This window comes from Anolis sagrei, chromosome 3 (genome assembly GCF_037176765.1).
Source record: "Anolis sagrei isolate rAnoSag1 chromosome 3, rAnoSag1.mat, whole genome shotgun sequence".
Taxonomy (NCBI): domain Eukaryota; kingdom Metazoa; phylum Chordata; class Lepidosauria; order Squamata; family Dactyloidae; genus Anolis; species Anolis sagrei.
The window spans coordinates 137,777,424-137,849,512 of record NC_090023.1 but is presented as its reverse complement, the minus strand read 5'-3'; positions in this window follow the sequence as shown (position 1 = coordinate 137,849,512).

The window sequence follows — 72,089 nt, the reverse complement described above, 5'->3', positions numbered from 1 at the left end:
TAGTTTCTCTCCTTCAATCTGCAAGAGATTTCATGGCATGAATCTGGCCTGAGGAGAAGACAACAAGATATCAGATTGAATGATGCTTGGAATAAGCAGTAAAATGCCTCACCTGGAAGACTAGATTCTATTTAAGGTATGGGAGAATAAAGGCCATGGCCCTAGAATTCCAAAAGGAAAAGAAATAGAAGACATAAACAATGGCCAGATTATTTCAGAGGAAGTGCAAAGAAGAATTGACAAAGAGATCAGTCCAAAAAAAGACCATCTCTTAAAAATGGGGGGGGGGTGCAGCTCCTTCTGTACACTCTTAAAATTGAATCTAAGCACACCAAATATCCCCATATGACTTTTGTAACCACCAGTGGAGTGAGAATGGAATTGAAATCAGCTTCAAGAAGTGGGTTTCCAAAAAGAAACACCATTATAGAGACCTAAAAAGTACTCCTATACTGCTAAGTCAACTTTCGTTACAGTATGATACAGATATGGTGGTAGGGAAAGTGAAGGATACCCTTGAGAGCATCAAAAAGGCTGCTGCTGGCTCACCTGCGGGCAACTACTCTACTATCAAAAATTAAGTGACTAAGCATCTCCCGCATATCCCACAGACTAATTCTAGATCTGTGATCTCTCATGTAACCTGAGGGTTCTGGGGGACTCTGACTGAAAAACTGCTCTAAGAGGTTTCCAAATGGGCTACAATTGTAATCAAATGAACATTAGATGAATATAACTTATCCTTTCATTATACTATGCATCCTGGGATGGAACACAGCACTTTATGCTTCCTACTCTCTATAACGCCCAAAATGTGTTAAAGTGGACTCCAAATCGAGCATCACATCTTCAGAAGACAGGAAAGAAAAATCTGCTAGTGCTTTGAAGGAGCACTTTGTAATTGCCATTTTGATCATCCACTTACTTTTCGGAACCATGGTTATGTATAGCACAAAATAAAGAACTTGATCACCTGCAAAATACATGCTAGACAAAAAAAAAAGAGTGGGTAGGGGCTTATTTCATGCAAAACCAAAAGGACTAGCATTTTTAAAAAGACAAAGAGAAATATAAGCCTCATGAAGAAAAACTGCATGCAGTTTGCTTTGGACAATCTGCAAGTCAGCAGGTCCAAGTGAATATATAAGAAATAGCACTTGAAAATGTTTGTAATTTTGTGTAAAAACTCACATTAAGATACAGAAGAGGTTTTAATCCAATGGCACAAGCTAATGAAAGATGTGTTGCTAAAGTTGTGAAATATGAAATACATGGGTTAAACCAGTTAGCCTGAAGCAAGCCAATGAAAAAATGGAAACTACATCTTCTGGGGGGCACCTGTGACTGCACAGATGTAGATGAAAAAGGGTTTGAACAGTCTCTTGTTATTATAGAGACCATGCACAAAACATGCCAACTACAAGTGATAGCACCTTCTTCCAGGAAAAAAGTTAGAAGACTAACAAATTTACAGGGAGGTTAAAACGGAAATCTAAACATTCTCCTAAAAATAAAAAGGCTGCACATGGGGCCAGTCAACCAAAAATGGGAGTGCCTGATCCCAGAATACCTGCAAACATGGATGGGGACTAAGAAAGGGCGTCAGTCAATTGATTGGATGCAACACTCCAATGTTCGTCTTCTTTGTATAATTAGTGCAGTGTTGCACCACTTTAACTGTTATGACTCTATGCTATGGAAACATGGGAGTTGTAGCTTTACAAAGCCTTTGCCTTCCCTTGCCAAATAGTGCTGATGCCTTGCCAAACTACAGTTCCCACGATTCCATAGCATTGAGCCAAGACAGTTATAATGGTGTCAAATTGTATTAATTCTACAAACTAGGTAGGCCCCAAGAGAGTCATATGTGCCATTTGGATATATGCCTGCCCATTACCCTCAGAAATGCAATGGTCATCCTGTAGACCTGAATAAGCACAGGTAAACATGGAATGGTGATTCAGTGCTAAACAAAGTCAAAAAAGGACACAGCTGGGGTGGCTCAGGCTTAAATAAGCTAGTGATGCATCTACATAGTAGCTTGCACCAGCCCTGAAGGTGATTTCACTGCCCACTCCATCCCAGTCCAGTTTTGTATGTATATAAATAGTACATTTGGCTTGCTTATTTATTTATTTATTTATTTGCTGCATTTGTTAACCGCCGCTCTCAGCCCTAGGGTGACTCGCGGCGGTATACAACATATAAAAACATATTTCACAATGGATTCTGCTTGCATGGATTTACCACCCATGACTAAACAATGGCTAACTTGGTCATTATATATTTTATATTATTTGACTATGCCATAGTCTATAATGAGAGTTGAGCATCAGTTTTGGCATCCACATGGGGTTCTGGAACCAAACACAGTCGATGTTTGCAGGAATCAATCTTATGTCTAGGCTCTCATTTGCCTGGCACCCATCTCAAATTTCTACCTTTCTAGTAATTTAAGTCTCACACTCAGTATTTAAAAACACAATTCAAGTATTAAAGGAAAAATGACAGCAACATTCCCAAGGGGATTTGAACACAGTGAATATAAGAGTTCTAGGTGTGAATAATTTTCAAGGTCTTACTCTCTTCAATGCCAAAAATGTGGAGACTGAAAGAAAATTTCATTAAGAAAGCAGGATGTTTATTGTGGTGGCAATACACTCATTTTGCATCTCCCAAAGCTGCACTTAAATAATGAAAAAGAAGATAATTTGAACAGAGAGTTTTTTGTTTGGTCAATATTGGCAACAAAAAGGCTTCTTAGATTTTTACAACTCTTGGAATCTAATCCAGTGGTAGCATGATGCTGAATCTTCATTCATGTAGTTTTCTGGGTCCTGTTGCCCTTTGAAAAGGAGGCCATGAGCAAGGCACAATTAATTTATGAGACTAAGCAGGGATTTCTGTATCTTTTATCTTGATTTGCTCCTTTGTCAGAACAGAGGTCTAGGACTTAGAATGGCATTCTTATTTTTCTAAAGAAATTGTCTGAGAAAAGGAAATCTATGGGTGGCTTAAAGAGTAAAGCTGCAGAAAAAAAAGATGATTTCTCCTTTGTTATAAATATTTGAGCAATAGCCTTTCCCCACCTGATATCACTGATGCAGGCAGCATTTCCTTTCTTTAAATGCTGTTAGCTTAAATTTATTCCAAATGCCTTATTAAAAATACCTCCATGCACTGAAGAAAACATTTCTGATCAACAAGTCTGTGGATCAACAAGTCTGTGAAAGAGGATATTTCTCACATTGTCTTGAAATATTGTTGCTAGTGTTAATTTATGATGAAAATTTATTACTAGGCATGAAAAGAACATGCTGGGGATCTCAGGAAACACTGTTGAGGAAAATCATGAAGGGATGACAATGCTGTTTTTCTATGCAAAAAGCTTTTTGAGTTTTTGAGAACTTTCTTGTCTCAAAGAGGAATCGGATGAAATTATTTGGTTCTTCCTGTGAGGAAGAAAATAAAATAATAGAATCACAGAGTTGGAAGAGACCTTGTGGGCCATCCAGTCCAACCCCCTGCTAAGAAGCAGGAAAATTGCATTCAAAGCACCCCCGACAGATGGCTGTCTAGCCTCTGTTTGAAAGCTTCTAAAGAAGGAGCCTCCACCACACTCCAGGGCAGAGAGATCCACTGCTGAATGGCTCTCACAGTCAGGAAGTTCTTCCTAATGTTCAGATGGAATCTCCTTTCTTGTAGTTTGAAGCCATTGTTCCTCGTCCTAGTCTCCAGGGAAGCAGAAAACAAGCTTACTCCCTCCTCTCTATGACTTCCTCTCACGTATTTATACATAGCAATCATGTCTCCTCTCAGCCTTCTCTTCTTCAGGCTAAACATAGAATCATAGAATCAAAGAGTTGGAAGAGACCTCATGGGCCATCCAGTCCAACCCCCTGCCAAGAAGCAGGAATATTGCATTCAAATCACCCCTGACAAATGGCCATCCAGCCTCTGCTTAAAAGCTTCCAAAGAAGGAGCCCCCACCACACTCCGGGGCAGAGAGTTCCACTGCTGAACGGCTCTCACAGTCAGGAAGTTCTTCCTAATGTTCAGATGGAATCTCCTCTCTTGTAGTTTGCAGCCATTGTTCCGCGTCCTAGTCTCCAAGGAAGCAGAAAACAAGCTTGCTCCCTCCTCCCTGTGGCTTCCTCTCACATATTTATACATGACTATTAGGGCTGGGCGGTTTTGTTTCGTTAATTCGTAATTCATTAATAATTCGTTAATTTTTTCAATTACAAAACGATAATGAACCATTCTGGAGCAATTTTTTTAAAAAACGAATTTTTAAATACGTTTTGTAAATGCTTCGTATTTCGTTATTGTATTCGTTTCGTTATTGTTCTGAGGTCATTTTGTTATTATTTCCGCATGTCTGGGGCAAGTTTTTTGTTTAATTAGTGAAAAAAAATTATAATACCACACCAACAGTCAACAACAGAGGGAGAGGGAAGCTTCAGAAGTTTTTGGAGGTTTTTTAGCGTATTTCGCGGTCGTGTCCGCCATTAACGAATCGATTCGTTATTGTTTCGGAAATCAATTCGTTAATGTTTTGTAATTTTTTTTCACATTTACGAAATTTCGTAAATATCGAACTTTTTAAAAGGAAAATTTTGTAATTATTTTAAATATCGAAACAAAAAAACCCCCCAAATACAAATCGATTTTAGAAACAAATTTTTGCGTTGTTACCCAGGCCTAATGACTATCATATCTCCTCTCAGCCTTCTCTTCTTCAGGCTAAACATGCCCAGTTCCCTAAGCCGCTCCTCATAGGGCTTGTTCTCCAGACCCTTGATCATTTTAGTCGCCCTCCTCTGGACACATTCCAGCTTGTCAATATCTCTCTTGAATTGTGGTGCTCAGAATTGGACACAATATTCCAGATGTGGTCTAACCAAAGCAGAATAGAGGGGTAGCATTACTTCCTTAGATCTAGACACTATGCTCCTATTGATGCAGGCCAAAATCCCATTGGCTTTTTTTGCCGCCACATCACATTGTTGGCTCATGTTTAACTTGTTGTCCATGAGGATTCCAAGATCTTTTTCACACGTACTGCTCTCGAGCCAGGCGTCACCCATTCTGTATCTTTGCATTTCATTTTTTCTGCCAAAGTGGAGTATCTTACATTTGTCACTGTTGAACTTCTGTTGAACACTGTTGAGCTTGTTCTCCAGACCCTTGATCATTTTAGTCACTCTCCTCTGGAGACATTTCAGCTTGTCAATCTCTCTCTTCAATTGTGGTGCCCAAAATTGGATACAATATTCCAGGTGTGGTCTAACCAAGGCAAAGGGGGAGCATTGAAGGTTTGAATTGCTATTTAAAACCATGATTGTTGGTTGAAGTGTAAGCCCAGACTAAGGTTTTCTATGTATTTCTTTGATTTTTTGAGTTATTCTATTCTTTCTTCAGCAACAACAAAAGTTTGCTAGTACTCACTGTTTTGTCTTGATAGCCCCCTTCTATAACCTTGCAGCTGTTGGTGGAAACTAGGATAGAATTGGAGAACATCTGGATGCAGTCTCCCAGTAGACAGAAAATGATAACATCATCTTCTGAGACCATCAGAGGAATATTGTGGATCTCAGTAGATGAGCTGATTGGTTTGTTTTTGGTTATGAATACTTAATCAGATGCTTCTCTGATACTCCTTCCCTCTCAACAACTTTCTATCACTTGTTTAATGCATTTGAGATCTGGCTGCATCAGCCAAATGGCAGGTCAGAAGTTGCATAATTCTCCCTCAGCAACTATTACACTGCTTTGTGCCATATAAAATGTTTCCATTGAAAATGTGAAGCTTCTGGTCACAGTCTAAGTATTTGTTGTTGTTCTAGGGGGCACACACGCTGCCACAAATACCTTCCCCACCCCACCCCACCCCGAAAATAAAATAAAAATAAAACCAGAAGCATTTCTGGATTTGAAAGATGGGTATTTTTATGTGCAAAACCATGTTGTGGGGTCACATACATATTTAATAGATGTCATGCACTACAAAGTAGGGGTGTAGGCAATGGCAGAAATCTGTTTTCATTTTGAAGTTTGCTGCCCCCCCTCCCCCCCCCCCCCCCCATTTCTGTTTTTGGGAAGATTCTTCCCCAAACAGAAATGGAACTCCGGATCCCAAATTACGAATCTGAACAGCCCCTCATTCAAATCCCCTGGAATCTTCCCAAAAAGACAGAATGGAGAGCACCCAAAAACAGAAAAGATTTCTGCTGTTTTGAACATCCCTATTTCAAAGCCTTCTAGGAAAGGCCATTCATTTTTTCTTTCTGTTCAGAGAGTATTCAGTGTAGGATGTCTGGAAGGAGCAAAGTCTGTAAAACAGTTCTTAGAAGTCATACACCTATCCTCACTTATCCAGCATTTTCTTAATAGTAAAATATCAAGTCGCATTCCACAGTTTCTACAATTCTGAAGGCAGATACTAGAGTGAAGTGCACTTACATATTTCATATATATATATATATATATATATATATATATATATATATATATATCTGCTACTATTGTTATTTCCATATCACTTTTTCTTCCACTGTCACCTCCTTTTGCTTTTACTACAGTTTACTATTTCTTCTTGAGTGATGTTATGGTGATTGGGATGCTACTGTAATGTCATGCAGGGGTATTTGACTGATATTATTGTGCAGGACAATGTAAATCAATGTTGGCTGGACATTTCTACATAGCAGACTTTGCTAACTTGACAGCTTCCAGATGTGTTAGCCTATTATTTCAGTTGTCTCAAGCCACCATGATCATTGGGCATTTTGTCTGAGGATGGTGAAAACTGTAGTTTAACAAATTTGAAGGTTGCCAGGCTGAGAAAGATTCCCATAACAAATATAAAATTATCGCTAAATTCAGGGCAACTTTTCTGCTTTCTTAAAAAAAAGCTTTTCAATAGTTTTGGTTTTGCTTTTCCTTCATATTACACATAGAGACAACAGACTACTGTTAGAAAAGATTCATTGATTTAACGATGGAACTTTCTTGCAGAACTTGAAAAACTCTTTTAGCAACAAATCAGGAAGTGAAACTATTGTGTTTTATGGTCATGATAAGCTATGTCAAAATAGATTGTCAGACTGTTGAGGATTTGAAATTTCTTAGCTCCTGTGAGCATTTTTAATCCCTTGTGAGACTGAAGCACCAAGTGCTTCCTACCATATTCATGGAATAGGTCTTCATTTCTTTTTCTCCATTTTGTGAAGTTAAGCATTCACAAACACATTATGGGCAGAAAAGGTTAAATTGATAAACACAACTCACCCCGTTTTTCTGTTTTTAATAGTCCATGCAATGGGAAGACAGCTATCATAATTTGAATTTTGTGCATTTAAAGAAATGTTCAGGAACTGCTTTCACAAATGTGTGAATTATCTTTCAGACACACCTCCCAAAAAGTCATCTCATGGTGAAGATTTCTTTTTTCAAATTCCTTTGTAGTACTAGGATATGAAGCACATCAAGATTTACATACCCAACCACAATTCCTAGAAGCTTGTGATAGTTCTGTGTTAAATTACAGTTCTGTGTGTTACATTACAGGTTAAGGAGGAGACATCTGCCTCCCAGAAACATGACGGAAAGAATTCACTGTCATTAGTTGTTCTTTTTTCCTCTTAATTTTTTCAGTTGTGAAGCCTTATCACATTGGGATGTACTGCATTTCTGAGACTTTTTGAATGTGATTTCGAAGTGATCCTATCATGTGCCATTTGTCCTATTTTGTCTGTAATCCATTGGTCTCTGTTTGAAAAATACCACAGAAAGGAGTAATTACACAAGGCATTCTAATTACATTTTTAAATTTAACACTGTTTTGAGGTATTTTTTTTACGTGTGGTCAGAAAATCATGCATTCAACAGCTCACAAGAATGATAGTTTGAGACTTCTAGGCTATGTCACTGTGCAATATTATGGGGGTGGAATAAAAAAAGTGATGTAGTAAGGCATGCTAACAGATTGAGAGGACCCAACCTTCTGTGGTATGATAAGTCAAAGTGCAGTTATTTTCAAAACATAAGAATTGAGTGTGAGGGGATCAATATACATCCTGTCTGAAAACATAATGCCTCCAGTCCTTTAAAAATGGGGTGCATTCTGATAATAATGGAATATAACCCTATGTGATAAGGTCCATAGTCTAAGGCTTTTTGTCTCAAATGTGTTTTATACTAACACATAGGCTTATGTTGCTTCCCATCGGCTATCTGTTCTTGGAAGCTGGAGAAAATTGGTTATTTTCTGTCAAAATAGATAGATTGGGTGTGGTTAGCTGTTCAGTTTATGAATTCACAGCAGATTGATGCATGTAGGAAAGTTGGCATCCCACCCACTGTCCCTCCCCCATTTTCTTTGTGAAAAGAAATACCTCCTCTCCTGGACTATGATTTTTGTTCCTAGGTTATAAATGTCATTTCCTAAATTGGTCTATCATAAACACATGGGAAAAGTTTATTAAACTACAAAAACTTTGTCTTTGCAGGAGGGGCATCCTGCTATAGTACATTTTGCTCTAGTTTCTCGATGATTGAATGTCTTGTAGAGTCTCCACCAATTTAACATAGTTTGTGGGCACAAAACAAAGTTTCTGGAGCACAACAACTACTTTCAAAGTAAGAGCTACACAATTAAACAGGAAATAACACTTGCAAACTAGGGATACATCCCTAATGACAACTCCATTTGATTCCTTCAAGGCCTATCCAAATGTACAGAGGAATCATCCATCTCATTCAAATTATTTTTTTCCATTAAACAAGCTAAATGATACCTTCCAATAATATCTTATCCCTTGTTTAAAGCATATAAAACCTAGTGCTAAATGGTTAAGGGATCTCAGAAAAGGCTGTTGATCAGAATGCTGTCACAAGGAACCTAGAACATGTATTATTATGTTACATCTTGCTACTAGGTTGTGGATTCAAACACTTCCTTTTACTTAGGCACATGACCTGGAGTAGGATAATTTTCAATGCATACATTTATTTATTTATTTCATATCCAGAAAAGACCTCATTAGACAAGTGTAGTGGTGACACAATGTTTATGCAGTTTCTGAGATGTTTTAATTGCTAGAAGCATAAGGGCTAGCCCATTCATGCATTTTAATTGCTTGTTTTCTGTAACATCTTGCACATGCGTGAATCAGCCATCCAAGTTTAATTACTGTACACAGAACTTTAGTGACACCAAAGTCAGCTCAAATGTTGTTTTCTTTTCTTTTCTTTAAGTACAGACAGTTTAAATTTTGTCTGAGAGGTGCTGATCAGCTCAGCGAGGAGGTACTGAATGAGGTATCAGGATGTGTGCTTTAGTGGTGAGGTAGATGCAAATGAGTGTGTGTGTGTGTGGGGGGGGGGGGTCACTCAGATTGCTGGCAAAGGGCAGAATTCACATTGCCCTTTAGAATTCTTCTCCAGGGCCACGTATAACATTTATCATGATGTTCCTGTTTACTAAGAGTATCTACATACTTTAATCTGGTTCTGAATATACCTTATTAACATGCCTTGCCACGGCATATAGTTTTAATCTAATGCGAATGCATGATAAATTGAGTCAAATTGGCTCTAGGTATTTCAGCCTCACTGACAATTTTCATTGTATTAAACTTACATTTACTTTCTAATTAAAATTAAGCTTGCAGTGCCTGCAGCGATGTCAGCTTTAGCACAGGTTCCATCAGGCTGAGAAACGAAGGTAAGTAATTGTTTCTTCAAGCTTTTTGTGTGTGTTTAACTCTAGTTCAAACTTGGATTGCCTAGCTCATCGGTTTGAGAAGAAGAAGTAATTGCCTGATTACCAAAGCTATGTCTGTCATCTCTACTTTAAATCTGCTTATTTATGCTTATTTCACAACAATAGTATAAGGTGGTTTCATGTATGGTTTTCATGAGAAAGCTAAAATTCTTTTTTAGGGTAGTTCACTTCCCACTGTTATGCACACACACACATACATAAAGAAATTGTTCAACCATTTTTTTAAAAAAAGATAATGCATAAAGTATTTAAGGTAATCACAAACACTATCTTGTTGACAGGTTCTGTCCTCAATTTTATTAATACGTGTATTTTTTACTGTAATTGTATGATGTTTTTGTACTGGGTGGTTTCAAAGTACTGTCCACTGTGCTGCAATCCTTAGTCAGAATAGTTTATATATCATCTAAATATATTTTTAAAATCTCTTACTGGAACATCAAAATATATTTTTGTGTTACTCCAGTGCTGCAGTTGAAGAAGAAACTGGATAGTGTTATCATAGAAAAATAAAAGCTGCCCAGGGTGACCTGCCCCAGTCGTGACTGCCATGCATTAAGTCAGAAAAGTGAAAAATTTTAACCTGGCCATGCTGGCAGGAAGAATCTTGAGATGCTGCTCTAGTCCAAAGCTATAACTTTTCAAAGTTCGGCACTATATATGCACTAAGACTTCTTTTTCTGGCTTAAATTTCCATGGTGATAGAGGAAGGATTGACATCATGGTTCTTGAACCCTATTGATAAATATCTGGTGATTTGTCAGTACTCTCAATGAAGCATGAAGCTTGTAGTAGAAGAATAAGAATGCACTATAGGCAAGAGTTTGATTCGCATACTGGACAGAATCAAAATATGTGGATTGAATCCTAAACCATGCTATCCTCTCAAATCAACCATTTTGAAAGTGCTATGTGGAAGCATTTGTTGCTACTTGTAGCCACAAAATATACTTTATCAGCATATCTGTTGTAGGGAAAAAAAACCTGAATAGCATTTGAAAGACCCTAGAGGATGTACGTGGACCTTGTAATGCATATATGAAGACCGTCATTTTAAAATTTTGGGTTCCATTATTTATCCTCATTCTTTTCTCCTACACAATGCATTGACAGGGTATTTTGGAAATATAACTAAAATTAAACTAATTCAATAAAATCAAGTGCATATACCTACTACTACATGTCAAACCATGGGTAGGGCATATACATGTATTCTATATAAGACTTGGTAGAGTATAAATAAATGTAAGCAACTGAAAAAATATGGGAGAAAAAAAGAATCCAAAACATGATCACCTAACGAGTATACCCACAAGAATAGAGTTAAATACAGCAGTGGAATGGAACAGAGAGTCTGTGGGAGGAAAAACTAATGTGTCATCATTAATTTTTCTCCCCAGTGAGAACTTGACACTGACATCACATTTTTTTTGGAAAAAAATGATATTGCTGGAAGCAAAGGTTTTGAACATACTAATACCTGTTCTCAAAATATAAGCAGTGCATAGATTGGGCCTTTATGTTTCAGGAAGAGAGGCCACCTGAGTAAGCTGACACGTCATACATCTTAGACTGGGGAACTGACTCTTTCCAGCCTGCTCTTCCCTGTGACTCAGAGCAAATGAATCTATGCTAGTCTAGAAAGAGAAGATCTATTACTTTGACCAGGCTTATTGATCACATAAGGATAGACACCACAACAGCTGTTTCAACCTTGAGTACATTGAGTAGCATTAGTCAACTACTCCATCTGCCTAGCATCAATATTTCTCAGCAGGCCCAGTATTCTTGCAGTATTGTAAAACACTTCTAACTTCTACTGGACAGAACATTGATGAATTCACTCTCCATCCCATCAACTCAAGCCACCTCAATCCAGCAAGGGCCATCAAAGAGGTATATTTGGCTATAGGCAACTTCGGCTTGGAATTCCCAAGCTGATTTAGGTTTGGTAATTGTTATAAACTCTGTGGCTGGAAATGTTTTAAACCAGGTGTGAGTAGACAGCATGAATCCAGTAGGTGCTCACCACTCAATTTATGCAAGCAACACTAACTCGTTTTTTTTTTAAGTGAGCTTATGGTCACTTCCAAGAAGCGGTGAGATATTGTGGTTCAAGTGCTGTACTACAACTTCATGAGATGAGGGTTCAGATCCCCACACAGTCTTATAACACTATTAGGTGAGCCTGGGTAAGTCACATTCCATTTTGACATCAGATGGTGTGTCTTTCAGAAGAATGCACTGCTTGCTCTACAGTTCTATGAGAGAGCCCACTGGCTACCATTCCATGATGTTGAACTACTTCCGGCAAGGTTCCATTGTAAATCTGTAGAGGAAGCAGTGCATGCTGCCACCATAGCAACATGGGAGGAGTCCCATGTTCAGTGGTGATCAACGGGGAAAAGCTGGATGGTTGATACTTCCCTCAAGGGATTGGGCAACAAGTGAGTCGGGCAATGCAGGAAGTGGGGTGATGGGTTCCCTAGGGCTCACACTGGGCACTGCCGGATTCACCATTATGCATGGTGACTTCTGTGGCCCATGTGAAAAAAATTAAATTTAAAATTTAAAGAAAATAATATAAAAGTATAATTTTCAGAGAAGTGAGTGGAAGCTTTCAATGAGGGTTCTGGGGAAACTACTGCCAATACTTCGATGAAATAAATATTCTGTCATTGGAGTTGGGGGGGGGGGGGGGGGGAGGAAATTCTAGAGAGCCACGTCTGCTGTGCTGAAATTTCTGGTAGCTACACAGTTCATTTTAAAAGATGGACAGAGAAGAGGAATGGGATTTACACAATCTTGAAACTCCACATTATTTGTTATAATAAATGGCCAAAAATGCCTCCCTTTTCTTTTCTTGTAGTCTCACAACTTTTCTCTTTCTATGTTCACTCACAAAACATATTAGTTACTTCTGTCACAATGGCTTTCACCAGCTTTATGAAGTCAATAAGTGGATGTTTCTCCTCCTATTACTGCTCAGAGTCATCTTGTCCTAGAATCCCCCAGGTATGATCTCTGTGTTCTCTGGAAAATGCTAAACAAGTTTTCACAAAGACTGGTAACAGTGGCAGCTGAAGGAACACAAATAGGAATTTGTATTTCACAAGTTTCTTTATCTCTGTACAATGATGTTGGAGATGTATTTGCAAATACTAAAGCAAACTATTGAGGATGCTCCACAACCCAGCAGTTGTTTGATCCATGTGGTTTGTACAGGAAAACTTCATTATTCAGCGTTTGCTTTGTTCCAGCCATGTAGGCTACCATAAGTGAGCAGGAGTCTGCAAAAGAAGGCACAGATAAAACATCACCAACAATATGGCTCTTTTGAGAAAACCAACAAAACAATTGCTGCTGAGAATAAAGGCAATGTGATGCAGTGCTATACAATGTGATACCATCAGAAAAGCCCTCTGCTACTTCATCCCACATTTTACCTGATATATCCTGGCATGTCTGCTAATTTGCTAAAAATGTGTCTAATGAGGACATCTTGAGGTGATGGTGGTAAGAAGAAAGAGGTGCCTTATATAAAAGTTAAAACCACTAAAATAATAAATAGAGCCATCTTTGTCTTGCTGAGCAAAAGGAGCCAACATTGAAGTCACATACAGAATTAAGAAACAATCCACATTGATATATATATTCTAAAGTTCTTTAGAAGATATATATATGTGTGTGTGTGTGTGTGTGTGTGTCTATGTATGAATGAATGAATGAAGAGTGATTGCAATATATGAAGAGAGCTTACATGCAGCCCTGTCCACACATTTGGTAATTTTGGCCGGCTGTCTTCACAATAAAGAAAAATGAGGAAAAAAACCCCATGACAACCCCCCAACTATACAGTTGTACAAGAAATATTTTTTTAGAATAAAGGGGTAAAGTTCCCTCTTTGCACCTTACCCCACAAACATTTAGGTTTCAAGGTTGAACTTCCTACTCCACAGTTTCTTGTCAAGGAGGAAGAATATACCAAGGTGTGAACGGAATGAAACAAACAAAAAAGGGGATGTTTTACAATATTTTGATTCCTATTGTTCCAGATATCTTACTAAATGTGCACAATGGAACAATCAGGAAGAGAGTGACTTTCACATACAAAACAGCATTAATTTTTTCTGTTAATTTTCAAATAAAAATTCTAAATTGAAATTCAAATTTCTATGTAAAATAGATTTTTTCCTTGTGTATTGTTGTATGCATTTTCTATGGATCAGAAATCCTGAATGAAAATGAAGATTCATCATTTTCCCATGATAAATAAAACTGTACATCAGTTTCCAGGTACTGTCAAATACCAGCAGCCAAATGTCATCTATTGATATAAACACTCAAAATCAAAATTTACATCCCCCCAAATGATTTGGAAGCAAATGTTCTTGAATCTTTGAAATGTCACTTGTATTAGATCAGAAACAAAATAGAAAAGACCAGTGTGGATTTTAATGAGATGGACAGAGTACACAGTCGTCACTAATGAACCATTTGTTTGCTATGAAAATATAAGTTCCATTTTATAGTGTTGTTTTTAACCTTTTAGGTCTTAAATAGCTTAGATAAGATTCCAGGAAGATACTCTTCTTTCATACATGTGTGTCAACTTGCGATGTTAATTTGCAGTGATCCTATGAATTTTGTAGGGTTTTCTTAGAAAAGAAATGCTCAGAGATGATTTTGTCAGATTCTGCCTTGGAAATATAGTCTATAGCACCTACATGTCTGTGCAAAAAAAATTATCAGTCTGGAGACCTGCTACCAAACAAGTAACTACTGGGAAGAAGAAGGAATGTGGATTGAAACAGAATTCATTCCAGGGCTTCTTGGATATATCATGTATGTATGTGTGTGTGTGTGTGTGTGTGTGTGTGTGTGTTGTGTGTTGGGCTTTTGGTGAGCAAGATGCAATCTGTGCTTCCAGAGTTTGGCAATGTTTCTTCCTTGGGAAGTAACAATGAACTTAATGTTGTGCAACATACACACACACACACACACACAAACATACATATTTTATTATGCTATATAAATACAAATCATCAAATCATAATCCAAGTGTTACATGCATAAATCCCAAGTAATTCAACAAATATTAATGGCAATATGCTAATTTACACTGGTGTAAATTATATATTTTTTCCTGATGGGTCATCTTATAAATAAAGTAGTACAAGAAGGAAAGTGGTAATCACTGAATAAATGATTTGGAAACAAAAAATAACCATATCTTTTCCGGGTTGAATAACTTTTTGACTACTAATTTGAAAGGTATATCTGCAAAGGTATGAAAGTTCAATGAGGGGTTAATACGCATCTTGGTTTTGATGCCTGCCTGACATCAGGAGAATACATTTGTGTTTGTCTGCATGTCTAGTCGTCTGTCACATAATTCACAAGTCATACAGTATAGTAAATTAACATGTGGCTCAATGGACCTCAAGTTATTCAGATTTGCTTATTGCCCTGTGTCTACCAATTTCTTAAAGTTTTGAGGAGCAGAATAGAATTAATGCGGAACATGTCTCTCTAGAATTAAGCCCAATCCCTTTTGTAATTGTATGCTCAACCAATCAAAATTGCTTTTTTTCTCCTTTTTGAGTTCAAATTTTGTTAGTGTGCTGCATATCCATCTTAAAGTTGTTGTGTCTAATCGCCACTTCTTTTCTTTTCCTGTGAGAATGTCATGCGGAACTGTATCAAATGCTTTATTAAAATCAAGACGTTGTATGTCCATAGCATATCCTTTACCCACTAAGCTTGTTATCCGATCAGAACAAGAAATTAAGTTAGTTCAGCTTGATTTGTTTTTGATGAACTCATGTTACCTTCCTATTTACTTCGAGTCGCTTACTAGTATCTGCTTTATTAATTGCTGTAATATATGAACTGCAAAACTTAGCAGTCCATAAGACTTTATCAAAGAATGGAAAGGAAATGTAATTATTATTTTAATGCTAGAGAGATAGAAATAAAAACATAATTAGAATCTAATGAGTTATCTAAACTGCAGCTGCTATTAATGACAGAAGTCTAATCATGAACAAACACCGCACTAGAACAAGGCCAAGAAACCTTTTCTGACTTATTATAAATGTTGCATGAGAATACTTTTCTTTATACACTTCCTTCTCCCCTATCCTCCCCCTTCTGTTTGCTGTTCAAGATGATTTATGAAACAAAGCAGCAATCCCACAAATTCCTGTTTGAATATTCCTAGCAAACATAAAGAAGTTCAAAACTGCTGCTAGAAACATAGTAGAACTATTTGGTCAAAGGGCCACCCAGATGTTCTGTGAGTCTCATTCTTCAAAGTGTTGCTATAGATTTCTAGGAAATACAACTAAGTACCAAGAAGAATGTTGTGTTCTACATTGTTTAAATGAACCAACCTAGTTTGCAGATCCCAAATGATATTCTCGGGCTAAAACACAAAAGAGTCATTATTTTGCAGAGTAACATAATGACCTGTAACTTTATCTTTTTTATAATAAAAAAAATGTGATGAGTACCGCTTATAACATCATTTTGAGGCATTTCTGAGCACTTTAGGCCACTTCTCATTAAATAGATAAGTAGATTCAATACTTCTGGGATAAAATCATTCTAGTGGGTAACTTATTATTTTATATTTTTAAGGTCATGGCTAACCCTAATGCATTACTTTTTTTTTTAACGAGATGTTTCAAGATTTTCACTGCTATTCATATTCTGGTAAATATCTGCCCTCTTTGAAGACTGATTTGTATATAGGAAAAGTAGAGAAAAGAAGTACATGGGGATGTTAATAGGCACCAAAACCCAAATGTTCCAAATATTTTCTCCTTGCTTGAGAGATGGCAAGACTTATTTTCACATTTTCAATGATTTTTTTTCCATTTGATTAGTTTAGAGTGAAAACTTCAGAATATTTGGAGGATTTATTTATTTAAAACTTTTATATCCCGATCTTCTCTACTTCCGTAGAGGGACTCTGCTCTCTACTGTTACTGCGAATGTGTTTATTGTAATGTTATTCTGTTAATGTATTCATGTTTTTAATGCAATTTTGATGATGTTGCTTGTTGTTTATGTTTTGGTTTTATCTTGATGTAACCTGTTGTCCGGGCTTGGCCCCATGTAAGCCGCGCCGAGTCCCCATTGGGGAGATGATGGTATAAATAAAGTTTATTTATTATTATTACTATTATTATTATTAATGTCTTTGCAAACAACACAAAACACATTTATGAAAAAACTACCTTTTTGCACAAAGTAATTTCTGTTGAAATTGTATCTTTGCACAGAAATACAAGTGACATCCTGATCGTGCACTGTACTGCTGTAGGTCAGTATTATATTTTTGGTCATTGCAAAGGCTAGAATTCTGACCAGGCAATAATAACCCCCCCACCCCCCCACCCCCCAATCTAACTTGTAAGCAGTCCTCCTTGCTAACATGGCCGTTTCCATGTTGTTGGAAGCAGGAGGATTATCCACCTATTTTCCTGTTACTGGATGTGCTGCAAGGATGCCACCTGCAGAAACCTCCTAAGGATCCCTGGCGGAGCCTGCTGATGCCTGCTATGGTGTATTGGGAAACGTTGGTGTAGAGATCTAGTATGACGTATGTATGTATATTTCTTGATATAGGATCTTGGCTATTGTTTTGTGAAAAATCTAATACATTGCACTTTTTTATATAAGTGCATTTTTGTGCATTTATTTTTGCCATTTCTTCTTTTGCTTAAACCAGTCTTGATCTTACACAGGTGCAAAAAGTCTTGATTCAGTGGCTGATTTTTTTTCTCAAAGGAATACTTCAATGTGTTGCTATGCCTTTCTTTGTGGAGGATGAGGACATACGTCTATATTTTTGGCATTACTATTGTAGACATTCTGAATTTAGAAGCTGTTTTGTTATTTAGTGGTGGTATACAAGTTCTTTTATATTATGCTCTAGCAGACCAGATAGGAATTTCTAGATCATCAAGGTATTTGGCAGTCTTATATAATACATGGCAATGCTAATCTCATTTGATGTCAAAACAATATGGTTCCAGATGTGCAATGACAAAATGGAATAATTGCTGCCTCTGAATTATTGTTCCTGCAAAGCCACAATTATTTGAGAACAACAAAACCTCTGCCTACTACCAGCACTGACAGATGTTCTAAGAACCCCTGAGGCCTTTCCCTTGTGTTGTGCTATAGAGTTTCTAAGCAGGTAGGTTTGGGGGTTTGTTGTAGTTGTTCTGTTTGCAAAATAGTAGTGGAACAAATCATGTTTTCCAAATCAAATTGGTTTATGAATTACATTTCAGGACAGTCAAACTCCCACTACGTGAATTTAATTTAAAAAATCTACAACAGGGTCATGCCTCCCCACAAAACATAATTTCCACATTCATTCCTTTGTCTTATTAAGATCCATATATTTTGCCTTATTTAATTTTTTAGGTCTAGGAATGTAAGGGATAACCACTTGTTTTCATTTCTGATAGTGATGAAGTGTCTTCAAATGATTCCTTTTTCTGATCAATCATGCAAAGACAGAACAAACAAAGGAATAATAAAAACGATATCATATTTGAGACTCTTGTTAAAATGTGGCAGAATAATAATACATGTGATGGGAAACAATGAGTTTATAGCATAAAACAATGTCTCAGATGTCTTTCACATGGAAGATGAAGGGCTGTCACAAAGAGGATTGACCAAGTTACTTCACTGATATTCCAGATCAAAATCCAAAATGGGAATTGAATTTCTAGCTAAATATTAGGCAGATATGCCATCCCAAAAACCTGCCAAGCTCACAGTTCTGCCCTTGTGCGGATATAGGAAAGAGCCTCTGCAGAGTATATTCTTACTCTGTGGGATTCCCTTAGAATCCCAGCTTTGTTTCAGTGACAGAAAAAGGTTGTTGTTGTTCAAAGAAGATTTTAATGAATAATTGTTTCCAAGAAGCATTTTATGAGATACAGTTGGTGTGTATACGCTCTCTATTTTTCACTTCATTGTTTTTTTTAATGGTTTTGGTTTTAATTGTGTTTAATGATTTTTATTGTGTTTCAATTTAGCACTTTTAGCTGATCCTGTTTGTGAACTCAGGCATCGTGTTGTGAGAACATGAGAGGAATAAGTCCTCATCCCCATCCTTATCACCTAGAATCCTGTAGAGGAATTATAATGTGTAAGTATTGTAGTTATCGTGGTATACAATGAATCCCATTCAAATCCCACAATTCTAATTTATTGGGAAGCAGCCACTGTGATTGATGGGGATCTGATGATCTCACTCTCTTTTTGATACATCTCCTTTGTGCTGAGCAGAAGTGGAATACCTGTTGTGATGCTCTTCATGCCAAAAATTGATCTCATGTCAGGCAGCTGTTTCCTGACAGACAGGAAAAAGCTCCCCACTGATTACAGTGGCTATTTCCCAATAAGTGGGAACGAAGGGACTTTCACAGTATGCATTCCCTATACTAGGTACTACATAGGGACTGTGGATATGAAATAGTCCCAAGTGCATAAGGCATTTAATTTCATGGATTCTGGCCAGTAACAACAGCAATTATATTGGTTGTAATAGTAATAGTAAGAAGAACAACAACAACAACCTGAGTTATTCAGGCCGTTTCAGAAACTTGTGGATAATCTTTCATAGAAGTTGGTGGATTTCCCCACTGATAGTAGTATTCCTACAACTGATGGAGAGTAAGCCTTCGTTTCTTATGGAACATATCATTTTTGCATGCATTTATAACTAAGCCCATTGAAACCCACTTAAGTGTTAATGGTTTTGTATACAATTTATCCCCAAAATGATAAATATAAATGTTTACACTAATTATTTAAAGATCCTTTCTCTCACAATGTACATTTTTCATGTATTTGATTTTTTTTTAAAAAAAAGTGAACTAAATTGCAAAATTTAAACTTTTGCAAAAAATAAAAGTCAAGAGGTAAATGTATCAGATTTCCATCTTAGTCCTGGGAGTGTGGATGTAGTGAGGTATCTTTTTTTTTTCAAAATGCACAACCATTGAACCAAAGCATTCCTAGGATGAAAAAAAGTTAATTTTGGGTGACAATTGCCTCTGAACATCGTCACTTATATTGCAGTTGAGCACAGATTTATTCCATTGTTAACAGAAACAATGTAAGAATTGGGTTGTTATAGGGTTTTTTTGGGCTATATGGCCATGTTCTAGAGGCATTCCCTCCTGACGTTTCACCTGCATCTATGGCAAGCATCCTCAGAGGTAGATGTAAGAATTTTATAATTTCTTCATTTAAAATAATTTGCATTAAAGTTCTTTATCAGAGTGTTAGTTTTTCTAGTGATCTTGTTGGTTGAGTCTTGTTTAAGTTTTCGTATATTGTAGGATCCAGGCGTTGTCTGATTTTTTTCCCAATATACCTCATAACCTCTGAGAATGCCTGCCATAGATGTGGGCAAAACATCAGGAGATAATGCTTTTGGAACATGGACATACAGCCCAGAAAACTCACAGCAACCCTGATCCAGATGTACATCTCCAATCCATTTGTTCAAGCAGTGCCACAGACTTTCCACAAACATTCCTTGCCAACATCTCTCTGTTTGTTCACTTTGCTGTTGCCCATCTTGGTACATTAAGGAAAGAGAAGATATCACAGAAGGGCAAAAACACTGAAGTCAGTTAGTAGCACTAATCAGATCAAACATAGAATTGGGATAGGTGGGTGTTCAGCAATTACCAGTGATAAAATGAGAAGCAGCAATTACTAATGATAAAATGAGAAGCAGGGAATTTGATCAGGTTATGTTACACATTTATAGCAACAATATAATGTAAATGTGTGACTTAACAATGCAGAAAAACACGTTCAATCCCCAAGAACATATCATAAACAATTTTAATGAATACATGTCACGCTTACCATATTGATGGCACATATGTTTCCTAAGCTTCCTCTTTCACCTTGAAAACAGAAAAATTGCTAGGCATAGAGATCTTGTTTCTGTTTAAATCAGTCTTGACCTGAGGGAAAGGGAAGGAGGCAATGGTATTGTTTGGATTATGGAATATTGTGGAGGAGATAGGTGCCTGTTTAGAGGGGATAAGCCTCCACTAGTCATTATTCAAGGGGAAATCCCATTACGTCCCATGAGCCCATTGAGCAAATGATGGACTGCAGGTCTTGATCCACAGAGGAGGTAATACATCAATAGCTGTGAGGTAGAAACCTCTAAAGTAGCAAGGAAGAGCAAGAGTGGAAAACCTAAGTGGCTGTTGAGCAAACTCCCAAGGCCTCTCATTCAGTAATTACTTTATTAATAAAAAATGCAATGCACATCTAAAAGTGTTTGTACTATGAATGGCTTGGTGCTTTCACCAGCCAGTGTTTTCTTTCTTCTTCAGAAGTGGGAATGCTGTGTTACCAGTTGACTGACATACTATGGCCAAAATCAGTTATTTAAAAACAGCAGAACTGCCTGCCCTTCTCAAAAAGAGGAGGGTCCCCATAGCCATTTTAAAACATTACAGCTGCATTTTTTACTGCAAAATACCCATTTGAGTATTTGTGAATGCTCTAATAAGCATTTCCCACTGAAAGTGGAGCTCTTAAAGCTTACTAAAACATTAATGGGAGACTCCTAAGCAAAGGCGAGGAGTTCTGACTGCAGCTCAAGGGGCTTTATGCCTTCTTGCTGGTTTTCAATAAATTACACCTACAGGGACCCTGGAATGAGATGTTATGGCCATCTTGGGATTGCCACCAAAAAAAAAAAAAAGCAATCTGAGCCTATCCATATTTTACTCAGAAATAAGTTCCATGAGGCTTATTGACTTTGGTCTTCTTTGTGAGTAATGCAGTAAAAAATATGCTGTTAAGTTATTTCATGCCCCTGTTAATGTTTTAGAAATATAATATTATACATGCTTTGAGACCAGCAATTAATTGATCAGTTCAAGTTGGAAGATACATATTTTCTATTGATGCACATAGTCTGATTAATAATTGAATGGGGAATGGACACATCATCTACACCTAACGTTATGTTGTTATGTCTGAGTCAAACAATTTGTAAACTATATTTGGAATGCTCCCTTTCAGAAACCTGTGTCCCAGAATTATAATAAAGAAATTGAACTGTCTGAAATTCAAACACATACATTATAAAGACATGATACAGGAACAGATTATTCTTAAAAATAACAATGCCATCCCAAATCAAAGGGACACAGAGGCTTAAAAATATGTGTAAGCCTCTTGTGCAGAGTGATCTCAGTTTAGGAGAAAAGCAGAAAATAAAGAAAGTAAGTAAATATTTTGTTGGTAGAATTGCTGAGGGGAGACTGGTCGAAAAACTCAGCATTTAGAGAAAGTTGCATCTAACCTTCTTTAAACATCCATATAATTTGCTTCCTATCCTGGTATTTCTGAAGAGTTTTTTAGACTTTTAAAAATCAGGAATAGTGTTGTGTGGAGCCAGAAAAAAAAAAACAAGAAAAAAGGAAAAAAGAAGAAAAGAAGAACTCTGGGTGAAGGGATGGTTCTACCCAGAGCACCTCCGTGTTAGCTGGATTGACTGTTGTCACCCCCATGCTACAATGAGGTTACAGACAGGATTTGTGGGTACCACAAAAGGATATCAGAAGAAATGAGACATCTATCAGATAAAAGAAGAAACACCAGTTGACCCTCTCCTTAATTTCACAAATTATCCAGAGATACACAGAAGCAGTAGATTGCGATTACAAGGATTATGAGAAATCACAATTGCTCTCCACAACTGAAGCCAAAGAGTCTCAAAAAGACTGATCATGATATGGCAGAGTATAGATCAACAATCTTTATTTAAAGACCAGTGAAGGCAACCGAGTCACTTCCAAATTTCTCATTGAGCAGGAGATGCAATTGTTTTACACCAACTTATTTCGCAATGCTCTAGCACAACAGCTTTATCCTTCTTCTCCATCCAAAACCACCCTTCCCTTCCTCTCATCTGAATTTCATTTGGCCATTTAAAAAGCCAGCTGGAAAGGCTCCAGGTCAAGACAGTATCACTATAGGGGTATCAAGATGCACCCCTTGTCACCATTTTCATTTGGCAATCTAGAAACAGCATTTGATCCCAAAGTTGCATATGTGATCCTTCAAAGGGAGTGCAGCCTCGGGTACTGTAAAATAGGTCTCATTCCAAATGATGGGTTGTCTTTCCTATGGACCAACAGAATTTATGTCTTGTTTGTGTGTAGTCTTGGTTTATTCATTAACTTCAGTTCCCACAAAGAAGTCATAAAACCACATAGATGTGAATCTATGGTGCTGTAACAGTTGCAGCAATGTACTGGCACAGAAAAATTAGAGGCACAATAATCTGTGTAACAGTAAATCATCTTGATAGTTGAGATTCTAATTCCTCCTACTACTTATTTCTATGAATTGTCCTTTGTGTTTTCATTGAGATTCACCTTCTACCCCTTTCTTGTTTACATGTGTATGTTTTTACCTATGCAACCTTCATTTCAATCCTCTCCCAGCTTTAGGAGGGGGAAGATTTGTTTCCCCATTTTTTAAAGCTTTTGTTGCTCTCTCCTCCCTCCCATATGTATAGGAAATAGCTGACAGCACTGCACATTTCCTTACAGCAAAAATAGAAAAGAAATGCATTTCCCTGCAGACAAACATCTTTCAAAACATAATTAGGATCACAGTCATTAATACAGTAGGTTTAGTAAGAAGTAAAAACAAACAATATCTTATCTTCCAAGGATGGCAGGAACTGGAGCAGACGGAGTTGTGATGATTCAGTAGATTTTGCCTAATCTCAGTGATGTGTTACTGGAGAAAACACTCAAGGATAGAAAATGTGTTGAAAGAAGTGGGCATTGCAAGCTTCATTCAAAACAAAACAACTTTAAGGGGGGGAAAAGTAAATAATTTGGATTTAGACATATGATCTTCCCAGGCTTATTTTTTAAAAGAGCCTGACCTCCATATCCAATTGTGCTGAAGCAACATTGTCAAAAATAAAACTCTCAGGATAATTGCCAGACTCAACATGTGAAACACCTGATTAAATGTAGCCAAATACAATGGCCTGTCTCCAGGTCTCTCTTCTTCTCTCTTCTCCTCTACTTTTTCTTTTTTTTCTTCTGGCTACGGGTTTTGTCCTTGTGGAATTAATGGGTCACCCATGAAGCATCCCCCCAATCAACCATGTATTATTGTTATTGTTGCTGTTGTTGTTGTTATTATTTTGTGTCAAAAGAATTGCATAAAATGTAGGTGTTTTTGTCGTGTCAGGAGTGACTTGAGAAACTGCAAGTCACTTCTGGTGTGAGAGAACTGGCCATCTGTAATGACGTTGCCTAGGGGACGCTCAAATGTTTTGATGTTTTTACCATCCTTGTGGGAGGCTTCTCTCATGCCCCCACATGAAAAGCTGGAGCTGACAGAGGAAGCTCATCCACACTCTCCCTGGATTCAAACCTGTGACTTGTCGGTCTTCAGTCCTGTCGACACAGGGGTTTAACCCACTGCACCACTGGGGGCTCCTATAAAATGTAGTAACACTGCTTTTGGGTTGGAAAGATCAGCCATTTACAAGAAACGTTGCCCAGGGGACACACAACTATATTTACTCAGTCTTTGGGGAGGCTCTTTCCATGTCCCCCAGTCAAACATGTAATGAGCTATTTTTGGTTTTGTGGTTCAGAATTATCCTTCCCCACAATGGTTATAGTTTTAAGCTTACAACCAAGAAAGCAGGTTTCCATTTTTCTCTTGCTATTCAACTACAGTGAGTGACCTTGGGATACCTAAAGGAAGCATTGTACAAATAAGATGGGTTGAACTTCTTATACTCCTTGAAATATGAGGAGATTTTATCTATGACAAAGGAAAGAAAATATAAAACAAATAAAACAGGAAATAAGCAAATACACAAAGAATCAAATTTGGTTTTGTGATGTTATATCCAATTTCAAATAAAGTGAGAAGAAATACAGCAATACAAAGAGGTGAGACATTCTGCAAGTAGTATCAAAATGTGAGTTAAGTGGCAATGCTTGTTTAACAGTGCTAAAAATTAATTTTCCAAAATAATGAAATTTCTTGACTCAGCTATGTAAACCCCCCCCCCCCCGTCATTTTTCAGTATAAACTGAATACAGACTAAAACAACCTTTTTTTTAAAAAAAAAGGAAAGGAAATATATAGTTCAGTACAGCTAATTTAATTAAGTAAGTTTATACAAATGTTTTAGGTCTTTGGATTTCAGTTGGCCACTTTCAGTGTTTTAATGCCTTACTTTCAGTATGTGAGTGTTAACTCCCTGTTTCAGACTTGCTAGAACAGATAAAGGTCTTCAGCTACTAGGACAAGAATTCTACTATCTGAGTTTAGCCACCAAGAAGGCTTTTTCCTATCCATCAAATGTGGCTGTGATGGTGCTGGGACTGAGAGAAAGCCCTCTCCCGGGGATTTTAAAGCCCAGTCAGGCTCATTTTGGACAATCAGATTTTTAACCGTACAGGTCCAAATCATAGAGGGTTTTATAGGTCATAACTAAATTGTGCCTGGAAACAGTAAAGCTGTTTCAAGCTTTTCAATGGTGAAGCTATTTCAAGCTGTTAAATCTTTCCTGTAACCAGCTTCAATCAGTGATATGGCAGCAGCATTTCTGGATGTGCTGCAATTTCTGAACAATGTCCAAAGGAATGTCTCACACAGAGTTCATTACAGCAATCCAAACGGAATGTAATCAAGATATGTGTTACCATGGCCAGCTCTGAAACCTCAAGAGAAGGATGTAGCTGACATTCTGACCTTACCTGTGCAGATACACACCAGGACACTGCCAAGACCTTGTTCTCCAAGCTCAAGACATTCTATTAACCTGAGATTTCAGGCACTGAGTAATCCTGTTCATCACAGAGTATCGCTTTCCCCTGACCTACCTTTTGACTGGTCAGGAACACCTCTAAGAAAAAGTCATCTTACTCATTTATGGAAAGCCAATTTCTTCATTTGTTTTTTTTTCCATGTCAGGAGTGACTTGAGAAACTGGAAGTTGTTTCTGGTGTGAGAAAATTGGCCTTCTACAAGGATGTTGCCCAGGGGATGCCTAGATGTTTTACCACTTTGTGGGAGGCTTCTCTCATGTCTCCACATGAGAGGCTGGAGCTGACAGATGAGAGCTCACCCCACTCCCTGGATTTGAACTGCCGACCTTTCAGTCAGTAGTCCTCTCTGCACAATGGTTTAACCCATTGTGCCATCAGGGGCTCCTCTTCATTTGGTAGAAGTTAATGTATGAATTCATATCACAAAAATATAAAAATTACACACACATCCAGAGAAAGAGTGAGAGAATGAAATAGGGAATGAAGAATTTTGATGTATTTAATGTAATTTCCTAACTCATTCCAAGATTTGTTACACCTTTTAAAAAATTCTGATTGAGAATAATTACATAGATATTGCTTTAATTAAGAACTTAGGGCATATACCACTTTTGCTCTTTTCAACATCTGTGACTTTTGCTCTCTTTTATTTGTTTCCTGTTTCTTACGTCTAGTTATCTGTGAATTGAGTCAATAGTCAAATTTAATGTAGACTGCTCTGATCTTTCCAAAAGTGTTCATACAAAATTTCTGGTTATATAATAATAATAATAATAATAATAATAATAATAATAATAATATAATAACAACAACTGGCTCTGGCATAAACCAGTACAGGTGGTCCCAGTGGTCATTCGCACACTGGATGCCATGCCAAAAGATCTCAGCTGACATTTGGAAACAATAAACATTGACAAAATCACTATCTGTCAACTGCAAAAGGCCACCTTACTTGGATCTGCACGCATCATTCGAAAATACATCACACAGTTCTAGACGCTTGGGAAGTGTTTGACTTGTGATATTTTGATACAAAATCCAGCATATAGATCTTGATTGCTGTGACATACTGTGTTTTTGTGTCAGTAAAATAATAGATCATCTTTCCTTTACAGAACAATAGAGATACTGAAATGTATGTAATGTTTCCACTGGAAAATACAATTCTGTTTGAAGGAGGAAAGCAGCTCTACAACATCACAAGCCTTTTGTATAGCTGTACCTCATCATCTGAAATGATTCATATATTCACTTGGATCTATAGAAGAACACCATTTTATCTTTTGATGTCCCTGAAAATAATAGCCTGGGAAATTGGGCACCAAAATCAATTAATCTTGACCATTAGAAAAAGAGAGTGAAATTAACTTAATGTCATTAATGCTTATGACTGAAATATTACATTTATTCAAACATATTACATTATTTGGTAAGTCTTTGAAAGAATAGAATCATAGTACTATAGAGTTGGAAAAGACCACTAGAACCATCCAGTCAAACACCCTGCCATTTAGAAATTCACAATAAAAAACTATAGGATCCACAGAGAATAGCAGAAGTTGTCACTATAAAATCCTAGCAGCAAATTTGTTACACACACCATCAAAAGTGTCCTTTTGGATATTTTGGATTTACCTACCCCAATCATAGAATAATAGAGTTGGAAGAGACCACATACGCCATCTAGTCCAACCCCTTGCCATTCAGGAAAAGCACAATCAAAGCACCCCTGACTGATGACCATTCAGGCTGTGTTTAAAAGCCTCCATGGAAGGAACTTCCACCACACTCCAAAGCAGAGACCCTGGGAAATGGGAGTTACAGTACCATCACCAATTTTCAGAGATTACTGTGAACTCCAACAATAATGCATATGGGCCAAACTTTGCACACACAAAGTTTGGGGGGATTTCACCTTGAATTCTGGGAGTTGTAGTTCACCTACACTCAGAGATCACTGTGGACCCAACAGCTGATGGATCCAGACCAAACACAGACTCAATATGGCTATCTTTGAATACTGAAGGAGTCAGAGAGGGTGGTTGACATTGCTCTTTGGAAATTGTAGGTCACCCATAAACAGAGAGCACTGTGAACCCAACCACTGATGGATCTGGACCAAACCTGTCACACAGGTTCAACATGGCCAACTTTAAATATTAGTGGAGTTTAAAAAGTTGTGGAGTTGATTTAGGGTTGTTGTAGATGACAGACAAGGATATTAGGGATGTGCAATTTGGCAAAACCCCATGTCATTTTCGGGTGTCCGAATTTCAGTCACCCCCTTCCCCCAATCCATCTTTCAGGAGTCTCCAGAATTTGGATGGGCAAAATTCCATTTTTCAAGCTGGCAGATGAAAAATCTGTTTTTGCTCCAGGAAGATTTGTCATTTATAGGGCATCAGTCTTAAGAAACCACTTTTTTTAGATCTCCTCATATCCTTCAACTAGACCTGGATTAAGACATCAGACTTAAGAAATTACCCTTTCTGGGATCATTTGCCCTCAAGACCCTTTCAATGAAGTTGAGTTAAGGCAACATTTTAAACACTTATTTCAATGGTAGCCACACACCTGAAGAAGCATTAGCCATTCTTACAAAAAGATATAAATTACCTCCTCATTTTATGGCAACTTTAGAAACTGCAAGATACCTCTATCCCACATTTGAAGCTTGTGTCATGTGAAGGGCACCATTGGTGGCAGTTTCTTAAGTGTATAGGACGTAAATGCTTATTTATTGCTATTTGAATCAAAAAGCAAGGCAAGTGATGCAGAGCTGTGAGTGACACTGAGACTTTAGATCATCAGTGGACTTGAGCATGATCTATCTTTTTCAGAAGCCAGCTCACAACAGAAAAAAATGGAGGCCCAGCTTGGCTAAAAGACACATCATGGGTTTCTTCTGTTTTGATTAGCTCAACAGACAGGGCTTACAGGGAAACCCTATACAGGTACACAGCTACCTCTCAGTGCTTCATGTATAGTTGAATGAAACCAAAAGTAGCTGTGGTTGTCAGTCACATGGCCTGTTGCAGCTGGAAAAAATTGGCAGTGACGGCCATGCCGTTATGACTGAACAAAAGAGCCAAAACAGCCAGAGCCCATTTTGAAAAATGGATCAGTGCACAACCCTACAAAATATGTGCCAATAATATAACAATACTGTACAAAAGGAAATATTGACTATAACAAGAGAAGATACTGTTCCAAGAAGAAGTAAATGATTAATGTGGTTGTCCATCTACTTATAATTCATGTTTGTGGCCATCTTCATTCCTTTCCCCCTTTTCACCAGTAAAGACAATTTACTGGCCATGCAAGTGTCCCATTCTGACATCAACAGAGGTGCCTATGATATAAGAAAGGAGGGGAGATCAACCCCATCCTTGATGGTCATGTGGGCATCCCATTCTAATGTCAATGGAGGTGCTCATGATGGCCATGAGCTTGGATTGGCTAGCAGAAGTGAGATGGAGATGAGATGCTGGCCACCTCAGTGGAATGGATGCACTCCTGGATCATCTGAACAATGGCCCTATATACAGCATCACCTCTTCTCCTCTCCAATCTGCTGAGTGCAAAATAGTTTTGCACTTCGAACCCAATCTGGAGTCAGTAAAATAAAGTTAGGACAAAGCAAAAAGGTTGATAAAAAAAACTAGGATATTTTATAAACAGATGAAAAGTGAGATGCCAGGCAATTAATTAAGTCTGTCCCTAGAAAGTCAGGATCTTTGAATGCATCAGGTTGGCACTAAAAAAAGATAATGCATAAAGTTTCAAAAAAGTAGATTTATTTTGTAGACAGAAATTGACTCTTGAAAATAAATATAATTCCCGAAGTACTCCAAAGAAAATAAGTGCTAGTTTCATGAAAAAAAAATAATGAAAACATAAACCATTTGTATAAAGGACTGTAACTCTAATAAACAGAAACTGCAATGTTAACGTTTATATAGTGTTACTCAAACATGGTGTTTGAATGGACTTGTATTGATTCTCAATTATGCAGTCACTCTTACTAATGCACAGGCTTCACAAGGGCAGGGTGGAGAATGGAGAAACTGTATGACATTCATTGCAATTAGCATGGACATATTCATTTGACAAAGGGAAAACCCAGCAACTAGCTTTTGGTCACCAAAGACAAAGCTTTGTTATATTTCTTTTAAAAAAGAAAGCATTCTGAATTTGAAATAGTTTTTCTCACCAGGAATTTGGGGATCAATTCACATACAATACTAAGCAGATGTAATAAGCAAAAAATGATGCTTATTATATTTGTTTGGGGTTTTTTTTTTCTTTAGAAAAGGCAGCTCAACTGTTTTCTTGTTAAAAAACCTTATTAGCTCCTATTTGATAAAAGGTGTTGTTTGTAGTAAAAATTACCTTTAGAAAAAGCAGTAAATAATTATGTGTGTTTATGTGTCTGTGGCAGGGGTGGGGGGAGGAGGTTTAAGTAGGAAAATGATAATTATGGCATTTCTTTGGGCTCATCTACACCAGGTAGTTTAGCCCGGTAGTTTACACCAGGTAGTTTAGCCAACAGCAGCCCTGAATGCATTGTTTACATGGCTGGAGAGTACAGTAATTCCTATGGGCTGCACATGCCTTATCTTCTCCATGTTTCCACTGCCTTTCCTAGCTTACTATGTAGCTCCATTTGAGCTTCTTGCCAACATAGGCACCTCTTCTGACATCAGAACGGAGAGTCCATGTGATCAGCATGAGGACAGGGGTTCACCTCATTTTCCAATGCTGATTAAGTGCAGGGAAGGGTGATGGCAATGGTGTCCCATCTAAACAGTGGATTGAGCTGAATCTGACCTGATCCACCAGTCCAGAGCTGCGAGAAACTCTAGACTTTCCAGCAAACTTTAGAGTATCCCATGACTTTGCCCAAAATTGGGTACAAAGTTAAAAACCTCAATACTCACTGGAAATAACTGTATTAACTAGGCCTGGGTAACAACGGGAAAAAAATGTTTCTAAAATCGATTCGTTTTTTGGGGTTTTTTTGCGTTTCGTTATTTAAAATAATTACAAAATTTTCCTTTTAAAAAGTTCGATATTTACGAAATTTCGTAAATGTGAAAAAAAATACAAAACATTAACGAATCGATTTCCGAAACAATAACGAATCGATTCGTTAACGGCGGACGCAACCGCGAAATACGCTAAAAAAACCTCCAAAAACTTCTGAAGCTTCCCTCTCCCTCTGTTGTTGACTGTTGGTGTGATATTATAATTTTTTTTCACTAATTAAACAAAAAACTTGCCCCAGACATGCAGAAATAATAATGAAACGACCTCAGAACAATAACGAAACGAATACAATAACGAAATACGAAGCATTTACAAAACGTGTTTAAAAATTCGTTTTTTTAAAAAAATTGCTCCAGAATGGTTCGTTATCGTTTTGTAATTAAAAAAATTAACGAATTATTAACGAATTACGAATTAATGAAACGAAACCGCCCAGCCCTAGTATTAACCGAAGACAGACCATTTATGGGTATCCCAGAATTTTGGATCTTTGCCATCTCCCTCCGTTAAAGTGGCAGCTGAAAGTAGATCTGACTGGATCTACTTTATGGGCCAGGGCTATAGTGGTTAGCATTCCACCCCTCTGCTCTTCATTCTTCCTGAAGACATTGACCCACTTGCCCACCACTAACAGTATAATTTTTTTGGCCTTTGGGGCCAGGTAGGAACCCCCCCTCCCCCGTTATAGGTGGTTTGTTTGCCTACCCTATACTGTTTCAAAAGGTAAATTGGGAGGTGTGGTTACTTAAATAGGCTAAAACTGAAAACAGTAAGGGATTGACATTTCCTTTGTGTGTAGGTCAGGAACGGAAATCCTCACCTGTGGTTCAAATAACTCAGGTGAGGGGAATGGGGGATTATGACCTCAGTTATCCTTGAGGCAGAATTCTCCATCATGTTTCCCTTCAAGGTCATCCAGTCAGGGACCTGGTGTTTAGCCCAAAGTCAGCCGAGGGGTAGATCAGGAAGGAACACTACCTCAACTTCATTCCACACCAAATTCATACCACACCTTAAAATTAACTGCAAGTTACAAATTACAAAGTTTAAAGTGTTGTGATATGATCTATATCAGGTCCCATTGCAGTTGTTTTTCTCTAAAGAAAAATGTATCAAGCACAGCACACATATTTTAGCTCTCATACAATGTGTTTGGGATTTTTTCATTGTGTAAGTTGAGGGTATGTCTAACACTAATGAGACGTCCAGTGTAAGAGCCCCACGTATTACAACCTATTTGTGGGTGCATTGTATTCCACATAAATACACAGAAACCGAAAATGCAAATATATAAAAGTAACTTACAATCTAATAACTTCTTATACTGTAGGGTATGGTCTGACTCCAATAAATTGTTATGTTTTTCTAGTGGAAGAACAAAAAAGAGTACCTTAATGATTAAAGAAATCAATAAATGTGTTGGGACACTTTTTGCCTCAATCATTTTTTGTTTGTGAAAAAGACAAATCTTACATTTTTGTTTACAAGAAAGAAAAGAAAATGGAAAGAAGATGAAACCTGGAAACATTGCCTACAGATGAAAACGTCATACAATGCCTACATTGCAGGTCTAGTTATGTGTGGCTTCTGACTGAAGAAAACATGACTCTAGGAAATGAAAATGTCCTGCCCTATTGCATGACAGTTGAAAAACAAGTGCTTAACATAAAATCTATAATCATATTCTTAGAATCTGATTAAGATTTTCCCCCTGTAGATCACATTTTTGATATTCGTGTGAACACGAAGGGGATATATTTGAAGATTAATCTGAATGGCATTTAGTTAAAATGCTGTTTGTCCTCCAGCTAGAATACAGAGTAGTGTACAATGGGCATGGCAAAAATTAAGGAACATCACCACTTACCAGTAAAACAATCCATCAACAATATGGCTAAGAAATGAATGCATTAAAAGACTTTTTACCTGCAAGCAACGTAATCATCTAAAATGCTTAGCTAAATATAATATGTTTAACCTGATATGAAAGTTGCCATCACATCAATGCCACTTTACCGTTTTCAGGAGGACAGTCTAAAGCCAGATCATCAGGACTGAAAAGGACCTCTCTTTTGTATTCTCATAAAGTCATTTCCCAAGTCATTTCCCAAGACAGTGGACACTTGGAGAAAGGCTTACCTAAAACTATGAAGGGCAGGTCGAATTGCAGCCTAACTCTGTGGAAGGTACAAGTGATGAAAAATACATCTAATGAATGTGGTTATTGATGGCTGAAGGAGACAAAACTCATCAGTGCTGAAATAGCTCTCCTGGCTACTCTAAAAAGTAAAAGGGAGCATGATAGAGTCCCTTTCAAGGCTGGCCCTATAGCTGCAATCCTCAGAATCCCGTCATTCACCCTCCTCTTGCTCTCCACTTAATCCCTTCCTAGAGTGGGTATTTCTATTTGGGGTTCAGGGTGATTCTTCATGTGGACCTGTGTTTATGATGCTGTGGTGGGTTTGCTATAGTTAGAAGGCTAGTCCTTCACCAAATATAACAAGAACTGACAGAGATGGGCAAAACAAACAAACAAACAAGTGGAAGTTCATTAAGACATATGCAATAAACAAACAAGCAAAATATTGAATCACAGTGCTTTTCACCATCAGATCATTTTTTTCTGTTTCTTCAGGTCTTCAACTTTTAACTTTTTGTGCAGAAGTTTTCCTGAATGGGATGTGCTGTGCTTTGATGTGTTTTAAACATGTTTTAAATATATTTAAATTATTGTTTATTGTACTTTTAACATTACTGTGGATATAATAGCTTTTAAAGTTGTTCTGGTTTTATTTTGTTTTAAAATTAATATTGGAAGTTGCACTGGGTTCCATATAAGGAGAGAGATGAGATAGAAAGTAAAGAAAAAATTAAATAAAGCATCCCATTCTGAGCAGGTTAAATGTTAATAATGAAAATCAAATGCTTCTCTCCATTATACAGTCTACAGTTTGAAGATTTAGTTTTATGTGAGTAGTTATAGATTTAAGATAAAATACATTATGTTGAAATAAGTTCTTCATACATGCAGTGGAGATGGGCTTATGTTTAAGCAAAAAACAGATGTCACCTATTGTTCTTGCTTCTCTAGAAAGGAGGCAGGGAGAAGAGCAGGTTGGAAGAAGAGCTGAGACCCTGTATGTTTTATTGTGCACAAACCCCTCCAGACAAATTATTAGAACAAATTATAATAGGTTTTTCAAAACAGAATACAACACAAGCAGCCATATGAATCCTTAGAAAGATGTTATAAGCTTTCAGATAGTTCCATATGGTAGTAGAAAGGGAGGTTAATATGTAGCAAATCAGAAGTGAAACATATTTCGTGCCTGACATATGTAGCCTTTGAACAATCTACCGGTGTTACACATCTAAATCCAGCAAATGGAAGCTATGGTGCTTATTACTACTGAAGACTTTGTCTCACTGAATCAGTAAATACATAAAATAAAGGAGCACCTGGCAACTTCTCCAGCTATTCTTCTCCATGTGTCTGAAACAAAGAGCATCTTTCCCTGCCTTGCTAGATGAAAGCTTTTTACCAGAGATGCCAGATATTGAATGTGGGACAAGGCCAATTCAAATTTACTGCTCAAGTTGAAAAATAAGATGGCACTCTGTCCATTCCAGTATCTGATCGGACTTCCAATTGATTCTTCCTGCAACAAGGGCAGTATTTTTGGACCAACCAATGGAATAAGGAAACAACATACAAAGTTTGGGTTGAAATATGGGCCACTTTATTTTAGCTGTAAGCTCTTTTGTATGTGAACTGTATTAGCAAGTTTGTGTGTGTGTGTGGGGGGGGGGGGGGGGGATCCTGGTACTGAGCTGTAGTAGTTGGTCTCTTCCTGACCACCTCCCCAGCTTCTTCTGGGTGAAAACATCAGAGCTATTGAGAGGAACCATATTTTTTGCCTGGTCTGCTCTCAGGCTGGTCCTTTTCTGGAAAAGGCATAAACCCCAAGGTCAGCTCCAAGAAGTGCCCCTTTCCCTATCCCTCTGGTTGCATGACAGATAGGGACAGTTTCAATGGCTAATTATCCAGTCCCCTGATAAAAAGCCACTAGTGAATTGGAATCACAGATTGGAGGGTGGGTGTACAATTCAGAGAAGAGAGAGATCAGAGGGGTGAGACAACATGAATTTGATTCATGAATGGGGGACAACATGAATTTGAACTCCTGTTGGATGCCAGTAAAACTATATTCCCCCACAACACTGCTGGTGTGTGTGTGTATGTGTGCGTGAGAGAGAGAGAGAGAGAGAGAGAGAGAGAGAGAGAGAGAGAGAGAGAGAATGTGTGCACGTGCATGTCTAGGCTCAGAATATCACTTGGGGCTAGTCAACTCTTGCTGTCAACTCTTATAATCTATGAACACTTAATAGTAGTTGAGTTGGTTTTGACTAGAGATCAACTTTCACAACATTCTAAGCACATGGTGTTCAAGTGAACTTGGTCCAAAGCATGGATAGCTGGCATGTTCCCAAGAGACGTCAATTGCACAGTTTGGACCCATTGATAAGGGGCATGTGCCATGACCCCTTTTTAATGTTACCAATTCCTGAACAAGAAAGCATTGATCTAATTATAATGTTTGTCTGCATATACTGTATTGGTTTTAGCATAGGGTGGAAGAGAGAGTAGCAGGGTCTGGAAAAGATGATTTTAATAATGTAATCCTTCAGCTACTTGTTGCCTGAGTCATTATTCATCTCTTTTTAAGGGCACTGCTGATTCTCTATGTGTGAATAGTTTATATGGCCTACAAGAGAGTCACTGAGGCCAAATTGATTTTTCTTTGCTGAATATATATCATATGCCCTTGGGCAGTTACAGAGGTTAGAGATGTAATGCAAGTGATTAGGAAAATGGCATGCTTAAAATGCAGGTCTGCATAATGCATGCTAAAAATAGGGATTTAAAAGTATATTGTGATGGGACCAAGCAAAATGGTTGAACTGTTCCTTGCTCATGATATTCAAAAATGTGAACAACATATTTATGCACAATGTATCAATAATTATATGCCTGTGTACTGAGCCACAGTAGTAGATGCTCTTTTTCATTCATAGCACCATTCAATTGCTGATTCCCCATTGGTAAGATTTTCTATTATCTAGTTGCAGCCCTGGGAGAAAGGAAATAGTTCTTTCAAGTAAATGAGTTGAATAGGAAGTAGCTTGTTTCTGATATTAAATTGGAGTATGATAGAAGTTGGAAGCAATTGAGGAACTGGTATTATTTTGTGCATAAACTCCAAATGTGTAGCCACAAACTGGAGAAGGCAGCTAATTCAAAAAAAATCAACACCCTCTTCCTTTCCCCCCAATTTAAACAACTAATGCTTGAAGAGACTATCAAACAATCAAACACTCAACTCAATTTCAGTTCAAATTATCAAATCTTATGTTTGAAAAGCATTCTGAATTTGACCTTTCTGTATCCTCTCCACTGGGGAATAGTCAAATGTGAATGATGACAGAATTACAGGAGATAGTTATTGCTGGAACATGGAGATTCTGGTGAATTTCAGATGCTTTTTTTTTCAAATAAACTTTCTTTAACCCCCCCCCCCCCCCCCGCCACTGCCATTACTTTCTCTATCTGGAATATGTATTTATTATGCTCACATGGGATTCTCAGTGGTCTCCCACCCAGTCACTAATTAAACCCATACCAGCTAATACCTCACCAATGCTGCAGCCCCTGATACTTCCAAAATATTAATTCTTATGTTGGTTTTTTAAATAAGAGCAACAAGAACTTTTAATCTGAATAGCCAAACAAAGGTATCTTAGCTTCCAGAAATTCAAGCAGCAACAATGAGCAATTTAAATAATTATAGCAACTAAGAGTCTAATTTGGGCACCATTCCTAGTTTGATGCCATAGACTAAGAAGAATATCAACATATTGAAATGCTCTTAGAGGAGAACGGGAGAGGTGATTAGAAGCCTGGGGACTAATGACAATATGTCAAAGGAGTTGGGTATGTAGAAAATAGTCAATCAATTTTGTAATGGAACTAGAAGATCTAGGCTATTGAGAGGCTTATGTTATATTCCTCAGAAATTAGTGGGATTAGGAATACCAGAACTAAAACCCTACTATTAGATACGTATACTATTTCACCCTATGTCTGGAAGCTCTGTCAAACTGGCTATGTGCTAGCAGACTGAAGGTGAACCCGGCGAAGACTGAGATTCTCTAGCATGGCCGCCCGGCAGGTCTGACTCCTCCATTACCGACCTTCGATGGTGCCGCCCTATCTCCATCGACCACTGTTAAGAGCTTAGGTGTCATCCTGGATTCACAGCTGACAATGGAAGCTCAGGTCGCTGCTGCCAGCAAACAGGCCTTTTTCCATCTACGCCAAGCGAGGCAACTTGCACCCTACCTATCTGACGAGGCTCTGGCAACTGTCATCCATGCCACAGTCATGTCTAGGCTGGACTGTTGCAATGCCCTGTATGTGGGCCTTCCGATGACTATGACCCAAAAGCTTCATATTGTTCAGAATGCGGCAGCCAGGTTACTCACAAGAACACCCATGAAATACCATATAACACCAGTGCTGCAACATTTACATTGGCTTCCAACTGAGTACCGTGGCCTGTATAAGATGCTAGTTCTGACCTTTAAAACTCTTTATGGCCAGGGTCCAACGTACCTTAGGGACCGCCTCTCCTTCTCCCATCATCGGAGGTCGCAATGACCAGCCCAATGTGACTTACTCCATGTACAGGGTCCTAGAGAAGTGCACTTGGAAAGGACCAGACACAGGGCTTTTTCTATTTCTGCCCCTGCCTTGTGGAATTCCTTGCCACCCTACATGAGAGCCATGCGTGACTTAGGGCCTTTTACTCTCGCACTTAAGACCTGGCTTTTTACTAGAGCATTCGATCTCTGTTGATTTTTAATTTTTGTATGTACATATTTTATCTTTTGTAATTTAGCTGTAAATCGCCTGGAGCACTCTCGGATGGAGGGCGATTAATAAGTTATTAAATGATGATGATGATGATGATGATGATGATGATGATGATGATACTAAAGGGAGTGTTTAGGCTACTGTCAGAACCTAAATTAATCTGGTGAGAATTTGAAGGCAAATGATGGCAAAGAGATTATGGGGATATGGTTTGGGTTAAAACAGGAAATGTATTTTAGGGTTGTAAAATTAACCTGGCTAAAGTTGCTATGGAGACTTGGGTTAAGTTAAAAAAAAAACAAGATATTTCCAGGAGTGTCTCCCTTAACCCCAATAGATTTACTGGAAATTTTCCCAGGAGACCTGAAGTTAAATTTAAGAATAAAAAGAAATAGTGAAGGTAGAATCTACTCTTTCTTGGAAAGAATGGATACAAAATTTGATGGTTAGAGCAACAAGATGTCCTGAATTGGTTTGAGAGACAGTAGTTGTATAAATGGAAAAAGGACTGGTTAGGTAAAACTCCCATATGTAGAGAATTAAATAAATATGAAGAATGGCTAAGTAAAAAGCAAGAACTATCTGGGAAAGGATTAATTGGGAAAAATATTATGGATTAATAAGCGAGGAAATAGGTTTGAAGTTTTTAGAAAGGATATGGGAAGGAGATTTAGGGCCTTGGATGGATCTTCACTGGAAAATGGTTCTAAAGTGGAGAGTGGTTAAGAATCTGTGATAACTTAAAAAAAACATGTATTAAGTCATATGGAAATGGTATACTATACCGGTTAAATTACAACAGATGGAGAGGAAGCAAAGTAACCTCTGCTAGAGATGTGGCATGCACAAAGGGACATATTTTTGCCTATGGTGGGAATTCCTCCAGCTGAAGAGTTTTTGGAACAATATATTTATGGAAATAAGTAACAATACAGGATTAAACATTGCCTCGGATGCTAGGTTAGCATTACTAATGGATGCCACAAAGCTGAACTTAGAAATGAAAAAAAAAAGAACTGCCAATTATTTTACTCAGATTATTTTTGATATGACTTTTGTTTACTGGTTGACTCATACATTTATGACAAAGGTAGTGATACTTCTTCAAGCCTTGGTGGTGGGGTTATATGTTTGTAAAATGTTCATTGCTTTGTGTTCTGTTTACACTGTAAGCTGTTAATGTATGTAAATTAAAAAAATTACCGTATATTCCGGCATATAAGACGACTGGGCGTATAAGACTGTATGTATGTGTGTGTGTGTAAAAAAGAAAAGAGGGAACTAAAATGTAGATGAGATCCTTTTGAAGTACCTTCTAAGTCTATGAAATCTCTTTTACTCTTTTTCAGATTATCATGAGTTCAATTAGGTACTTCTGCAACAATGCACACCTGGATATAGTACACCTTGTATGTTTTAAAAATGTTTTACTCTTTGTATTGTTTTGCTTGTATTTGTTATTGCTTAAGGGGTCCTTGCAAGCTGGAAGATGATACCGAAAATTCTTTAAAAGGAATGAATGATTGAATAGCTTGTGTAAAAGTGTGCAAAATTAAGCACCATCACTACTGGACTATACACATACCTGCTGAATTGAGTGGGACTTAATATTTGAGTAAGTATACAGCTTATAATTGATCTGACTCTTTTAAAAAGAAAGTGTGTTACTCCTGTGTGTTTGTACCTAAGTATAGAGAGTTGACACCTACTCATGAATTCTTATATATTGTTGTGTTAGAAGCTGCAGTTCTATATGTAGTTAACAGGAAGCTAACCCAAGTCTGTCTCTTTCTCTCCATCTATTTTTACAATGCACAATCTCATTAGCTGTTCAAGTACAATTAAAATAAAACAAAGTATTTATACCATTGGATTTTACTGCATTTTCAGTGCAGCTCTTTCTTTATAAGACCCACATCAAGTTTCAGAATAGAAATTTCTCAGGAAATTGTTTTCCTCATCCACCAGCTAGTCCCACTATCCTCTTCCATAATCTTGACTGGGGACTGTCAACCTCTCAGGCTGAATGTCAGCATTAGATGCTGAGGATGCTCTGTTTCTGCTGAAATCCAGGAACCACCCCCAAAACTGCAAGGACAATTGTGAAAAAAAAAATGAAATGAAATCCACAAGAACTGCATCAGATCTTAAAAGAGTGCGAGAATGCAATCCTACCTCACAGAGTCCTGCAAACAGAGCAGAATGTGTCTTTTCTTTTGAGGAGGAAGAAGCAGGTTGTTTTCTTCCTGTGCTACCAAACATTGATGACATGTTTCTATTAATGACTGGCTGTAATTATAGTAGAATTTTATGATTGGATGGTGGTTCCAAAAAAATGTGTCTGTGCTTGTTGTCAGTCCCATGGCACACAGTTTCTAGATGGGCATATCCTGATAACCAAACTTGCCAACATTTTCACTGTTGGGCTGAATCTTCCCCTTACATTTTAAAGTGTGAGAGGCCAAGCAAACAGATGTTCTGTAATCTACAATCTCACTAGTCTGTCATATACCTCAGTTGTTATAAATAAATGCTAACTGTTATATCGACTTTTATCTCTGGGTCATCAGCAATAAAGCAAGCATCATGGAGCACAATAAAGATATGCAGATACATATTAAAAGTATTATGGGTTTTAAAACCTGACTTCTTCATATGCCAGGCAAAAGCCTCCATCTGTTGTAGTATAATATTAAGCTTCCATCACTAATCTTCTCATTGTTTAATTTGGCTTGTTTGTTTATGTGCTTTTAAAGGCTCAGTCTTCCAATTTCCCTCTTTTGATATCTGTTATCCTTCACTTCAAATAACTTTTTGTTGTTGCTATCTGTATTTATTTATTTTTTTAAAAAAAAAACACTATCCTTTTCAGCTCCAGGAAGATTGTTGAGAAAAGGTGAGAAGAGAATGAACTGTGAAGTATAATTCTCACTGGTCCAAAAAGAAAATCTCACCATGGGCAGAGCAGAGAAAGCTGATCAGTGAGATCCATCTTTGCATGACTCACTGATGTGTCGATGTCATATGCATGATACTGGTGCAAACATTGAGAGTGAAGCCCACACTGGTTTTGTCCCATACATCTCGATTTTATGACAATGGCTGTAACAGTAGAATCAGCCTGCAAGTTGGCATCTTCAGGGGCTCATGTTTGCCTTGCATTTTAAAATGAACTAAAGTAATCTAAACTACCTGAATTAACATGGAGTCAAGAATGCAATAATGGTTCTATTATTTCTGTTATTACTCTACTTGGTTCACATGATTAAGACACAAAGCAACTCACAGCTATCAAAACTATACAAATAAAAGCCTACAGAAGATATTAAAAGAAATAAACATACACTATACACACACACACTTTTCAATATGACTTATTGAATATGACTATCATATCTCCTCTCAACCTTCTCTAAGTTAAAAATATCCAGCTTCCTAACCTGCTTCTCATATGGCTTGGCATTTGAACCTTTTACCAATTTGGTCAGCTGCCTCTGAATATATTCCAATTTTCTTGTCTTTTTTATTCAGATATGTAGTGTTGAATTCCCACCATGAAATAAAGAGCTCAAACACAAAACAATGAGTCGCCCCTAGGCTGAGAATTGCGGTATATAAGCGAAGTAAATAAATAAATAAATAAATAAATAAAACACGGGACTAAAGGGCCATTTCTTGACCTATTTATTTATTTGTTAGAACTTTTGTGAGCACCTGTAAAGTGAGTTAACCTATCAGGAAAAAGAACTTTTAAGAGAAAACATTGTGTTGTCAGCCATCTGGGAGAAATATTCTTTGGCCAGGTGTCATTTCATTTGACCACCTCCAAAGACCATCCTTATACTATCCATCAAGATCCCAAGGACTATTAATTCACTGTGCACCTTGGTCAATCTTAAGTAGAAAGTCATCTTGAGGATACTCCATCTCAAACTTCAAAGAGAGAGAAGCCCTCGTTCCATCTTCAAGGAGAACCACATTTACATCCCTCCACCTCAGCCACAAAACCTAGAGAGACTGTTATGAAAACCTAGAGAGACTGTTATGAGACTGTTCACCCTCACTACCAGAAATATGTAACCTTTTACATGCCATAAAAATGGGCAGGCATCTGCCTAGTCCCCTTTTCCCATCAGACTGGCTACTATGTCCTTGATTCCTTCCTTGAAATAATCCAAGAGCAACAAATTTCCTTCCACTGGCAGGTGCACCCCATTGACCCTGTACAGGTCTGTCCGTCTGAACACAATGCCCTTGTGGGGGATTACTTCCTTCCATCCGCAGAACATGGCATGTCTTATTTCTCTATTTACTTTGCACCAATCCAAATTTTTAGGGTCATAATCTCCCATCCACTTTAAATGGGGAAGAAGTTGACCAAGCAATCTGAACCCCAGGCCAATGTTGCATAATATAACAAAAACCCCTTTCTGCCTGTAAAATCAATGGCTTGCCTTTTAACAGGCCTAGGTCATTGAGGACTCATTGTTGTGCTGGATCTGTAAACTAAGTGAACAAAAAGTTACTCAACTCTGTTACCCACTTCGGTTTAAATATGTTTTGTTTATGCACAAAATAATGCAAACATTACTTTCACAATTCATTAAATTGCTTTCACACTGCTCCATAGATTTATCAATAATGAATCTAGCTCTTAATGATGGATCATATACAATTCTATGCACCTTTAAAATACAGTTTTCAAACTCTCCTGTGAATTACTGATACTGGTAACTTTTAGAACCATGTGTGGGTTGAAAATGAATTCCTCCTCCAAAGTTGTGAACGAGTATGATTTTATAATGTGAGCCAAAATTCAGTTGAACTTTTGGTTCAGGTAATCAATAAGTCAAATTCAGAAAATTCCCCTGAGCATTTTCACCAAAATGTATGTAACAGAAGGATGCAGCCTTTGGAATGGTATGGTAATATATCTCTGAGTTGAAATACAAGAACTTTTCAATATTTTATAGTTGGATATAATAAGGACATAAGCCTTGGAAATTTACACTTCCCAAATAGAACAGGGGTTTTTTTCTGACTATTTCACACTTTTGGGACTAATGAAACGCACAAATTCAGAAATGTATGAGTCATTGTGGGTAAAGGATATGTTTTTAAGGTGCAGAAGGGAAGTTGCAAAAGGAAAGTGGGGAAACTGGCTGTCAGAAAGCAAGGAATAGCAGGACAGTGTAAACACATAAGTGAAAGAAGAATGGGAAATAATTATTTGCAAAACCTTGAAGACAGTGAGTCAAATAAATGAGATTTGCATATTACTGGACTCACTCGGGGATGAAAGCAAATGCAACAGTATATTATAAGAAATCTGTTCCATTAAGATAGATCCCAGGGTGATAGAAGAGAAAATCCTCCACAGGTTCAACAAAGAATGCATGGAATTCTCCTTCAAATTCCCTACTTCATGTGAGAAGAGCATTTCAGGTAGACTGACTGGTACATTGGAAGGGTGGCTAAAATGTGTTCCCTTGAAGTAATGGGTTAATCTAGACAAGAACAAAATCCAAAATTAGTCCAGAGTAGAAATACTCCAGTGGACCAGTTGTGTTTCACAAGTTGGGTCATCCTTATCTTTCTTGTGGTTAGTTGACATGGCAGCTGGGTGCCTTTGCTGACATCAGTAAAGATGCCTACATGACCTGGTGAAAGAAGATGGCTCAGGGAAAAGTGGGTGGTAGCAATGGTCTGTGTGAACTGTGGATTAGTTCAGAATAGAACCAGCCCATTTGTCCATACCAACCCCTAAGTGTGAAATTTCAGGGCATTCCCTAACTTCAGGTCAGAAGTCTCTGGACATTACATGGACTTCCAGGATTGACCTCTGGCCTGATTCATGGTTTCTAGCCAGGGTAAATAGGCCAAAACATTATGCTTACAAATATTTTTATTTTATTTCATGCATCTAGTCCAATTGTGTCCTGGTCAGCTCAGAGAGTGAGGATGAGGGTTTACTTGACGGGCCCATGGTGGAGCTGGATACCAGCATTTCCCAACAACTCTCCCCACCGCAGCCTTGCTTAGTTGTTGCAGAAGATGAGTCTTCAACAATAAGTACCACTTCCCAGCAGGCAGAGCAAGCAGAAGTCAGTACATAGGAACAGACTGATTAAGGGTTAAATGCAGTCCCTTTTAGAACACAGATGATATCATGTAGATGCCAGCAAACCTGCATGATTAGCATAGAAATGGGATCTACAAAGGTATAGGATGAAAGGATCCCAAGAAATTGGTTCTACAAAGGTATAGGATGAAAGGATGTCATGGGAGACAATGGATAATATTATATTTGTGTTTTAAAAACAAGTGCTCCCATTTTCCTATCATGTGGCTACCTTCTGCGTAATTCTGGGGCTTGTAGTTTAAGGTGAAACCTTTTGAATTCTCAGCCAAAGAGGTCATTGGCTTCCCTAAACTACAAGCCACAGAATTCTGTAGGAGGCAGCCTCACAATAGGGAAGCAATAGCCCCACTTCAAAATGCTACTGTGAGAAGGTTAAACATCTTTGTTCTGTGGTGTGAATCTAGACACTGTTGCTGTTTGAATTATCAGCTTTGTTGATTCTGGACTGTGCCCTTGACTGCTGTGTTTTGGTTCCTGGCTTGGATTTCTGACTCTGCTGTTTTAGACTGCTGGCTTTGTTGACTTTGGACTGGAATTCTGGTTTGTGTTTGTTCTTGCATAAACTTTGAAACACCTTCAGCATGACCATGGCAATTTGGACACTATACTTTTGATTATCTCACTCTCAGAGGTCTGTGTGTGTGTGTGTGTGTGTGTGTACACCTTCATACTGTTAGCCTACAAAGATATTGACATTTGGGGCTTTTTATGTTAATATATGTACAATGACTTTGTTTGACTCTTCTGTTGCTTGAGAAACCTTTCTTTATATAACCAGGACTTGGCAAAATATGACCAATTGTTTCTACTACCTGAAACTTATTCTGCTATTTAGACTAAGAAAGCAAGTATTATTATTATTATTATTATTATTATTATTATCATCATCATCATCATCATCATCTGTCCTCTGCCACACATTGCTGTGGCCCAGAGTGGTGATCTAGAAAATAAAGTCATGAGAAAATATTGGTTTCTAATATAGGTAATGCTTGTGGGTAAACAGTATTTCTTGCTGTTTCTTTGTCACGGTTGATGTGGAGATTGCCTGGTTTGCCTTCTCTGGAACAGGTAACATATCATTGTCCTTCTTTAGGGGTCCCTTTCAAATCTATGACACTATATGTGTGTGTGTGTGAATCATATATATCTATTTATATCTATGGCTGGATGGCTTTTTGTCAGGAGGGCTTTGATAATGTTTTCTTCCCCTGATGAAGGGAGTTGGACTCCATGGCTTTGAGTATTTTCTGTTGGTTATGGGGGTTCTGTGTGGGACGTTTGTCCCAATTCTGTCGTTAGTGGGGTTCAGAACACTCTTTGATTGTAGGTGAACTATAAATCCCAGTAACTACAACTTCCAAATGTAAAGGTCTATTTTCCCCAAACTTCATCTGTGTTCATATTTGGGCATATGGAATATTTGTGCCAAGTTTGGTTCAGATCCATCATTGTTTGAGTCCAAAGTGCTCTCTGGATATTGGTGAACTACAACTCCCAAACTCAAGGTCAATGCCCGCCAAACCTTTCTAGTATTTTACGTTGATCATGGGAGTTCTGTGTCCCAAGATTGATTCAATTCCATCATTGGTGGAGTTCAGAATGCTCTTTGATTGTAGGTGTACTTTAAATCCCAGCAAATACAACTCCCAAATTACAAAATCAATTTTTTGAGTGAAGAACATATATTGGGTTGTTAGGTGTATGCTGTCCAAATTTGGTGTCAATTCCCCCAGTAGTTTTTGAGTTCTGTTAAACCCACAAATGAACATTACATTTTTATTTATATAGATTATCATTATTATCCTGATTTATCTCTCTAAAAGTGAAGCAACAGCTATCCACTACAAACTTGGCTCACCTGAAAAGTGGATGAAGAACGAGGATTGATCCTGGTTGTTTTTCTCTCTGAGATTTTTTTTAAAAAATCAATACAGAAATGTGGGAATAACTGTGCAGATTGGAATCCGCACTTTAACACATACTTTCATGTTAAACAGTGATTTGGGGACACACACACATACACCTCTTAGTGAAATATTGTTTATTTAAATGCCTGAAGAAGTGATATCTCACACATTTCCAAACAAATAAATGGCTTTATGTAGAGTAGTAATGAAAAGAACCTCGTATACTGTTTTTTTTTCTTTTTTTGTACTGACTGTATTCCAAAACAGAACAAAGTTTTGATGTGGTCATCCCTTCTTAACTGCAGTCCTAAAGCAGGCACCTATATTTTGTTCCCAGGGACATATTCATTAATCCACTTTCATGTATAATGATCAATTGCTTATTTTGGCTTTATTATTTCCACTCAGCATCACAGATAGAAAGAAATTATACTGTGCAGGAAGAGTGAGAGACGCACTCAATTTTGCCTCCAGTGCAATGCCATCAATTTTAAATATAGCAATATCTAGGGCCCTTCCAGAAAATCCCACATTATCAGAGTGTGGACTCAGATAACCCAGTTCAAAGCAGACATTGTGGGATTTTCTGCCTTGATATTCTGGGATATAGGGCTGTGTGGAATGGCCCCCAGAGAGCCTGATGTGGGATGGTTTGTGTGTGTGTTTTTTTTTTTGCCTTTTTTTAAGGACAGGTCTAAATTCTATTGATTTAGTGGGTTTCATTGGGACTATCAACAAGATTCAAGCCATACATAGTGTTTTTGACATTCAGCATTCCTCTCCATTTTGTTCACTCATTTAGGATGACATGTCTCAAAAAGAAAATAATTCCACATCAGGCTTGAGGTCCTAGAATTTCCAATTTTTTTTAAAAAAAATTGTTGGGCAAGATAAGATTTGCAGTATGCACATTGAAAGTTGAAGCTAGTTTAAAGAGATACATGTGAATGTATGAAAACTTACAGTGTTAAGTACAGGAGAGGTGGTAGAAGGGAAAAGTAGCAAGCAAGACAGCTTTGGAAGAGAGTGAGGGTCTTGGGTGCAAGTCTCCATCCTTCTCAAAGAAACTCCCAAACTAACTTCTCATCAATTGATGAATAATTTTTATATACAGTCCTGATCTGTTTAAAGGGAATAGAAGTTTTCCTGGGTTACTATGAGTTTTATGGGCTGTATGGCCATGTTCCAGAAGAATTCTCTCCTGACGTTTCACCCACATCTATGGCAGGCATCCTCAGAGGTTGTGAGGTCTGTTGGAAACTAGGCAAGTGAGGTTTGTACATCTGTCAAATGTCCAGGGTGGGAGAAAGAACTCTTGTCTGCTTGAGGCAAGTGTGTATGTTGCAATTGGCCATCTTGATTAGCATTGATTAGGTAAGAATCAGCCAATATTTGAAGCTGCAAAGCCATTCAATGCTAATCAAGGTGGCCAATTGCAACATTCCACAGATATATATAAGCTCCACTTGCCTAGTTTCCAAGAGACCTCACAACCTCTAAGGATGCCTTCCATAGATGTGAAGGAGAGAATGCTTCTGGAAGATGGCCACACAGCCCAGAAAACTCACAGCAACTCAGTGATTCTGAACATGAAAACCTTTGACAACACAGAAGTTTTATTAATTAAATAATTGTTTACACTTAATTATGATGATGAATTGCTTGATTAATTGATAATATTTCTCTACTGAAAGAAAAGGGAAGAAAGTGGAGATAAAAAGTATGCTGTTTGATTAAAATGCTTTGTTGGGCAATTATGTTTATGCAGCCCATTTGAACCAAAGCATCTGTAGGCTGATATGATGGTGTTCTTCTATGTGTAAAATCTCAGGAATAGGCCAATTAAGAAAGCACAAATGTTCTTTGAAGCAGAGAAGCCTCCAAAGCAGAAGTCAAATAGAGAGATCATGAAATGTAAGCCTGTTCTGTGCACAGAAACTCCATTGTGAAAATCTTTAATAAAACTGTACATCAGGGAAGCTTTGAAAGGTGATAGCTAAAAGTATTGGGGAGGGGGGAATTTTATCCCAAACACACAGACTTCCAGTACATTGGGGTGATGTTGTCACATAATCCTCCACATCAGACCCAAACAGAATGATGAGCTTTGCCTTTGGCTAAGATTTCGATGTGCATGGATCTCTCTCTCTCTCTCTCTCTCTCTCTCTCTCTCTCTCTCTCTCTCACACACACACACACACACACACAGGTCTCATCATCAAAGTGATAAGGTGTAATAGTTACATCTGCTAGACAAATGGCGAATGAGCTTTAGAAGGTTTAAATCACTGTTATATCTTACATTTATTTCCTAGTATAATGGGTCAGGATGATCTTTCTAACCTATGGTCCAGAGGAGGTTTTAACATTGCTGATATCCTCTCAGAGAAAGTCAGGCTTTCATTTAAGTTATTAGATAAGGATTTTTTTATTAACAAATTAATCCTCTTTGTCAATAGCAAGTACACATATGCTCCGGTAAGCTCAATCTTTATGTACTTTGCACTGTGGTTACAACTTCAGTATTCTTGGAATCCTGGTGCTCCCAACAAGAGGAAACATAAAATCAGAAAACACCCATGCCTACATGCCTCAAAGCAGCAACTCTTGCTGAAAGGCAGCAGGTGTCACCGGGAAGAAAATAGACCAAATATGTTAGGTAAAGCTAAGAAGCCACAGCTGGTAACCATGGGCAAAAAAGATCTAACCAAACATGCAAGATTCAGCAGAAGCATGTCATCAGAATATACTGTTGAGACTGCATTTCTCTGTTTTTTCATTGAAATCACTTGCACAGAAAACAGAAACTGATCCAAACTGTAAAATGATTCCGTAAAGGTAAAGGTTGTCCCCTGATATTAAGTCCAGTCGTGTCCAATTCTGGGGGTTGGTGCTCCATTTCTAAGCCAAGGAGCTGGCGTTATCCATAAACACCTCCAAGGTCATGTGTCTGGCATGACTGCATGGAGCACCATTACCTTCCCACCGGAGTGTATCTATTGATCTACTCACATTTGCATGTTTCCGAACTGCTAGGTTGGCAGAAGCTGACAGCGGAAGCCCACATCTCTCCCCAGATTCGAACCTGCAACCTTTCAGTCAACAAGCTCAGCAGCTCAGCAATTTAACCTACTACGCCACCAGGAAATTCCATATAAATGGATGCAAATCCAGAAACTGAACTCAAAGTATTTCTTAATGCACCCCCCCCCCCCCCAATAATATCCCTGGCCATACCTTGAGTTGATATATTTATGTGAAGCATAAAACAGAGAGACCCAAGAAGGAGTATAAAACTTTTTTTATGCTAGTCTGTTGTTTGCCCACTTTAAGAAATGCAGATACTTTCAGATGCTTGGCAGTGCCTATGTTTAACATTACAGTGAACAGGGAGAGAAGAGGATATTTGTAAATATAATTTGAAAAAGAGCCAGTATAAAAATGAGTTCTATTATCTTTCTTGACAACTCAACCTAGTACAAATCAACTCAATCTCTCAGTTCCAATTTGAAATGCATTGATTCAAAGCATGTTCTTTTTATATTCAATCCTATCTGAGGGGGAGACTGCACATTCCAATGCCATGGTAATACTGGATAAATACAGCACTGGGAGAAGGGGAGGCTGCTTACCTTACCAAACCTTATGAGCATGAAAGCTGAAGGTTTTATTCCTATTCTGAGCTGTTGCTAAGTTTTTGTTGCTCACATTTGGGAAATTAATTAGGTAGACTCATATCTGATGGTTTCAAAATATATATCTTGTTTCCCATTCCCTCATGTGGCTGTTCTGAAACCACAAAATAAAAAAAAATCTTTTTTTTTTTTGCAACTAGCTCAACATCTGCACTACTAATCCACTTTAACTGTCATGGATCCATCCTATGGAATTGTGAGGTTTGTAGTTTTGTTGAATTACTAGAGTGTGCTAGGTGAGCATTCTGAGGATCTTATGACATTGGGATATAATCTGTTCATATCAGTATGTTTCCCATTTTTATTTAGGACTGGATGCATACTGTATTGAGACAGGTTGCACAACAACAATAATAACAATAATTTATTTATATCCTGCTTTTCTCCCTCACGGAACCCAAAGCAGCTTACAACATATTAAAATCATGTACTGCAAGCAACAATCGAAATACATTAATGATAAGTATAAAACAGAAAATAAACAGTTTAAAGCAACAATAATATATCCTCATCTCACCTGATTATTACGATTCTTATGATTTGAAAAGACCACAGAAGGCCGTTTCCTCCCAATCCATTCTAAACACTCCCTACATCACTCTAGAGCACTGGTTCTCAACCTGTGGGTCCCCAGGTGTTTTGGCCTGCAACTGTCAGAAATCCCAGCCAGTTTATCAGGTGTTAGGATTTCTGGGAATTGAAGGCCACAGCACCTGGGGACCCACAGGTTGAGAACCACTGCTCTAAAGACTTAATCCCACTGAACATGTCAAGTGTTTGGAAGAGTAGATTACTATACAGTTCAGGCAGACTCCCTTTTGAAATTAAATGGATGGTTTTCCTACCTCCATCACACACTAGCAAACTTTCAGTTTTATTCAGGACTTCTCAGTTGATTTGCTATCACATTGTAGACAGTTATTTGCACTCACTGTCCCTCCCCTGTTTTCTTTGTGAAAATAAACACTTCCTCTTCTGGATAATGATTTTTGTTCCTGGGTTATAAATGTCCTTTTCTGATTAGTACTATCATAAACAAATGGGAAAAGTTTATTAAACAGCAAAACTTTGTCTTTGCAGGAGAGATATGCCATTGCACATTTTGCTCTAATTTCTCAATGACTGAATATCTTGTAGAGTCTCCACAAATTTAACATAGTTTATGGGCACAAAAAATAAAGTTTCTGGAGTACAGCTACTACTTTCAAAGTAAGGACTACACAATTAAACAGAAAATCATATTTACAGACTAGGAACATAATTTCTTTATTATTATTATTATTATTATTATTATTATTATTATTATTATTATTATTTAGTGTCAGGAGTGACTTTAGAAACTGCAAGTTGCTTCTGGTGTGAGAGAATTGGCCATCTGCAAGGACATTGACTCAGGGGATGCCTGGATGTTTTGATACTTTTATCATCCTTGCAGGAGGCTTCTCTTATGTCCCTTCATGGGGAGCTGGCACAAGGGTTTAATCCACTGTGCTACCAGGGGCTCCTTGATGATGATGATGATGATGATGATGATGATGATGATGATGATGATTCAGAGGCAGGATGGCCATCTGTAAAGGATGCCTTTATTGTGCTTTAGCTACACGGCAGAAAGAAGGGGGTTGGACTAGATGGCCCCGGGGATCTACTGAAGGAGGAGGAGGGGGAGGAGGCATCTGGGGGAGGTAACATTTGGCACACACAACACACAGAAGGAAGGAAGGAAGGAAGGAAGGAAGGAAGGAAGGAAGGAAGGAAGGAAGAAAAGCACCCAGAAAGTGAATGAGACAGGAAGGAACACTACATGCTGATCTTCCCTATTTGTGAGCAAAGATAATGGTGGAGGTTTTTCCTCAAAGGGGCATTTCGGCTCCTCCCACAAATTGCCTAAGTATCAATTTAAAGCTGGGAATGACAAATACCATCACATGATAGAATTAGCTATTTTGCCCATCTCTATCCAGATAATTTACAAAAAAGTAACTTGCCAAACAGCTTAGAAAGCATCTGAAAAGATAACCCTTTAGTGTTTTTTAACCCCAACTTATTTCTACCCTATTCCTGAAGCCTACATCATTTATTTATTTATTTACTTACTTTATTTGTATATCGCTGTTTCTCAGCCCTTAGGCGACTCAACGCAGTTAGCAGCAGCAGCAGCAAAAATTCAATGCTAGCATTATACAAACTATTTAAAAACAATTAACACAATAATATAAGTAATTACACATCAGTAAACAACTCATTAGCGTCTCATAACTAGAATCATGATCCAGCTCGTCATCCGTAGTTCCGTTTTCCTATATTCATTGCACTGCCTATTCAAACGCCTGTTCAAATAACCAGGTTTTCACTTTTTTCCGAAATACCATTAGTGAGGGGGCTGATCTAATGTCTGTGGGAAGGGCGTTCCACAGCCGAGGGGCCACCAGTGAGAAGGCCCTGTCCCTCATCCCCGCCAAACGTGCCTGTGTTGCAGTGGGGATTGAGAGCAGGGCCTCCCCAGAAGATCTTAAAGTCTTAGTGGGCGGAGATGCGTTCGGATAGGTAACTTGGGCCAGAACTGTTTAGGGCTGTGATTGTCATGTTATTGTCATTTGGTTAGGATCCAATCAATTATCTTGATACCCCCTAACTTGGGGAACAACCCAAATCCTGGTGCAGATAGCTTAACCTAGGAGAAAGTTGCATTAAAATGGACTTCCCCTGGATTAAGGTAAATCAGCCCCATGTGGCATTGGGTGTGATATCATGTCACACTAAGTACCCTATAACTGCCAGTCTTATCGCACTGAGCGATAGCAGTTAAAGTGGTGTCAAACTATATTAATTCTACAGTGTAGATACACTGTGATCCTAGGTCTTCTTCACTGTCAATAATCTCTATGTTCGATATCATTCTCAAGATGTTTGGAGGGGTTTTTTTCATTTCTAAAGAATGTTATCTTAGTATCAAGAGCCTTTTTATTGATTTTTAAGGGAATCTATAACAATTCTGATGAGACAAAAGATACATTTTGATAGTATTAGTGAAATTTCTTGGGGCTTACCAGTCTGTTTCCTTTTAGGCGGAAGCATGATATTTAGTATATCCCCACCATATAATGAAATATGTTTGACTTTGAGAATAGTGCCAAAAAGGAATAGGAAAAGTGTGTGCATTATTCAAAGACATAAAGTAATATCTTACGGAATATATTCATTTTGGTGATCTATTTTTGTCAAGGTCAGAAGACTCAGAAGCACTAAAATAGGATGCAAGTCATACTTGCTGTTTCTTTATTTCCAGTTGATTTACAGCTGGGGTTAATTTGGAGTATAACTTTTATATATGTTTTAGGCTTTAAATTGAACTGGTGATTAATGTGAAAATGGTCCATTTCATGATGCGAAGGCTTAAAGTGTATGCCACCTTTAGTTGAGCAACTGGACAAAATGTCAATCTATGTCATGAAAAGGTGAGACTACATTTTCATTTAATGAAACAGTAACAACTTACAATAAGGGACTATTGGTCTCTATCACAAGAAATAGACAATGTCATAGCCCGCATCTATTTTTCCATATAATGCAGTTTGAAACTCCATTACATGGTCAGTGTGTAGATTCATATAGTGAAATTTAACTGCATTGAACTGTATTATATTAATCTGTGGCCATTGCCACTACTACACAGGCCCAAATGAGAGTAAAATGAGTATTTAAAATGCCAGTTTCACTTGCATTTGGTGTCCAGATGGCTGGCCAAAACCCTGCCTTTTTTTCAAGGGGTGGCCAGATACCCTCTCGAGCTGATCCACGATTTAGGGTCCCCTTGTAACCTTAAAACTTACTTTGCAGGCCTTCAAATGGAGGTTTATAGAGAGCTCTTGACATCAAAACTATGTCAGAAGCTTTGGAGGGGAAAATCACCCTTCCCTCTCCAAAGCTCCTGGCACATGAAATAGTATTGAATTTAGTATTGAACATTGAATATGATATTAGTATTGACTATCATATTATTATTATTATTATTATTATTATTATTATTATTACTAAGCCTAGTTTAGCAAACAATTTAAAGAAATAATACTAAAAATAAAAATAATATAAATTAGGGAATATAACTTTACTTCTTTTGCTGCATCTACACTGTAAATTAATTCAGATGTTTTATGTGCACATTTTATGTTAGTTATAATTTTTGATAGATTATGTTTAATTTAAGCTATAGTAGTTATGTTTAAGATGTCTTTTATTTGGGGTTATTCTGGGTTATATTTGTACTTATTGTCATTGAGGCATTGCATGTTTTCCTTTTTGTTTGTTGGAATCTACTCCAAGTCCCCCAGGGGAGATAAGGAGGAATATAAATAAAGTTTTAATATTATTATTACATTTGCAAAATAATCTAGCTACCCTGTAGCTACCCTGATGCAGAACAGGAAAGTTCCCAAAGCTCTTTTGGTGTATAGACAACCATTTGGGCCATAGTTTCACCAGCCAAAACTATGTCCCTGACAGAATCTTGTTGTCAACAGTGCTTCTGATAACCACAGCAGGGTTCCCTGACATGTGACCAGTACAATGTCACCAACAAGGCTCTGCCAGGGAGATGATTTTGTCCAACCAGTCTAGTTATCCACACCTCAGAAATACCAGGATAACTCTGTCATTTCCTAGAAGCTCAGAAGTAAATTCCATTTCACTTTGTTATGAATTAATGGATTGAAGTAGCACGCTTACTCAGAATCCAGCCATATGTCATGTAGACTCCTCATACCAGTTGCAAGGTGAGTCCACTTGGTTTGGACCATGTGGATATGGCTTTAGTATGAAACCATTTTTTCAATGTGTTTTCTAAGGGTGCTTGTTATGATTTTAAAGAAGAGTGCAAAACCAAATCCTGTGCACTTTGGAGATGAAGTGCTCTGCAATAGCCTATTGCTTTGGATAGGTGTATAAACAAGTGGAAATTCTTCCTAGCTCTCCTAATTACTAGCCCTATTGCATTGGGCTAGTAATTGTTTCCACACCATCCACAAGATGTAAAATGGTTGCCTAAACCCAGCCAAGTAAATTCATGGTTGTAAGTTATTATGCTAACCTAACAACTGAATTAACTACAATGAAAATAATTGTACTTGAATGAAACAAGTGATGTAGATTCTTCATCTTTATTATGACACCTTTAATGACTTACTTATACTTTGAAGTCAATGCTTCATGCAAAGTCAGACACTTCAAGTGTCATTTATTCAGGGCTATTTTGCATAAGCATGGTTATATTTTTCTACTGGATTACTTATACAGTTGAGTTATGTCTACATTTCATTTCTGTATACCTGATTACTAGACTAATTGTAAATGACCATTTTAAGTATTTTCTATACAAATTATATAAGAAAAAATCTATTTGAAATGAATAAGAATGAAATGAAATAAAAATTCAAAGCTGTAGTCTTATATCTGCCATAGTTGACTATGGATGAAAAGGGACAAAGAATACATTGTTTTTTTGGTCTGCTGTCCTGAACGGGTAGACTCACAGCAAATGGTTCTGTCTATATGGATGAATAAGTATGTACTTCAGATGCAGGTGAACTTTACTTCAAAGGTTACATAGTGGAAAAAATATAGTGCATATCTTTTCTGATTTCTAAAATGAATTCATAGTTACATCCTTGTTTGGATCATGTAGGTCAAATGCAAATTACATATTGATGTTACTTCCATACGCTGGCAAAGAGCAATAATACCCCCCTCCTCAAAGTTGGCCCAAGAAAATGTTTTACAATTTATCCCAAGATAGTGTCACAGTATTCAATGCAGAGAGTTCAGTGGAATCTTACATCAGCATTGGTTGTTGTTGTCATGTAACTTCAAAGCTTTTCTGATTTTCGGTGACCCTTTGTTCAGAGGTAGGATGCTTTGCCCTCCTCTGACACTGAGAGAGACTTGCCCAAGGTCTCCCATTGGGTCTCCAGAGTTTTATTCCATCATTCAAACCACTGTCTCCAGTGGATCAGTAGCCTCGCTTTTATTCAAAAGCAGCAAACACAGATTGAGGTGGTAAAGGACAGAACATGGCTCTCGTGATTATCTCCTCCAAGAAAGGAATAGCTAGAAGTGACATAGACCCCATCTACACTGACCATTTAATGCAGTTTGAAGTTAGTGTCAAACTGCAGTAGCCAGAGAACTGAATGTTCATGAATGCTCATTAGTGCTTTGTGGTTGGGAAATCACAATCCAGGCTCAGAGAATTCTGGTCTCAATATCCTCTGGAATTAGGACAGAATTCTCCATCTGTTTCCCTGAATGGTCACCCCAGAAGCAACAGTTGGTTGCAGCCGGGGACCATGATTGATGAAGAGTAGGTCTTGAATGGTCACTGCCTCAGTTTCATTGCACACCAAGTTCATGCCCTTAAATTGGTTGGCAGTTCACACAGTAATTGATTGGTGATATTTCTTAAAAGTTGCCCAAAGTTCAACCCACACTCTTGGGTTGCATCATTATTTTGCTGGTTGGGGAACAAATAATATCACATTATGTTTGTTTTTTTAAAAAAAAGTTTTGAAAAGTTTTGTGAAACATCTTCTGTATTATCTTAATTCTTCCCATTGGCAGCAATATTTATATGTGTGTATGCATGTTTGTGTGTGTGTGTGTGGGGGGGGGGGGGGGGGGGGGAGTCCCAGGAAGTATTCAAATCTAATTTGTCAGAAAATAATTGCACTACCTAGCAAATGGATAGTTGCTTATGTAAGAACAACTAGAAGAATCTTAGTGGAAAGTTTCTCTTCAGAACAAATAAGATCTTTTCTACTTGAGTGAGCCTTCTGTATAAAATCAGAAAATTTTATTATTAAAAAAATGAAGCCAGGAACTGGCATATCTTAATATCAAATATAATCTTAATATTCATGAAAAACTGGTATATCCATACATCTATGAAATAATTGCATGGTGCATTCATGGAGGAACTACCCATGCTAAGGAAACTATGACTCTTCAAGTATCCAAGCTAAAATGATTAACATTTCTCTCCAAATTGAGTGGTTTAAAAGTGATGAGTCCTAAAGTGATTTGTCCTCCTCTTGTCACTCCATTGGAAACAGAAAAGTGGTTACATTTTGTAAATTTTATTCAAAATGAAATCATTCTATAAACATGGTCTCAGACTTAGACAAGTGAATCTGGAGTGCTAACTGAGATTTGGGGTCCAACTCACAGACACATTTGCTGTTGTCCTTAGAATGCCACAGAGATAATAAAAATATGAGTATCATCTTCATGTATCTATTTTAATGATTGGCATTGGATTTCAACAAATAATCAGGGGATAATATGATTATCCCTGTATAATTAGTGTCAATGTAATCATGGTGATTAGTTATAACATTTTAAAAATATGATTTTCTTTGCCAGCACCATGAAAAAAACAGAGAGAGTATCCAGACATTTGGCCATACTGTAATAAATACACATTTCTTTTTCTGTTGATATGAAGGTTTCATTATGCAAAGGCAACTTAATCTCACATCATTGATCACTGCATTATGAGAAGCAAGAAAATCTAATAATAGAATGCAAGCGCTGGAGCATGTTCCCTTGGAATATCCTCCTCTCAAGGTTTTTAAACAGAGGCTTTAATGGTCATCTGTTGAGAGTGCTTTGAGTGTTCCTGCATGGCAGGGGGGTGGACTGGATGGTCCTTTGATCTCATCCTATTCTATGATTCCATTGAAAATTACTGTATTAAGTGAAATGCTGGGTAAGTATATAACCATAACCCTTCATCAGGGCAATAGTTATACACGGGATTGTGGTGCGCATAGGGATTGTGGTGCAGCTGGCTGAGTGTCAGCTGCATTAAGATCACTCTGATCAAAAGGTCATGAGTTTGAAGCCAGCCCGGGTTGGAGTGGGTTTCCAACCAATTGTGTAGCCTGTTTTCGACCTTTGCAACCCAAAAGACAGTTGCATCTGTCAAGTAGGAAAATTAGGTACCACCTTAAAGTGTGGGGAGGCTAAATTAACTAATTTATGAGGCCAAAAAAAAAAGACTCCAGCAAAGCACTCCAGCAAAAAAGCATGCGGGGAATGCGGAAGTACTTCATCAGTGTCACAGATGGACGATGAAAGTGACAGCTCTCCTGGCGGCCAGAAAAAGTTAAATAGCCTCTGTGTATGTCTGTATATGTTGTATGTTAAAATTGGCATTGAATGTTTGCCCATATATGTGTACACTGTAATCCGCCCTGAGTCTCCTGCGGGGTGAGAAGGGCGGAATATAAATGCGTAAATAAATAAATAAATATTCATCAGGGTTATGAATATTTGGAACCATACCAGGAAATGTTGGTAGTCTTACTAAACAGATTTTATTAAACTTTAAGTTTCTAAAATTATAGCCAATTTGTAGCTAAAAATTGTAGCCATTTTTATAGAGTATAGCCACATTGCAGCCAAAAAAAGTCTGAATGGATGGCAGAATAAACTCTTCAAGAAGTTAATGACAGACAAGAAGCAAAAGTATAAGGAGTCAGAACACTGAATGCAGTCTTCAATGTCTTGTGCACAAGAAGAAAGAGAACTACTGTAATAATTGATGCAGAGTTACAGAAGACAAAAAAAGGAAGAAAAAGGGAACACACCTACAAGGTGTGAAAAATAAAAGGGAAAATTAGAATCATAGAGTTGAAAGAGACCGCATGGGTCATCTAGTCCAGCCGCCTGCCATGCAAAAATTAAACCAAAAGTATCTCAGTATATCTCTTGAAATCCAGAAAACTAAATCAAGACTGTTGGACTTTGGTCAGATCATGCAAAGACATGACTCACTAGAAAAAAATGTTTGGTAAGACAGAAGGACAGTAAGATAAGAAAAAGAAGGCAACATTCCAGATGAATGGACTCAATCAAGGAAGCCACTGCTCTGGGTCTGCAAGTGGGACGTCTTTGAAAGCTTTTAAACAGAGGCTGGATAGCCATCTGTTGGGGGTGCTTTGATTGTTCTTTTTGTGCATTGACTAGATGGCCTGTGGTCTCTTCCAACTCTATGATTCTATGACAGGGTGACTTTGAGAGCTTTCCTTCATGGGGACACTATACGGACCTTATCATACTGGCCCATGGATACCCCCTTCATTGGGGCAATACCATGGGCTCCTGATAGGATATGTGGAGAAGCTGCTGCTTCACACACCACATTGCCCACCTTACCTTCTCCCTTATCCTAAAGGGGGAAGCATTGCTACCTGATTTTCCCCCATTGAAGGGAAGTCAACATGGGAAGGGTTTTGTGTTGCCACGGCAGCTGCAGCCACAGCTTCACCTCCCTTTTCAGCATGGAGCCTGGCCAGAAGCCTCTTGTCATATGAAGGGCTCCGTGCTGTAAGCATACGATGGGCAAAATGGCAAGTTCTGATGAGGTTGTAAGTGAAAGCCAACTCAACATTAGTTGACAATAAGGCAGTTATAATGTTCCCTCAATGTTTCCATGGCCCCGCTAGCAGGGGCGGCCCATCCATTACGCGAAGTAAGCGGTCGCGGAATACTTTTTTTTGCCAGGGGGCGCTGTTCTGCTAGCCGGGCACCGGAGTCTCCTTAGGCCACGCCTCCTCCTGCAGGCCCCATGCGCCCTCAACAGCGTGTAAGAGAGAGAGGCAGGGAAGGGAAGGGAAGAGAGGAGAGAAAGAGCCTAGCTGCAGGCCTCCTTGCACCTGGAGGGCTTCCCTCTCATCTAATGGGCAGGGCCTGCGTTTCTCCATTAGCAGCAGGCTGTGCCTCCCCCCACCCCGGCCCTCCGTGCTTGACTCTCCTACACATGTGTCGAGGCCTCCTGGCGCCATGCGGCTGCCTTCCCTCCCTTCCTGCGTGCATGCTCCCAAGGCCTCTTCTCTCACTCGCTCTTCTTGGGCCCTCCAGCCAGGAAGGGAAGGCAGCCGCAAGGAGCCTGGAGGCCTCGCCACATGTGCAGGAGAAAGAGAGAAGCACGGAGGGTCCTGGGGGAGAGAGAGAGAGAGAGAGAGGATTGAGGGCGGGAGGCACAGCCTTCTAATGGAGAAGCGCAGGCCCCGCCCACTAGGCGAGAGGGAAGCCCTCCCTCCACGTGCTGCCAGGAGGGAGGGAGGCAGCCAGCCAGGCTCTTTCTCTTTCCCTTTCCTTCCCTGCAGCTGAGCCTGGACCCCTCTCAGGGCAGCAAGGAGGCCTCGTCAAAAGGTACTGCAAATGTCATCTTTTGTACATGCCTCCCCCAAACCCCTCTAGTATTTGGTAATGGAAGTCCTATATGCCAAGTTTGGTTCAATTCTATTGTTGGTGGAGCTCAGAATCATAGAATCATAGAATCAAAGAGTTGGAAGAGACCTCATGGGCCATCCAGTCCAACCCCCTGCCAAGAAGCAGGAATATTGCATTCAAATCACCCCTGACAAATGGCCATCCAGCCTCAGAATGTTCTTTGGTGCTTGGTAAACTGCAATTCCCAATGTCAGGGTCTATTTTTCCCAACCCCCTCTCCAGTATTTTCTGTTAGTCATGGAAGTCCTATATGCCAAGTTTGGTTCAGTTCTATTATTGGTGGAGTTCAGAATGCTCTTTGGTGCTTGGTGAAGCATTCTCACCTGATGTTTCACCCACATCTATGGCAGGCATCCTCAAGAGGCTGTGAGGTCTGTTTGTAACTAGGCAAGTGGGGTTTGTATATCTGTGGAATGTCCAGGGTGGGAAAAAGAACTCATGTCTGCTTGAGGTAAGTGTGAATGTTGCAATTGGTCATCTTGATGAGCATTTAATGGCCTTGCAGCTTCGAAGCCGAGCTAGTTGCTGCCCAGGAATCCTTTGTTGGGAGCGGTTAACTGGCCCTGATTGTTTCATGTCAGGAATTCCCCCCCCCCCTTTTTTTAGTGTTGCTCTTTATTTATTATTCTGATTTTAGAGGGTTATTTTAGAGGGTACTGGTAGCCAGATTTTGTTCCTCTGAGGTTGCCTGCCATAGATGTGGGGAAAATGTCAGGAGAGAATGCTTCTGGAACATGGCCATACAGCCCAGAAAACTCACAGCAACTCAGTGATTCTGGCCATGAAAGCCTTCCACAACACATTATTATGTTTATTTATACCCTGCTTTTTCTCTCCCCACGAAGACTCAAGTTGGCTTAGATTAAAAACATTTCAGTACAGTTTAAAATCCACAAATATGCAAACATTAAAATGGAATTAAATATCATTGGTATTTTAAAAATTCAGTTAAAATCCATAAAAAACATATCCAAAACTAAAAACTGCGGCAGACCCTGACTTGATCTTTAAAACCTTTTAAAGCCTGCATTAGATTACCAAATGCAATGTCCCTTTATACACACTGCTTTATATTAATTTCCCCAGTATTCCTTTATCTGATTTGTCATCAACACACTTAATGGACTGCAAAAATATGATCCTGTGTGATTCCTTTCCATTGCTGGCCGAATAGTTTGGATAATATTTTGACTTTGATATTTTAGCAATTACATTTTGCAGCAGTGTCTTTTGGGTTGCTAACCCTTGTCCTTCCCCTTATCCTTCCATCAGTTCCAGGGCTCAATCCCAACTGCTGTTGGACGAGACACTATGGAGCTCTATATTTATATTTCCACAATACAAAGTGGCAAAATCAAAGACTGCTTTGGGATTTTTTTAAAAAAATGTTTTCAAACCATGGATGGTTGAAGCAGTGGTTGCAGAACACCAACTGTGTAACACTGTCACTGTACGAGTAAAGCAACAACAAAATGCTCCCCTGCCCTTAGGTGTATAATTTAATTAAAACATGACACAAAGGCAAAGGGATGCCAGTGTGGGAAGGGATGAAGGGCCTGTCCAGACAGGCCCTATATCCCAGGATGTGATTGCAGGTTTTCTGTTTATCCTGGATTATCTGGCAGAGTGGACTCATATGATCCAGTTTAAAGCTGAAAACCTGGGATTTATTTATTTGTCAGAACAACCAGTCAAATTATGTTACATTTCTAACAGAACAAAGCAAAACAAGCAGATTACAAAATTTGTGAGTATGGTAGTTGATTAAATGTCCTTTGATCAGTATCTGGCCACTTGGAGTGCTTCTGGTGTTGCCGCAAGAAGGTCCTCCCTTGTGCATGTGGCAGGGCTCATGGTTCATTGCAGCAGGTGGTCAGTGGTTTGCTCTTCTCCACACTCGCACGTCGAGGATTCCACTTTGCGGCCCCATTTCTGAAGGTTGGCTCTGCATCTCGTGGTGCCAGAGCGCAGTCTGTTCAGCGCCTTCCAAGTCGCCCAGTCCTCTGTGTTCCCGGGGGGAGTCTCTCATCTGGTATCAGCCATGGGCTGAGGTGCTGGGTTTGAGCCTGCCACTTTTGGACTCTCGCTTGCTGAGGTGTTCCAGCGAGTGTCTCTGTAGATCTTAGAAAACTATTTCTAGATTTAAGTCGTTGACGTGCTGGCTGATACCCAAACAGGGGATGAGCTGGAGATGTCTCTGCCTTGGTCCTTTCACTATTGGCCGCCACTTCCCGGCGGATGTCAGGTGGCGCAATACCGGGTAGACAGTGTAATTTTTCCAGTGGTGTAGGGCGTAAACACCCTGTGATAATGCGGCATAGGGCCTGTCTGGAAGGGCTCCATGGCTTCACATGCCACCTGTTTCTCCAAGGCCAAAGCAGTGGCAGTTGGATGGAAGGAGGGCTCTTCATCTGCTTCTGGGTCAAACACACGCAAGAGCAAACTTCAGCCCTCCAGGTGTTTCGGACTTCAACTCCCACAATACCTAACAGCCGGTCTAGCAGTTTGTAATGTAATACAGGTTGAGTATCCCTGATCCAAAGTGCTTTGAACTAGAAGTGTGTAAATCACTTTGAGTCCTCCTGAGGGTGAGAAAAGCGGTATACAAATACTGTAAATAAATAAATAAAATGTTTGGGATTATGGGATAGCTGTTTACATACACAATGACACATTTCAAAGATAGCACCCAAGATGAAACACAAAAGAGGCATGCACGAGGCCTCTTTTTCCTCGTGCCCGGCAATGCCGCTGCGCATCCCTCTCTCGGCATTAGGAAATGTGCGCCCTGCATCTCCCTCCTTCTCCATGCACTTCCTAACGCTGGGAGAAGGATGCACACTGGCGTTGTTGTCTCCCTTGGCCTGCAAGGAGGAGGAGGAGAGGAGGACAACGTGCGCACTTGTGAGGGAAGGATGGAGGGAGAGCATGCTCCCTGCATGAGGGCTCTTTTTCCGTGCGCCTGGTAATGCCGGCGCGTGTCCCTCTCCCGGAGTTGCAAAGCGTGTGGGGGAAGAGAATGCAAAGCGCATACCCAGGAGCCGATGGAGCACAGGGCCTCTTCTCCTGTGTGAAGAGGGGCAGCATTGCAAGTGCCTCTCCAGGCAGCTGTGCCATCACCCCTCTCAGGGCGGCAAGGAGGTTTCTTCATGAACGGAAGTGACTGAAGGTACTGCAAATCTAAATTATTGTACATGCTCCCCCAAAACCCCTCCAGTATCAGAGTCTATTTTCCCCAAATCCCTTCAGTATTTTGTGTTGGAACTACATCAACACTGACAAAGAAACAACAAGAAATACTATTTACCCACAAGCATTAAGAAATTACATATATTAGAAACCAACTTTCTTATTACTTTCTTTTCAAGATCACTAGACTGGATCACAGCAACGCGTGGCAGGGGATGGCTAGTGTGTGTGTGTGTATGTATGGCTGGCATGGGCCAACTTCAGCCCTCCATGTGTTTTGGACTTCAATTCCCACAATTCCAAACAGCCAGTAGGAAGTCCTAAATACCTGGAGGGCCAAAATTTGTCCATGCCCCCATAGATAGATAGATAGATAGATAGATAGATAGTGATTGGTTTTGGGGGGGGGGGCGCCAAAATACTGTTTGCTTACCATTGAAAATTACCTAGGGCCGCCTCTGCCCGCTAGTCAGCTTTACTCAATTCTGCCCAATGTCGCTGGTAATGCTCACACCACAGTTTGCATAAAAACCTGATTGTTTACACTGAAAGCAGTATTCCACTAACAATTTTTACCCATGAAAAATGTTACCTTAATTTATTTGTTTCCTCTCTAATTCGTTTAATGTTTTACATTAAAAGCAACATCAAAATTCACCTTGACATGTCACATTCAGTGCATTTGGTGGCAATTTCATATTCCCTTTCTATGAGACAACATCAAGAATTGTCATTTTGTATTGTCATTTTCAAGATGCCCCTTGATTATAAACTCTGACAGCTAAAAGCCCATCAACTTTTCACAAAAACAGAAAATTGCAAGTTCCCCTATACTTGACCATAATAGAGAAAAATGACACATGTTCTTACATGACCCCCACGCCCCTAACCAAAGGAGAAATATTAATGTGGGTTGGGAGATGCACAACATTATGACAATATACAACATGTTTTTCTCTACAATGTATTACAGTTTTCAACACAAGTCTCAGGGTGATTGTCACATCTAGGTCTGCTCTTGGAAAAACACTGTACCAACATTTTTGTGAGATTCAATTTTTATTACAGAAGTTGCCATTTCAATGACATAAAAGCATTCATAGTGCTTCCTGCAAAATTATGTTTGAACTTTAAAATAATTGCAAAAGAAATCATTTTTTCATACAACAAGCATACTAACATAGGAAATAATATACTGAAAATGGCAATGTCCAGAATGATACAAGGTGCCCCCCACCCCAGCTCAGGCTGTCAAGCTCACTTTACCATAAGCAGGTTATAGACAGCTTTACTATAAACAGGTTATAGACAACCATTACAGAAATCTCAAGCCATGGGGTTTTCAGTGTAGGGATGTAAATCTTCATATTGTTTATCTTTGCCTACAAGGACAAATAATCTCAACAGATTTTTGAGATGGTGTTTTCTGCATAGCTTCTGACTTCTGAAGAAGTCTTTTGCATACTTCATACTTGCACAGAAGACTTTTACAGAATTATTCTTCACGGGATTATAAATGGGTTTCTCTGCACACTTTTTTGGTACAGGAAAATGTGCAAATCAAAATGATTTTATTTATTTATCATGTCAGGAGCAGACAGCTGTATTACATTTTTAACAAAACAAACAAACAGACAGACAAAACACAAAGTTTGCAAGCTTGGTAGTTGATTAAATGTCCTTTGACCAGTCTCTGGCCACTTGGAGTGCCTCTAGTGTTGCCGCAAGGAGGTCCTCCACTGTACATGTAGCAGGGCTCAGGTTGCATTGCAGCAGGTGGTCTGTGGTTTGCTCTTCTCCACACTCTCATGCCGTGGATCCAACTTTGTAGCCCCATTTCTTAAGATTGGCTCTGCATCTTGTGGTGCCAGAGCGCAGTCTGTTCAGCGCCTTCCAAGTCACCCAGTCTTCTGTGTGCCCAGGAAGGAGTCTCTCATCTGTTATCACCCACGGATTGAAGTGATGGGTTTGAGCATGCCACTTTTGAACTCTCGCTTGCTGAGGTGTTCCAGCGAGTGTCTCTGTGGATCTAAGAAAACTATTTCTTGATTTAAGTCGTTGACGTGCTGGCTGATACGCAAACAGGGGATGAGCTGGAGATGTCTCTGCCTTGGTCCTTTCACTATTGGCTGCTACTTCCCGGTGGATGTCAGGTGGTGCAATACTGGCTAGACAGTGTAATTTCTCCAGTGGTGTAGGGCGCAGACACCCCGTAATAATCAAAATGATAATAAAAACAACACAAAAATCAGAAACAAAAAAACCATGTTTTTGAGACAGTCTTGCAATTAACCAAGAGAAAGAAGCCTAAATTTTCATAGACCAAGGTCCAATCTACACTACCAAACAATCAATTTTCTGAATCTAGATTATTTGCTTTAAACTGATTTATATGACCATGCAGACTCATATAATCCAGTGAAATGCAGATAATCTGGATTCAGAAACTGGATTATATGACAGTGTAGATCCAGCCTATTTCATCAGACACAAACATTGCCCAGTGTAATCCTTGGCTTCTTGGAGTAAGCCCCACCCTAGTATATGGAGCTTAGTTTTAGATAAGTCTCCACAAGAATTCAGGTTGATAGATAGAGGAATGTTTTGATAAAGAACCTAATGAGTGGCAGTAAAGTCAGGTAGAACTAATCATACACACTAACATTTCATAGATGAGAATCAGCACATGTGTAATCAAATAATATCAGAGTGTGATCAAGATGACAAAGCATGTCAATAAGAAAGAACACATATACTTTGGCCTGAAATTGTTGGGATGAACAAAATTCTGCTACCTCCTGATCTTCACCCTACTGGGTCAATTCACTGGAAATTCTAGTACAATCCCTGTATCTGCAGAACAAATATTGACTATTTCATTTATCCATGTCTGACAAAATATGTCCTCTCCAGACATTTTATATGACCTCCTGAGTGATTTATATGATAATTTTGGGACAGAAGCCCTTAATTTCAACTGGGATCAATATTGTCTGTGGTTTTGGTGTCTACGTAAAATTTGGGAATGTATCCCCTATGGATATGTGGGTCATGCTGTACAGTACAACAATCAGTGTAAACAGGATAAAGGTGGAAGACGGAGAAACTAGGATATTTTAAAAAATCTGAAAAAAGGAGCTCTCACTTTGCATCAACAGGAACTGTAAAAAGAATAGGCAGGGACCTTGAAGGTGTCTAAATTAACATTCTGCACTCAATACAAAGATAGTATTTTATCATTTGAGGAGAACTCCACAGCGTGAAACCATCTTGATTCAAAGGTAATGGACAAGTCATTATCCCAGAACAAGGCACTTCTGTCATAAGGTAAAGGTAAATGTTTTCCCCTGACATTAAGTCCAGTCATGTATGACTCTAGGAGGTGATGCTCATTTCCATTTTTAAGCCAAAGAGCCAGCATTGTCCGTAGATGCCTCCAAGGTCATGTGGCCAACATGACTGCATGGAGCACCATTATCTTCCCGCAGAAGCAGCACCTATTGATTTACTCACATTGGCATGTTTTCAAACTGCTAGGTTGGCAGAAGCTGGGGCTAACAGTGGGAGATCACTTCATTCCTTGAATTCAAACCTGCAACCTTTCAGTCAGCAAGTTCAGCAACTCAGCGGTTTAACCCACTGTGCCACCAGGGTCTCCTTCTGTCTTATATTCCAATAATTGTGAGAGTAAATATACACATACACAAACATCCATATATTTATATGTATACAACACACTCACTAGCTTAAGGTCAGTGGGATGATTCCAGAATCTGTGGAAATGTTACAAAAGAGTTGGCTCCTTTGTTTTGTGAATATGTATAATGCCTAATTTTAAATACAATGAATGCCGTATACTACATTACTTTTAGTTTCAAATACAACACAACTCCTTTATCATAGTTAAAAATTACAATTAAGAAACAGGCTGCAGCTCCAGTGTCTTAAAGGAGCACCATCTGGGAGAAAATGTAATTCACTACAGATATATATTCTCTAGATACATCTGAATTATGATATTTAACCGGGCCACAGTGAAATAGCTGTATGCAACAACAGGAAAGACTGCTGTTTTTGGTGAAATACAGATAGTTGTTTGCAACTAGAGATGTACTGCATCCATGGTCTGTTGACTTGAGTTTTCCACACTCTAATTTTGTTTCCAACTTGCCCCTTTTCTTCTTTTTGTTAAAAAAAAAGCACACACCCCACTTGAGCTTTGTTATGGAGGTGGAGGGCAACCTAAAGATATCAAGCCAGAATTTCCACATAAGAACAGCATTTTCTATAACTATTCCTGACAGCTGTTTATTGAGTCTATATTTAAAAGTTCCAATGAAAGACATTTTATAGCTTCCCTGGTGAATTCTTGTCATTTTTCACCTTTTCTGTCAGTTTTCTCTAATTAGAATAAATTTAATTCGGCAGTTTAACAGAAGCTGGCCCCAATTCGGTGAAAGTTAGTCACAGTCTCCTTGAGCCCCACTATTTCCAAAGGACTGATGCTGTGGGAATACAAACTGATTTACAGCAAATGAAAACTTTTGTAGTAAGGGGTTATGTCCCTACAGAAACTAAAGCTACTTTTTATGAAAAGTTAATGGAGAAGCTAATCATAGAATCACAGAGTTGGAAGAGACCTCATGGGCCATCCAGTCCAACCCCCTGCCAAGAAGCAGGGATATTGCATTCAAAGCACCCCTGACAGATGGCCATCCAGTCTCTGTTTAAAAGCTTCCAAAGAGGGAGCCTCCACCACACTCCGAGGCAGAGAGTTCCACTGCTGAATGGCTCTCACAGTCAGGAAGTTCTTCCTCATATTCAGATGGAATCTCCTTTCTTGTAGTTTGAAGCCATTGTTCGGCGTCCTAGTCTCCAGGTAAGCAGAAAACAAGATTGCTCCCTCCTCCCTGTGACTTCCTCTCACATATTTATACATGGCTATCATATCTCCTCTCAGCCTTCTCTTCTGCAGACTAAACATGCCCAGCTCCTTAAACTGCTCCTCATAGGGCTTGTTCTCCAGATCCGTGATCATTTTAGTCACCCTCCTCTGAACACATTCCAGCTTTTCAATATCTCTCTTGAATTGTGGTGCTCAGAATTGGACACAATATTCCAGGTGTGGTCTAACCAAAGTGGAATAGAGGGGTAGCATTACTTCCCTAGAGCAAGTCACTATGCTCCTATTGCTGCAGGCCAAAATCCCATTGGCTATTTTTGCCGCCACATCACATTGTTGGCTCATGTTTAACTTGCTGTCCACAAGGACCCCAAGATCTTTTCTACACATACTACTCTCGAGCCAGGCATTGTCCCCCATTCTGTATCTTTGCATTTTGTTTTTTCTGCCTAAGTGGAGTATCTTGCATTTGTCACTGTTGAACTTCATTTTGTTAGTTTTGGCCCATCTCTCTAATCTGTCAAGATCATTTTGAATCCTGCTCCTGTCCTCTGTAGTATTGGCTATCCCTCCCAATTTGGTGATGAGTTATACATAGCAAAATTATTTACTGTGGGTGATTGAAACTGAGGGGATTTTTGTTTTGCATATGGATAGGACCTCAGAAAGAAGATACTAAACTTTATAAGATAGTTTGTCAAAGTTTCTGTCATTTATGTATTTATTTGATAATTTGCACAGATATTGGATGCACAGATATTTTAAAAATAGTGATGCTAAAGAATTGATGTTTCTGGCCTCTAAGATTTTAACTTATGAAATTATTGAAATAGAAAGTTTACCAAAGACTTTATTATTATTATAATCCAGTGACTTTAATTTTAAAGAGAAAAAGAGACTGAATAAATTATTACCTCAACAAGATGAAATGTAAAGGAAGGGTAACTTGGTTAAAGGGACAGATATTATAAAGGTATGAGAAATGAATAAAGTATTTATGAAAAAAATTGTCCAATAGAACACAAGAGTTTTTTAAAAAAAATGAGAGAGGAAATGCAGGTAGTTTTGGATTGGCTAAAAAGAAGAGAAAATAAATTAAAGAAATCTTCTCTGAAACCAGTGGCAATTAGTGAAACTAAGACTAAATACTGTGAATGAGATCAAGAAAAATACTTATTTCCAAATTAGAAGTTCTTTTGGATTTGCAAATAAGCCAGGAAGATGGTTGCTATACAAGTTGAGAACAGAGAGAAAATCATCATCATCATCATCATCAATTGAAGCAAGGAGGTAATGTTAATATTCAAAAATGTTTTCATAGGTATTACTTCTCTCTATATAAAAGAAAACAAATTTCATTATAAAAACTGAGGAGTATGTAAGTGGGCAAAATCTGTCATTTTAGATTCATAGGAACAGATTATTAATGTCTCTGCTATTATAAGGGAGATATTTGAGATAATTAAGAAGACCAAAAGTGATAAAGAACCTGGGCTGGATGGCACATGGGCTGGTTTTAGGCATGGTTAGGTTCCGTTGGAATCTTTGTAATTCAGAATAAATTCGGAAAGATTTGCTTTTTGAAGCAATTTTGAAAGAAACCCGAAGTCCCTTTGCCCTTCCAAAGCTTTTTCCGCCATTTCTGTTATGAAGCAGTAAGTGAGTTGGAAATGATTCAGTGTTTCCCTGCTTCTGGTCCCTGGTCTCTCCTCTCCCTTCGCTTCTGTCTGGAGCCTGGGAAGCATTTTAAAGCAGAGTGGATGAATTTCCTCCCTCCCCTCTCCCCTGGCTCCTGTTTGAAGCCTGGGAAGCCTTTTAAAAACAGAATGGATGAATTTCCTCCCTCTCCTTTCCCCTCGCTTCTGTATGGAGCCTGGGAAGCATTTTAAGACAGAGGGGGGAATTCTGCAGAAGGAAACCAGGTTATAACAAAGTGGAGGCCTGTGCTATATAATGTTAATGTGATATTGTGATAAATCAAAGTTTGGGTTGTAATTTGTCTTGTAAGATTTATAAAAACATTAAATAGTTAAATTGGAGAAAAAGGAAAAAAGATTGCCTGATAAAATGGCCCCAGAATTATGGATATAGATTTTAGATATAAAAATGGGGAACAAGTTGAATATTATTTACCAGTGTTGTGATCTTAAGGAGATTTGTTTAAATAAAATGTTTTATCATTGTTATTTGACTGTAGAATAGTGAATTTGCTGATCAGTGGGTCATAAAATACAGAGCTGCTGACATTGGAAGGGGTGGCTTTTATAGGTTGGACTGTTTTAAGATCCCATGCTGCCTTTTCTTCTTCTGACAATTGTTCTTGTGGTTTTTGGTAGACTTCTTTGTTGACTTCTGGTTCAATGAAACTAGGGCTATATTGACTCCACCTGACTTGAGTTAGTCCGGGCAGCCAAGCCTTCCACCGAGGGCAGACTCCGCCTGCGAGGGCGCCGAACTTCGCCACCATGGGGGCCGCCATCTTGCTTCTCGACTGTAGAATAGTATATAAGTGGGTTTCTAATTTATGTTAAGAATATGAATAAACACTTGGGACTTTTTTTATATGTAGTGGAGTTGTGGGAAGAGCAAGACATTCTGAATTAAATTATATGTGTTAACACGTTTTCTAGAAATACTGTAGACCTATGATTGTCTTTTTTGCAAAATAATCAGAATAATATGTTAGCTGTACATTTTGGTTATTAGTGGGTTTCTTTGAATAGTGTATGAATAGTGCTGAACTTAAAGAAGTAATTCCATATATATTAAATTATACAGTCATTGCTGGGATAGTCAGAAATCTATGCATATCCCCCTGCCCGTTTACTCTATCATGTAACTTTGCCCCCATTGCTTGTTTCTCTTTAGTTTAATTAGAAATTGTCTCTACTATTAATTTCTAAATGAACATATTTGACTTTTTTAAAAAAAAAAAAACAAAAAACCAAAAGGCTAGTGCTAAACAAAATCTGTGATAAACAAATCCATAGGACAGAAGCCAACATTTTGCATCCCTTGAGCTCATTTTAAAAAGGAATTTTCCAGGTCAATTTTTTATTTCTTTGTTTGAGTCAGGTAAAGGTATGAAGACAATGAGAAGGTCCATCGTGTGGCTTGGCACTACAATACTATGATCAATCTACTTTAGTGAGTCTCAAAAATACTTAATTTCCATCTCTGAAGAGTTTAGAATAGTTCAGATATAGTTCTCAAAGTTTTTTAAATCATGAAGTGCAGAGCATCAAATCTGCTGCAAAGGTACAGCAAGGGCCATTCTATTCTTTCTGGTCAAAACTTTGGGAAAAAAATCTGATGTGCAAAATCACAGCTGAAGTGATAAATTTAAGTTGTAAATTAGTTGTGTATTAAACAAACTTCCCAGTGAATTTTCTGGGGTAAGAGGTAGAAAGGAAATTGGTAATTTTCATTTTCATTAGTAATTTTGCTTTTTTTTTGTCCTATCTGTTCCATTCTCACCGTTCTTGGATTATCCACATGGACAATTACACAATGAAGGTCATTATGCTTCAAAGCTAACCAGTATTGATTATATGATTATGCTTCTGAAACCAAATGATAACAGTTGATAATGGAGGCAATGCAGATGAACATGTAAGTATTATTGCAGGAAGTGATTGAGAAAAATGGTTTTATGGCATGGTGTGTGTGTGTGTGGGCACCTTCAAATTCCCCGACAATTTATGGTGGCCTCAGATCTTTCCTCTGAAATTAAGCAAGCAGTCTTCCATGTGAGTGCTAACCAGAGGTGGCCATGTTTAGCCTCCAAGACCAGACAGGATCTAGTGCCTTTTGGGAATCTGAGGCAGAAGGTCTATATATGATTCCATTTTGTGATATGGGATTTGAGAAATTTCAGAGTTCTGGCAGCTAGATTGTTGAAAATGAACTGAGCAGGAGCTAGCCGAAGGCTCAGCTGGAATGGACCATGTCCTGGCCAATCTTTCGACTGTATTCGGCTACTCCATGATTGATAAAAGCAACTGCATCCCCCACCCCACCCCATTAGCCTTGCCAGACTGTCTTGGCATTTGAGAGGGAGAGATTGAACTGGAAACTATTAGATCTGTGTGCTGTCTTGGTGCCATCGCTGCTTAGGATCACTTTTTGAGAATTCCAATATCTTTCTTTGACATTATAGAATTTCTCAGTTTAATATCTTCCTTAGTTAGCCCTTCTAACTGAGATTTTAGGGTACATTTTAGTTATCTAGCTCTACGATTTGCTAGGGAGATATGGGTGGGCATGCATTTGGGGTGGGGATATGTGGGGATGTGAA